Source organism: Tiliqua scincoides, chromosome 5 (assembly GCF_035046505.1).
Source record: "Tiliqua scincoides isolate rTilSci1 chromosome 5, rTilSci1.hap2, whole genome shotgun sequence".
In the NCBI taxonomy this organism is placed as follows: domain Eukaryota; kingdom Metazoa; phylum Chordata; class Lepidosauria; order Squamata; family Scincidae; genus Tiliqua; species Tiliqua scincoides.
The window spans coordinates 95165977-95238065 of record NC_089825.1 but is presented as its reverse complement, the minus strand read 5'-3'; the positions used below and the strand labels follow the sequence as shown (position 1 = coordinate 95238065).

General features: G+C 45.0%; 2 protein-coding genes and 2 pseudogenes across 2 annotated transcripts; 2 read left to right on the top strand and 2 right to left on the bottom strand.

The window, feature by feature from the left end:
* Window positions 1-475: 475 nt before the first annotated feature.
* Window positions 476-1438, bottom strand: LOC136652392 (olfactory receptor 6B1-like). Its single transcript, XM_066629329.1, has one exon. The coding sequence runs from the start codon at window positions 1436-1438 to the stop codon at window positions 476-478; it is 963 nt and encodes a 320-aa protein (XP_066485426.1).
* Window positions 1439-18858: 17420 nt separating this feature from the next.
* Window positions 18859-47495, top strand: LOC136652391 (alpha-fetoprotein-like). The gene is made up of 14 exons (XM_066629328.1): window positions 18859-18943; window positions 22908-22983; window positions 25036-25165; window positions 26287-26498; window positions 28998-29130; window positions 29557-29654; window positions 32031-32160; window positions 34042-34256; window positions 35473-35605; window positions 36559-36656; window positions 37548-37686; window positions 42974-43188; window positions 45222-45354; window positions 47448-47495. The coding sequence occupies exons 1-14, from the start codon at window positions 18859-18861 to the stop codon at window positions 47493-47495; spliced, it is 1845 nt and encodes a 614-aa protein (XP_066485425.1).
* Window positions 32705-32821, top strand: LOC136655175 (5S ribosomal RNA; annotated as a pseudogene).
* Window positions 47496-52698: 5203 nt separating the features above from the next.
* Window positions 52699-52813, bottom strand: LOC136654529 (5S ribosomal RNA; annotated as a pseudogene).
* Window positions 52814-72089: the final 19276 nt, after the last annotated feature.

The following is a 72089-nucleotide window of genomic DNA, read 5'->3' as shown; positions in this document are numbered from 1 at the left end:
TAGTGTCGCCCCATTCCCTGGGGCAAAGAGTTTCTATGCTAGCCACCCAAGAGAATGGACATGAATATCCCCAGAACATTGTAAAAAATGGTGCCGCTGTCAACTATTTAGGAAAGGAGGTAGTGCAATTAGTAGAGAGATGCACTTACTAGCATATAACTAACTTGCTGAACATATTGAAGAAATGTGGAGAATAGTGGGAATAAACCTGATTAATTCAGTTTTCAACATGGTTACTTAGATTTAAATATCTTTTAATAATGTCCACTTTTTTTTTCCTCGAAGCCATCTCACACCTAAAATTGACAGTGCAGGTGAAGCTGGAATAGAAAGAGCGAGAGATTATTATACCTTGGACTTGCTAAGGCTACGACCTGTAAATCATTTACTCACAGTGTATCTTCTCTCCAGGAAAGCAGTGTATGACTTAGAGCTTAAATCATGGTTAAGATCCCCCCCCCCCCCGGTACTGAGGTTAGCTCTCCTTGTTTCTCCACAAAGACCCAAATCTGCTGATGACTTTTCTAAGGGCCTCCTTGAACTCTCTGTTTCTCAGGCTGTATATAAAGGGATTGATCATTGGAGTCAGAATTGTGTAGAAAACAGAGAAGACTTTGTTCAGATATTTCAGCATGTTGCTCTTGGGTAATATGTACACAATTGTAAGACTTCCATAAAAAATGGTGACCACTATCAGATGAGAAGAACAGGTAGAAAATGCTTTTCGCCTGCCACTGGTTGTAGGGATCTTAAAAATAGTCTTGACGATGAATGCATAGGAGGTCAGGGTGAGCACCAATGGTGGCATTGTACATGTGGAGCCCAAGACAGACATCAGCATTTCTGTTTGCTGGGTTTCACTACAGGAAAGCCTTAACAATGGAGTGTAGTCACAAAGGAAATGGTCAATTTCATTTGGGCCACAGAAATTCAGCTGGGAAGCAGAGAATGTTGTAAAGGCAGTCAACACAAAGCCTGTTAGCCATGAAGTAAGAGACAGCAGAACACAGAGCCTGTTGTTCATAAGAGTTACATAATGTAGTGGTTTACATATGGCTACATACCTGTCATAGGACATCGCAGATAAGAGATAACACTCAGCACAGGCTAAGGATCCAAAGAAATAGAACTGAATGAAACACCCACTAAAAGGAATCCCATGGTAGTCACTAATAAAACTGGCCAAAGTCCTAGGAAGGATTGTGGAGATGTAGCAGGTCTCCAGAACAGACAAGTTCCCCAGGAAGAAGTACATGGGCTTGTGAAGGTGATGGTCAACCAGAATGACCACAGCTATAAGGATGTTTCCAGTCATGGTCACCATGTAGATTGCTAAAAACACAACAAAGAGGAGAGTCTGCAGGTGGGGAGGAAGAGTGAATCCGAGGAGAAGGAATTCTGTGACTGTTGTTTGGTTATCCCTTTCTGTTTGGGACATGGGTGTTTTCATCCTAGGAGTAAACAATTGCTGCAGAAGAAAACAGAATTGTAAAAATGGAATAGGTCACATTTAGCTAACTCCATAAATATTGAAATTTGGTTTGGATTGCATCAATATCTACAATGACCAGATAGATTATATAACGGATAAACTCTTTCTGACATATGAAAGCTTAACAGAACTCAATAAATGCTTGGCTGCAATACATTCAAGCTATGTGTTATGCTCCTTCTGCAAAGGAAAACAGTCAGTTCCAAATGCCCTGAAGACGTTTTCCATTCATATAATTATTTTATCAGAGACCCAGTGGTCATTGCAACAAGCTTAATTCTATTCCTGTTGATGCTCTATAATTCATTATGCAATTTGGTTAGCTTTATTGTATTGCCTGGTAAAAATAAATGTTACATGTTGTCAGATAGGCAAGGATTGCGTGCTGTGAAACATAGCTTATAGAGTTGTAGGGTTTTCAATGTAGGGTTTTCGATCTCATGTAAGTGTGGTAAAAGACATGTCTTTTTTATTGTAAAGACGTTGTTTAGCCACATTTTGACATGAGTAAGCTGAATCACTCTCAACTCAAAGGGATTTGGAATGATCTGATCATTTTCCCCCCAAATTGGGGGGGGGGGAATCCAATCACTGACCACATCAATCCAAGACTTGGTGAATGCCTGATTTCTTAACCTTCTCCCAACCTATACCACCCTCCACAGTGATCCCTCTTCCTTTGAACCACACTTTCCTAGATCCTTACATACCCAGTTCCTGAAGCAGTGGTGAACTGGACAGCAGTAGCTACAAGACCATGGGAAGAATAAGGTTGTTCAGCTTCTCTCCCTCCTTCATTTCCCTGCCACGCTGCAGAGCAGAGCACCAGGAGAAGCTATGATGGTGGACTGGAAACTGGGATGGTCTCTTCTTCCTTTTCCATTCCCTTTGTCTCAGCACTCAGCATGAATCATGCTGAGTGCTGAGACAAAGGAAATGATGTTCTAACCTGCATTATTTAAAGACATCTTGTTGTTACTTCTTTTTCCTCTGTAAAGACATAATCCCTCTGGACACATCCTCCAGAAGGAATTCTAAGTTAAGTCACTGTGTCACTAAAATTCAGCAATTTGCGTACTGAAAATACAGTAGAGACATTCTGGTGTCCATTTCGGTTTGTAGCCTTTCAGGGGCACGTTCCAATCCCAAGGGCCATTGCAAATTTCCCCCATTTATTCCAGGCTCTAATAACCCAAGCCTATGTATGTTTACTCAGAAGTAAGCCTCAATTTAAGTGGAACCTACTCCCAGGCAAGTATGCATAGGATTCCAGCCTAAGAGTGCCAAGACATATGAGGTGGAAGATGAAGACAAACTCCCTCTCAGCCTCCACCACTGCAGCTTCTTCTGAAATGCTGCATTGCAGGACATTTTTGACAATTTTTACAATGGTTTTTTACAATTGGTTTTTTACAATGGTTTTTTACAATTTTTTACAATTTTTACAATGGTGGAGGGAGGGCTTTGGCATCTTGGAAATCAAGTCCTGGAAAACTAAGAAAGCATACAGCTTAGGAGAATATTTATGAAACTGCCTCAGACCACTAGTCTACCTGGCCCAGACTAGCTGGTAGTGGCTCCCCAAAGAACAGTCTTCCTCAGCTTTGCCACCTAAGGTTTTTTTTTTTTTTTTTTTTTCATTTGTTTGTTTTAAACTAGAAATGATGGGGAGGCATAGACAAAGATCAGCAGATAGTATGGTATTCTTCTTCCCTGGTGAAGAATGAACATCAGATGAGAAGTTTTTCTATACAGCAGACAGAAGCTGTAACTACTTGCAAGTAGTACAGTGAGCATGTACCTGTATGAGCACACACAGAGACACATCAAAAGCAACCAAACAGTGCAGCAGATAAGACAAGTAAACTCTGGATCCTTGAAGGCACTGCCAAACATGAAATACCACAAATAAGTCAAGGGCAGGTTTTGAGCCCAAAATCATGGAATTTTCTATGACTCTTGGATTAGTCTGGTGTTAAGCTTAGGGGGGTGTCTGACTATAGTTCTATCTGATTTTATCTGAGTCCAGATTCTGAAAAATAACCTACCAGTAAATGTTACCTAAGAACTTTACATTCTCCAATTTATAAAAAAAAAATAAAAGATCATAAGATACATTTTTATTCATTAACTTTTTAAATTCTGTTCTTCACAACCTTTTTGTAAACACTATCAGAGTGAGAGCCCAATCCTTAGCTTGGCGCTGTGGCTTCATGCCGCCACGCACTGTTGCAAATGTGCTGCAAGGCACGTCTGCGACACTTACCACCGGGCTACCGCCTGTGCTAGCCCAGCGCCGGCCAGTGCTGGGCTAGCATCAGGCTAGTGCAGGGCAGGCACCCAGCCTCCGCCGCTCGGTGGTCTTATGGACCACTGAGCCACAGCATAGTAAGTGGGGGCGGGGAGGGGATGGGGAGGAGGCGTTCCGGGGAGGGGGTAGGCTGGCAGAGGGTAGAGAGAGGTAGGGGGGAGATGTGACAGAGAACCGGGGGGCAGGGAGAGGGCTGGTGGGAGGCATGCAGGTGGAGGGAGCAGGGAGGCAGGATGCGGTTCCGGTGGAGCAGAGCTCCACCAGATCCTGTCCATTCGTGGAGGGCTTGGTGCCCTACACAAATGGCTTTACCTTACCGCCAACTTCCCTTACCCAGCAGAAGGGGACAAAAGTCCCCTTCTCCAGAGTGGCTGCCTGCGGTTGCCCGAGGCACACAGGATCCAGTGGCAGCCGTTCTTGGTGCTGCCATGGCTAGGTGCCCCAGGCAGCTCAGGAATGGGCTGTAAGTGCACTGTAAACAACATACCAGTAGAACCATTCATCAAATCCTTCTTTAAAGTGTGTTAAGCCAGAGGTTCTACGTATAACATACAACATATAATACATAACTGGGAGTGTGCAATTCAATTCACAGTATAGAGACAAGCAACAAGGACTGAGCGTAAGCAAGCACCGCTACACATAGTTGCAACCTGATTTACTCAGAAGTAGCCCCATTGCTTTCCATGGCTGTTATTCTTCAGTAATGGTGCACTGAATTGTAGCCTTGGATTTTGTTTCAGATGGAAATACAGATTACATTCTGATGTTTTAAAAATCAGACCTCTGCCAAACATTTGCAAAGTGGTGCAGAAGAGTTGGGTGTGATCCTGCCAAAGAGAATGAGGCTTGCTTGATTTCAATGAAAGCTTTGACCCTTGGCTTACATTTTGCTCAGGCGGAAGGAGTGAAAGGGTTAACTTTGGCTGCAGCTTTTAGAGTTGAATGCTCTGGAGACTTCTTGTTGGCATCCTTCAGTCTCGGAAGACTATGGTGTCATGCTCTGAATGGTGGTTCTGGAACAGAGTGTCCTCTCCAGTGCGCGAAGCCTAGGTAAAGTAGGTATGGAGGATAGGCTGTTACCCATGCAGCAAATCCCCCCTCTCCACGTCGCTGAAATGGTCCAATGGAAAGGCAGAGGCCAATACTGGAGACTAATAGCCCTTAATTATCTCTGCATTGTCCTCATGCTCTCCTCTGGGCTTCTCCTCCCTGCCTGACTAGCCCTGATTCCTGAGTGACCAGCAGATAAGGGGAGGAGATTATTTACATTTGATGTATTTGCAGAAATTTCTTGACATAGGTGAGTATCTATGGTAGTAATATTAGACAAATAAATGAATGATACTCAGAGATCACTTAAAGCTTTTTTGTTAGATGCTTTGGTTTCTGCTGTCTTTAGCAGTATACCATTTTGATTTAAGCCATTTCTGCCCAATGTTGCATGTATGCAACAGGGATCAAATGTGTACACCTGTGGGCTGGGCAGAAATGGGCTAAATACAAGCCTAGAATGCTGGAAAGAATGCTCAATGGTAGAATTCTCAAGAGAATGGAACATACTATTGAAAAGTGGTATATAAATACTGTTCATCATCATCATCATCATCATCATCATACAAGTGAATTAGGGCCCAATCCTATCCAACTTTCTGGCACTGATGCAGCCCTGAGGTAAGGGAACAACATTCCCTTACTTTGCAGAGGCCTCCTGTGTGACTGCCTGTGTGACTGCAGTGTGTAGCACACGCCCCGTTGGTATGGTTGCACCCAACTGCTGGACAGTTGGATAGAATTGGGCCCCTAGTTCATATATTCAGAATTTCTCTTTCTTTTAATATCCCATGATTTTAATCATCTGCATTGGTCTTGGCACGTCCAGCACTGAGACAACTTCAACAGATTATTTTAAACAGGTGATATGGGGAGGTCAACCCCTCAGTATAATAATGTTGTAATAACTCTGTTAATCTCTTTGTCCCTCTCCCACACACAGCTCTTTGGACCTTCAAATATGCTTCCCCCATCACACCTCTGACCTCTTTCTTCATCAAAGCAGGAGTTGCACATTTGGATCCACTCCATTCAGTTCACAAAATCTGGGTTTAGGAAAAAGAACCATGCATGATGTTCCAACTTGCATTGCTTAAGTACACCTTGTTGTTATTTATCTTTCCCCTGGAAAGTTTTAATTCTTCTGTATATGTCTGCCAGATGGAATTTGAAGTTAAGTGTTCACATAATTGATGCAGGGAGATTTTGTATTCCCAGGATATAGAGTAACTCTGTGTGTGTGTGTGTGTGTGTGTGTGTGTGTGTGTGTGTGTGTGTGTGTGTGTGCGTGCGTGCATGCATATATATGCATATTTTTACCTATCATCTTTCTAGCTGGACCAGGGGTGCCCAAACCCGGGGGCCAAACCCGGGGCCAAACCTGGGAGCCACTTGCAGCCCTCAGGGATTCCCAATCTGGTCCACAGGGAGCCCCCAGTCTCTAATGAGCCTCTGGCCCTCTGGAGACTTGCTGGAGTCAGTGCTGGCCTGATGCAACTGCTCTCAGTGTGAGGGCAACTGTTTGACCTCTCACGTGAGCTGTGGGCCGGGGGCTCCCTCTATTACTTGCCATTTCACATATGTGATACAACAGTAACAGCGAAGGAAAGGCCGACCTTGCTTTGTGCAATGCCTGTTATATATTATTATTATTATTATTATTATTATTATTATTATTATTTATTTATTTATTTATTTATTTATTTATTTATTTTTCACATTTTTATACCGCCCTTCCTCCAGAGAGCTCAGGGCAGTTTACACAGCTGCTCCTCTCCTCCTTCTTGTCCTCACAACAACCCTGTGAGATAGGTCAGGCTGAGAGAAAGTCACTGGCCCAAGGTCACCCAGGAAGCTTTGTGGCTGAGGGGGGATTTGAACCTGGATCATCTAGGTCTAAGTCCACCTCCCAAACCACTATACCACCTATTGCAAGATCTTCATTCATTCATATAAATTCCATCTCTAATATATTCATCTATGTAAATGTATGTAAATTTATTCAAATTTGAAATGAAAATTAATTCTTCTTTTTCCCAGCCCCCGACACAGTGTCAGAGAGGTGATGTGGTCCTCCTGCCAAAAAGTTTGGACACTCCTGACGTGGACAAATTGATGTAGCTATAGCTGTGTGTGCGTTTGTGTGTGTAGGTCAAGCCATGTAAAATTCTCCAGTGAGAAAATGATAGACAACATGATATGGAAGTCAAAATGAGCCCCCTTTTTCCCTCTCATATAATACTAGACTTTCAACCTGTCAAGAGCTGGGGCCCACCTCAAACCCAGCCTGCAACATGTCTTTAGCAGTATACAATTTTGATTTAAGCCATTTCTACCCAGCGTAGCATATACGCAACAGGGATCAAATGTGTACACCTGTGGGCTGGGCAGAAATGGGTTGAATACAAGCCTAGGTGATACTGGAAACAATGCTCAATGGTAGAATTCTCAAGAGAATGGAACGTACAATGGACCCACCTTTTCATGCACATATTAGCAAAGCCCAATAGTACAGGGGTGGAACCAGTTGGTCAGAGAAAGGACTGCGCAAGTGAGCAGCTATGCTGTTATAGGCTTTCTTTTTTCAACACTCTGTTGCAGTCAATCAGCTTGTACTGCTATTATGGTATTCCTTTATTGCCCCTTCTTTCCTTTCAAGTCAATTTGAATGAGAGATGGAACAGATAGTGGCATGGCAACTGTGTGTGGGCACTCAGTTTTGAAAGGTGACAAGAACTGAAGTGAGACTAGGTGAAGCATAGGGTGTGCCATAACTGACATGGTAGAAAAGAGCAGGCAAATGAGTGTAAGACCTAGGAAGCCTGTTGAAGATTGGGTGTGGGGAGAGCTTGGACAAAGCATCTCCGGCAAAGTCAAAGTGTTGGGTGGGATTTACCTCATATAGGACCCCTGGTCTTGACTGTTGTTCAAACTGTGCAGGCCTGAGCCTAAACAAAATGGCAGTGGTAGCACTTCCTTCACCCACCTGAGATCATGTTGTAACCCACTTCTGGGTCCCACTCTCCCTACTTCTGCAGAAAGTCAGGTGGCCAACTAAGGAAACTGATAGTCAATGTATTCAAAACAGATAAGTGCTTCCTTTTATGATGCAAAGTTAGATTTCTCTGTCAGAAGTGTTATGACAGCTCAAAAGTCTTGCAAATGGGATTAGACAAATAACAGAGGAGAAACCTGTAAGTTATTAGCCATAAGAGCTAAATGAAACCTCCATGTTCAGAGACAATAGGCCTCTCAAAGCCATATGCTGGTGATTATAGTGGGTAATAGGTTATTGTGGGTAATAGGTGGGTAGTAGTGGGTAATAGGCGCAAGAGAGCAACTAAGATGATTACTGGGCTGGGGCACCTTCCTTATGAGGAAAGGCTACGACGTTTGGGCCTCTTCAGCCTAGAAAAGAGATGCCTGAGGGGGGACATGATTGAGACATACAAAATTATGCATGGGAAGGATAAAGTGGATAGAGAGATGCTCTTTACGCTGTCACATAACACCAGAACCAGGGGACATCCACTAAAATTGAGTGTTGGGAGGGTTAGGACAGATAAAAGAAAATATTTCTTTACTCAGCGTGTGGTTGGTCTGTGGAACTTCTTGCCACAGGATGTGGTGACGGCATCTGGCCTGGGTGCCTTTAAAGGGGATTGGACAAGTTTCTGGAGGAAAAATCCATTATGGGTTACAAGCTATGATATGTTTGTGCAACCTCCTGCTTTCAGAAATGGGCTATGTCAGAATGCCAGATGCAAGGGAAGGCACCAGGATGCAGGTCTCTTGTTATCTGGTATGCTCCCTGGGGCATTTGGTGGGCTGCTGTGAGATACAGGAAGCTGGACTAGATGGGCCTACGGCCTGATCCAGTGGGGCTGTTCTTATGTTATTGCCTTCATACCCTACTTGTGATGTGACCAGAGACATCTCCATGACCTCTGTTGGAAACAGGACTTTAGATCTGACTCTTGGTCTGATCCAGCAGAGCTTGCCTTATGCTCTTAAAATGTTATGCCAAATACGTAGCATTGAACCAAAAAATATAAATGAAACCCAAGATGGTAAATAATTAACTGGTTTGCCAATAGAGAGGGTCACCAGTTCTGGTAGTGGTAGCTGTAGCCTTCTGTGCTGTGCTAATCTGTGCTTGTCCAATATTGCAGATGTGGCTGTAACTGTGTAAAGGCTGTATGAAGCATAGGAGCAGGTTTGCAACTCTGTGCACTGCCTCCACATCGATCCATTGCTGTATGTTCCAGAAAGAAAAAGGCCAACTGGGGAGGATGCCAGAGACTTTGAAGAGCCCACTAGTGGCCAATTTGAAGTCCTGCAATCAGACAATCAGGCCTGCACAGTGTAATGCTTGCCTGGGAAGCATCATTGCTTACAAGTCCTAACTCCTTCTTAGTAAAGAATACAGCCAAATGACTCCAAAAAGGAGCTAAGTTATTGCTCTGGTTTGTCCTTCCGAGCCTCACTAAAAGTTCAGCCACAGCAACTTGTATCCCACCATCACGAACAGCAATAGTCTGTATAATGAATGGGACAGAAGGTGATCCCAAAACCAACTTACATAGCTCAACCATCACATGACCCAGGTAGAGAGCTTCCATGAGCCGTATCCAGCCTATAGGTCATATGTTTGACACCCCTGCTATAGAACATAACCCTAATAACACTAATCCCCTGCTAAATGAGCAAAAGGCACTTTTTCAAGTGATGCTCCTCTTATATTTTGCAGGGAGAGAGATAAACTGTCCCTCTACATCCCAACACATTGTCTTCTTTAGTGGTTGTTTGCTGGTGTTCTTCTGCATCAGTTTAGACTGTGAGTCCTTTTGGGGCAGGGAGTCATTTAATTATTTGATATTGTCTGTAAACTGCTTTGTAATAATAATAATAATAATAATAATAATAATAATAATAATAATTGAGAGTAAGCACATTCCTACACACACAAAAAAAATTCCAAAACAGGAATATACTTCCCCATCTACTTCCCTATTTTGGGTTCTCCACTATAGTGACTATGGCAGAAAATCAAACAAACAAAAAAAATCTAGACAATTATTATAGTCCAGGAATGTCTGGAGCTGGGTCATCACAATATACAGTCTCTTTTCTAAGTCAGGGAGATTGGAGACTGGTTTAAAGTTATTAGCGTTGGTCTGGTGAAAGAGTGCTTTTAGAAATGGCCTCACCACAGTTTCCTTCAAGGTCCAGGGGACCATTTCCTTGCTCCTGAAGACATTTACTACCTCACTGGTCCAAGCTAATCAGCCTGCTTTTAATCTAGAATATTTAATTTTGTCCCTTGGACATGGATTAAGAGCAATAGTTGTGGGTTTCACATCTCTGAGGATCCTATCTGTTGGCCAGATTTCTTGGGGAGGCCAAATGAGAATTTGTATGGCTGTGTGAGGGGCAGGCAGAACAAAGGAGCCAGGAGACCACTGAAGTAATATCAATGCAAAAGGAGGTTTATTATGTAAGGCAAACACATATACAAGGGCCTACATTGATGACCAAATTTACCTTGGATCAGCCCTTAAAAGACCAATCCCTGAGTTTTCAGGACCCAGTTAGCTTCAAGAAGCTCTTAGCCAGATTGAGACCCCAATCTCATCAGATCATTGCCTTTATATTCTGCTCTCAGGAGCTACTGGCATCATGTCCAAATAAGAACATTTTTGCAGTTAACTCTTGGCAGGAAACCTTCATGAAGTAGATTAACCCTTTTACAAACCATTATCCACCCTGTACCCCGATCTTTCAGGGAGTCCAATGAGAATTTTAATCACAAACAACTTTAAATGTACAGGCTTGCCTCCTTACCTGCAGGGATTCCATTCCAGAAGTCTTGCAGATACCTGGAACCGTGGATATGGACAAACAGTCTGGGAAGCCCTTGGAAGCCATAGGCCTCCCAAAGCCTTATAAGGCATTAAAAAATCACTTCTGGTCCGCTGAGTCCGCTGGGCTCAGACTCTGCTCCAGAGGCAAGGGGAGCTGGGCTCCCCTCACCTACAGTGCATGGGGGTATATGCACTGGGGGCCCAGACCCAGTTCACACATAACTGAATCCATGGATACAGGATCTGTGAACATTGTACTGTCTCTGCTGTTACGTTTTACCTCCGGTTTCATCGCAATTAATGTGGTCACCAAGTCAAAATGGGCTGTAAGCAATTTCACTGAGGAAATGCAAAGCACAGGTAGCTCAGAGTATCTAAGAAGTACAAATGGTCATGGTGAACCATGGAGGGTTCGTCCTAACAATGTTTGGAGATCCAAAAGTAAAAAACCCTAAACCACTTGAAACAGCGCAACTGGATGTTCCTGCATGAATGCAAAGTTGAACAAGAGCACCTTTTTTGTCACCATCACCACCGCAGGGAGCACGCTCTAAGGTGTGATCTGACACCTTATTCTATGTTATTGTATTTTAATAAACTATTAGATGTTTTGAGGGTCTGCTGATGAAAGACAAGGTAAACATTTAAATAAATACATAAATGTATCTCATACATTCCATCAGATACATTAGGAGGCCAGTATTGTGCCTGCAATTTGAGTGCTCCAAGCTCCTAAGAAAATCCAGGAGTTGACTGGGCTCACAGTGTTAGAAAAAAGCATTGAGGAGTGCTCACATTAACTGCCTGGGTCATCTTTCCATTCTGGGAAGATCGTCTTTCCACTGACTGGGCCTCTGAGGCTGTAGTCTTATACTGTGCACACTTTCCTGGACGTAAGCCCCAACGAACACAATGGGACTTTTTTCTGAGTAAGCATGCATAGGATTGCACTGTCAGTATGAGCAACAGGAAAATCCCCTGGAGCTGTAATCTTAAAATTCCATATACTTGTTAACAGTTTTGATTATTATATTTTTTAATCTGTTCCCTTGACAAAATGACTGTTTATGATTCACAACACAGATCATTTTTAGACGCTCATTTCAGTTTAATGGTTGCTTCTCTGGCATGACAGTTTGTGGTGGCTGATAGGAAAAATGTGAGTTACAATAGGAATAAATTATCTGGATGTTCTACTCCAGTGGTTCTCAGCATTTTTTTCCACTTGCATACCCCTCGGCAGCCCATTTCTATAAATTGTACCCCTCCTATTAACAAAGTGTTTGTAATTAATATATTAAGTATTGCAGGCACAATACTCTGCACCATGCAACAGAAAACAGAAAACTACTGCCCTAAAGCTGGGCACCTGGAACGTTAGGACAATGACACCTGGCTTCTCTGATGACCTGCAAGAAATAGACGACGCACGCAAAACAGCTGTCATCGACATGGAGCTGAGCAGACTGCAGATGGACATCGTCGCCCTTCAAGAGACTAGGCTGCCAGATTCCGGATCTGTCAAGGAGAGAAATTTCTCATTTTTCTGGCAGGGAAAACCACCAAACGAAACCAGGGAACATGGCGTTGGCTTTGCGGTCAGAAATACCCTGCTGAAATCCATCATCCCACCTACTGTGGGAAGTGAAAGAATTTTGTCCCTGCAGCTCCAGTCATCAGCAGGACCTATCACTCTCATCAGTGCTTATGCACCGACTCTGTTGTCTCCAGCAGAAGCCAAAGACAAATTCTATGATGACCTGGCCACCACTGTCAAGAAAATCCCTGTAAAAGAGCCATTGTTCATCCTCGGCGATTTCAATGCTAGAGTTGGTGCTGATAACAGTTCATGGCCCACTTGCTTAGGTCAGTTTGGCACTGGGAGGATGAACGAAAATGGCCAACGCCTGCTAGAGTTTTGCTGTCATCACGGTCTCTGTGTCAGCAACACGTTCTTCAACACAAAGCCCCAACATAGAGTCTCTTGGAGACATCCAAGATCAAAGCACTGGCACCAGCTCGACCTGATCCTCACCAGATGCTCCAGCCTTCCCAGCATCAAGATCACACGCAGTTATCATGGTGCTGCCTGCGACACTGACCACTCCCTGGTGTGCAGCAGAGTGAAACTGCAAACAAAGCGACTGTATCACACGAAAAAGGAAGGAAGACCTCGCATTGATACCAGCAAGACCCGGGATCAGAGAAAAGTGGAGGAATTTGTACAAGCGCTTGAGGAATCTCTTCCAGGCCCGGCCGACGCAAACGCATCCAACAGATGGGAACATTTCAAGAATACCGTTTACAACACCGCCTTGTCCATATTCGGCAAGAAGACCAACAAGGTGGCAGACTGGTTTGAAGCCCACTCTGAGGAGTTGACACCAGTCATTGAGGAAAAGAGGAGAGCTCAAGCAGCATACAAGGCCTGTCCCAGTGAGCGCAACCTGCAGGTCCTCCGAACTGCTCGCAGCAAAGTCCAACAGACTGCCAGGAGATGTGCTAACGACTACTGGCTCCAGCACTGTTCCGAGATACAGATAGCAGCTGACACGGGCAACATCAAGGGGATGTATGATGGTATCAAACAGGCCCTAGGTCCAACACAGAAGAAAATTGCCCCTCTGAAGGCTGCCACAGGCGAGGTCATCCAGGATCGGGCGCAGCAGATGGAACGCTGGGTGCAGCACTACTCTGAGCTATATTCCAGAGAAAATGTAGTCACCGAAGAAGCACTGAACAACATTGAGTGCCTGCCTGTGCTGGAAGAGCTTGACAGTGAACCAACCCTAGAAGAACTTCACGTGGCCCTGGACTCCCTTGCCTTTGGCAAGGCACCTGGAAAAGACAGCATCCCTGCTGAAGTCCTAAAATGCTGCAAAGAGATCATCGTCACTGAGCTGCATGAAATCCTCTGTCTCTGCTGGAGAGAAGGTGGAGTACCTCAAGACATGAGGGATGCAAACATCATCACGCTGTACAAGAACAAAGGTGACAGGGGTGACTGCAACAACTACCGCGGCATCTCTCTCCTTAGCATTGTAGGAAAGCTGTTGCCCGAGTTGTACTAAAGAAGCTCCAGGTACTTGCAGAGAGCGTCTATCCAGAATCGCAGTGTGGATTCCGAGCCAACAGGTCCACCACTGATATGGTATTCTCCCTTAGACAACTGCAGGAGAAATGCAGGGAACAACGACAGCCACTCTTTATAGCCTTCATAGATCTCACAAAGGCTTTCGACCTGGTCAGCAGAGACGGCCTCTTCAAGATTCTCCCCAAGATTGGATGTCCACCCAGGCTCCTCAGCATCATCAGATCTTTCCACAAGGACATGAAGGGCACTGTTGTCTTTGATGGCTCCACATCAGACCCTTTTGACATCCGAAGCGGAGTGAAGCAGGGCTGTGTTCTTGCACCAACCTTGTTTGGGATTTTCTTCGCTGTCCTGCTGAAGCAGGCCTTTGGAACTGCAACAGAAGGCATCTATCTCCGAACCAGATCAGACGGAAAGCTCTTCAACCTCTCCAGACTGAGAGCAAAGTCCAAAGTTCAGCTGAAATGTCTGCGTGACTTCCTCTTTGCCGACGATGCAGCTGTCACTACCCACTCTGCCAAAGATCTCCAGCAGCTCATGGATCGTTTTAGCAAGGCCTGCCAAGATTTTGGACTGACAATCAGCCTGAAGAAAACACAGGTCATGGTTCAGGATATGGACTCACCTCCCTGCATTACAATCTCTGAGCATGAACTGGAGGTTGTCCATGACTTTGTGTACCTTGGCTCAACGATCTCCGACACTCATTCTCTCGATACCGAGCTAAACAAGCGCATCGGTAAAGCAGCTACCACGTTTTCCAGACTCACAAAGAGAGTCTGGTCCAACAAGAAGCTGACGGAACATACCAAGATCCAGGTCTACAGAGCTTGCGTCCTGAGTACACTTCTGTACTGCAGCGAGTCATGGACTCTTCGCTCTCAACAGGAGAGGAAACTGAGCGCTTTCCACATGCGCTGCCTCCGACGCATCCTCGGCATCACCTGGCAGGACAAAGTTCCAAACAACACAGTCCTGGAACGTGCTGGAATCCCTAGCATGTATTCACTGCTGAAACAGAGACGCCTGCGTTGGCTTGGTCATGTCATGAGAATGGATGATGGCCGGATCCCAAAGGATCTCCTCTATGGAGAACTCGTGCAAGGAAAGCGCCCTACAGGTAGACCACAGCTGTGATACAAGGACATCTGCAAGAGGGATCTGAAGGCCTTAGGGATGGACCTCAACAAGTGGGAAACCCTGGCCTCTGAGCGGCCCGCTTGGAGGCAGGCTGTGCAGCATGGCCTTTCCCAGTTTGAAGAGACACTTTGCCAACAGTCTGAGGCTAAGAGGCAAAGAAGGAAGGCCCATAGCCAGGGAGACAGACCAGGGACAGACTGCACTTGCTCCCGGTATGGAAGGGATTGTCACTCCCGGATTGGCCTTTTCAGCCACACTAGACGCTGTGCCAGAACCACCTTTCAGAGCGCGATACCATAGTCTTTCGAGACTGAAGGTTGCCAATACATAATATAGTTGCTGTTATTTTCAAATTTCATATGTTTTCAGCTACTGATCTATACCTGATAATACACAGTTTGATGACCAAAACCTAGCAGTTGGTGGGGCTTTTCCAGCCAGGCCAGCTGGCTGCCTTCCTTCCTGCCTTGCTAGCCCCGCAAGCCTTTTTCTCCCATTAGTTAATTCTTTTTCAAGTACCCCCAAAGGTCCTGGCAAACGCCACTGGGGGTACACATATCTCAGGTTGGGAACCACTGTTTTATTCTATTAATGACTTTCAAGTAAAAGAAACTAGTCTAGTATTTCCCTGTGTCTAGTGTTGATAATACGACCACCTACTCAGGATGGCCAGCAAAAAGACTTACAAAATTGTTGTTGACCTCTAGACTTGGCGCTTAGAAAATTTCGGGAAGGGACAAGTCTAAAAGCAAATGTCATTGTTCCTCCCAAGGAGATACATCGAATGAAACAGGCTTGTGTAAAAGACGTGAAATTACTCTGCACATCCCTTGTTCAGCCACTGGAGCAGAAGCATATTACAAAGTAAGTACTTTCATATTTCATCAGAGATTTACTGAGCTTTCCTGGGAGGTTATGCAGTCTTCACTCTACTGCTCAACTCTGCTTTCCTTTGCAAATGTTGCCATACTTGGCTTCCCAGCACTTTCACATCACAGACTAAAAAAATGCAAAGGCAGTGGTTCTCAAACTTCTTAGAACTGGGACCTATTTTTCATAATGACAATCAGGACCCATCAGAAGTGATGTCATTAACCTGGAAGTAATGTCATTGCCAGAAGAGAAATCATCAATTTAGGGCACAATCCTAACCAGGTCTACTCAGAAGTAAGTTCTGTTTTGTTCATTGGGGCTTACTCTCAGGAAAGTGTGGTTAGGATTGCAGCCTTAAGGTTTCAAACTTAAGTCATGATCAGCCAAAGGTCCCATTACACAGCATGTTCATGCTGTTATTTTGCATAGCTTGGAATTCAAACATTCCAGCTCAGAAGTCAAAGCAGACTTGGATCCTTCTCCAACCACACAGCACTCCCCCTTTTCCAGCATCCCATCTTCCTAACTATTCAGGGTAAAGCACCATGACTTTCTCCCACTGGGAGCCCACCCTGACCAGCAGCTCTGTTCCCAATATTTTCAGCTCTGTCTTTTCAATAGTGGCTGAACTAAGTGCTACCCGACCCAACTGAAATTGGCTCGCAGTCCACAGAGGAACACTGTTCTAAGGTATTGTGCTATTTCAGATGCAGAGCCCTATCCAATGCCCCAGTCCCTGCCCTCTTCTTCTCTGATTTCATCAAATTGGACCCTGCGCTTTGAGGGGGCCCGTGCCAGCGTAGTGCATGGATGGCCTGCTGCCATAGCCTGTGTTTGAAGGCTGGTAGGGCAAGTGGAATGTCTTTGCATTGAGCCCACCTGCCTGCCCCTGCTTCTGAATGGCCCAAAATGGGCCTTCTGGAAGCAGTTGGCCACCACCATCACATCACCACCATCACATCACCACCAACTATTTCTGGGTCCTGTACTTTCTGCATGGCACTCTTTTTGTAACAGCAGTTGCCACAGCTGTATGGTCAGTGGGGGGGAGCTGCAGGGAGAGTGGGATGTCCCACATTGGGACGTGTCACTCTTGGAGCTGGCCCTGCTTCCCCCTCTCTGCCCCATGCTGATTTACTGATGCCAGGGCTCCCACAGTGTCTGCTATCACCTGCCTGCCGCTCATCACAGTTTTCAGGACTGTAGGCTGCGCTCTATGGTGGGTCACATATTGAGATAGCCATGAAGTTTGCTGTGCTGCTGGAATAAGTTTCAGCAATGCAGCAGACCCATAGGATTGGGCCATCAGTTTCCATTCCTAAATACCCTAGTGGAATTTACTTCTGAGTAAACAAATATAAGCTTGCATTGTCATTCTTAAGTTAATTGGCACAAGCAAAGGAAGCACTACTTGACAATACATAAATAAGAACAAGATAGGAAGTAGCCTTAAACCCAGAAGCGGAGCTAGAGTGGGGAACAGCAGGGTAAGTACAACATGCCCCGCAATGCACAGCATAAGCACCTCTCCCCCGAAGGAACCATTTGGGGCAGCAACAGCAAAGTACCATTGCTTCCCTGAATGGTTCTGATGCAGAGGGGGAGGGGTGCTTACATGGCGCATTGCGGAGCATGCTGTAATTACCTTGCTACTCCCCCCCCCCCCCGGCTCTGCTTCTGCTTATACCAGTTTAGGTCAGTGTGCTTTTCACATATTACAGCCATATCTCTTGTATGTATATATGTGAATTCAAAAAATTAGCCATAAGCACAGTTTGCCCTCACTTGGAGTTTATTCTTTGAACCTAACTCAAATCCCCGTTGACATGGATTTCTTTTCTGTAGCTACAGCTCAGGTGAGTAAGAAAAAAAAAGGACCATGCAACACACAAAACACAATTGCTACAGATGGCATCAATGAGAAGATGCACAGGAGCATATCAATCAGATAACATATATGTCAGGGGTGCTCAAACTTTCAACTTTAGGGATGCTGGACCTTTAACAAGTGTATAGAAGAGAGAATTTCAGCAGGTGTAGCTTGTGACAAGTTGCACCTGCTGCAATTCTCTCTTCTATACACTTGTTAAAGGTCCAGCATCCCTAAAGTTGAAAGTTTGAGCACCCCTGACATATATGTTTTATCTCCTGTTCACCAAGCAGTCAGTCTAAGCTCTTCGTTTTCTTTCTCAGGTGAGATCTTCCAGAGTATCGTGAATTTGTGAGGAAAAAGGCTCACGGAGCTTAATACAGCATGGAGCCCTTTTGGCATTGCAGAGTCCTCCCATGCATGCAAAGTGGAATTTTCCTTCTGCCCATAGTGGAATTTTCCTTTTGATCATGAAAGCATTTGCTTTGCTTTTTTTATGTCAGTTTTGGGTAAGTGGAAGAGTGCAATTGCAAGAGTACATTGTCGGTTTGCAGTAAAACATGTTAGGGAACTGTAATAAATTATAGGAGACCTTTTTCTTCAGTTTGGTGGAATACATATGATATAAATGCATTTGTGGAAAAATACATAATTCTATCCTACTTTTTATCTGATTCCAGTCCAAATGTTCAGACCCTGGTACAAGAAACCAAATGTTTACTCATCAGCAGCCTTGGAAACCAGTGTCAAAGACCTCGATTCTGAACTTGGGTTCTGTCACTTGATTTAAAAAAATCAACCCACTGGTCCAATCACAGCAATTCAATTCACCTTTCGACAAAATATTAAGGGGGGAAAAGGTTGGCATATGAGTTATAGGGTAACAAAGACAGCAGTTTGCTGAACTTCTTTGTTTGCAGTACGATAAGATAGCTTAGCAATGTCTATTTGTCCTGTTTCCGAAGTAATGCCTTTGTCAGGACTTTCTGTGACAAGATTCCCCATTAGCAAACCTAGAGAGCAAATATTTAATTGATTTAATTATTAGCAGCAGTATCTCTCCAGGTTGGAATCCAAACATATGTCTTAGAGTATAAAAGCATCACTTTCCCCTTTGCTCGTCCTGCCTTGCACATTCCAGCCACTAAACAATTCGGCATCATGAAGTGGGTAACATTCATTTCTTGTCTTTTCTTGATCAGCTTTGCTGAATCCAAACACTTGCCCAGAAAATACCGGGATGTAGGTAAGATCTTTTAACTCAGTACTTTCACTTCTAACTCAGTAACTGTCTCAACTGTGGTTTGCATGCAATTGCTGTCAACTTTTTGTGAGAAATGGTCTGATTGTTGTTAGGTTTCCAATGTAAGTTTTAAAATAAAGCCTCAATCTCTATGGAAGTTTTCCTGAATAAAAACTATTCATTCCGATGTGTTTTGAGCAAGTGACCTTCCCTATGAAGTATGCCTCTGCTTTGAACTAGACATAAGGCCCAATCCTATCCAATTTTCCAGTGCCAATGCAGCCCTGAGGTAAGTGAACAAACTTCGGGAAGGACTCCTTGACTGCCCCCTACTGCAGAATGCAGCACATGTCCAAATTGGTACAACTGTACAGATGCTAGAAAGTTGGATAGGACTGGGTCTGCAATGACATTACAGTCCTAATCTCAGAAGGTTTTACAACAGCAGAAGAGTGTTCTCCTGATGGTGTACTGATGGTGTGCACAGTGCGCTGCCAGCAACTATTCTGCAAGTGTCTCCGCAAGAGGTGGTGGTGCCACAGCTTCTCCAATAGAGCCTACTGCCCCTGACAGAGCCAGTAAGCCAGTGGTGGGGGTGGAATGTAGGTAGGGAGAGGAAGGAAGAGGGAAGTGTCTGAGAAGAGAGGGGACAAAATGGTGGGCAGAATGAGACAGTTATCAGTGGCAGCAACTTGCCCCAATATCCTGTTTTTCCCCTGCACCATCTACCTTAATCACCTCAGACCTGAACCAGCAAAGTAGCTGGCATAGAACTGAGGTGACCCACTGGGGTAAGAGAGGTTTATCCTTAGGTAAGGGAACAAATATTCCCTTATCTGGAGGCACTGACGTCGCTAGGGGGGTGCGGGGTGTGTGGGCCGCACCAGGTGACGCACCAGGGGGAGGATGTGCCCTGGGGGGAAGACGTGCTAACTCCGCAGGGTTAGGAGCCACCACATCAAGCCATACACCGTTGGATGCAGAATGGCCAGAGGAGTGCAGTGCAAAAACAGAATTGAAATTGCTCCTTTTGTTCAAAAGTTATGGCCAAAAATCCAGAAGGAAAAAATGCATGGAGCCCTATGGAAAGTGAAAGTGAGCCGTATCGTGCGTTTACTCATGAGTAGGCATACTTGCCATAGTCCATAGGAAAGGGCAGGCTGAGAGGAATCCAACGACACCAGAATGGTCCCGATCCAATGAATGCAGCCCCCAAAAAACACTCAAGAAGCTCCCCCCTCCCAGCTGCGAGTCTGAGCCCCAAACAAAGCCACGTTGTTGCAAGGTTGATAGAGCAACTCAAGAACAACTCAGTACTCAGGGATGAAGGTTCACAAGCTTTTATTTGAATTGTATGCAATTGGTCCATGGGACTCATGTCCAAAGCATGGACCCAGTTTTGACTGTGTCCAGAATCTTTATAAATTTCTCAGCCCTTTGTCTGAAAATTTAGACTTCCTAATTCCTAATAGGATATAGATAAGATACCATTTGCATTAAAGATGGAAAATAGTTGGGCAATAAGTGGGCAAAACCATTGATTGGCTCTGATTTACATACAGGTGGGGTTTCACCTTAAAACTTAGCCAAAATTACACAATTCCCAAAAGTTTTCAAAAACCAGCAGGGTACGCTATATTACCATTTACTCAGTTTTGAACCTTATTCACATCCATCATTTCAATTAAGAGTGTTTTTGACATGTCCTCTTACCAACCGCATTAAAAGAGGGTACAAAAATACTTAAACATAGGTGTGAAGACCTCATCTTTGGCAGAACTTCAGACCCGTTTCTTGGCATGTCCAATTCATTAGTGCGCCCTGATACAGTCCTCTTATCTTTTACACCTGTTGCTTAACATAACACAGCAAAGTAGCTTTTGGTTCCTTTTATTAAAAGGGGTTTTCAAAAGCTTTACTAAAACTTCTATAATTCTATATAACTATTGTGACCAGTTGCCTTGGGTACAGTTTGGCATCAAGGGATCACTTGGTTTCCATATGTATGCTTTTGCTCTTACAGCATGAAAGTATGAAATATAAAAGTTACAGAGTTTCTCTAGCGCATTCTGGCATTAAGTGTATTTTCTGCCAAGGTTGTGTCATGAGGCCCATCTCTCCTGCTGGTACTTGGTTACCTAAGTTACATTCCAGACTGTGAGGCCTACACAGCTTCTGTAAAACTTTTGTGAAACTAACAATTTTGCTTCAAACAGCTTTTTACTATTCTCTGTATTTCCATGCTTTAGCAATGTGGCTTTTAAACTTTTTGCACAAATGGTATGTTACCCAGGTTGCTGTCACCCTGATTATTCTGTCACCTTCCGTCATATAACACAGCCTATGAGGCCCCAAAGTCCCAGCTTGGGTTAGACTTTTGCAAAATGATTCTTTTACCATCGTATGTGTTGCTATGCTATCCAGTGGTTTTACAATCTAGGGTCAAAGGTCACCGTGCCTCAACGTGGCCCGCGTTTACTTGCCTTAGTCGAGGCAGGCTGAGAGGCTCCAAGGATGTCAGAATGGTCCTCATCCAATGAGTGCAGCCCCAAAAAACACGACAGAAGGAGGTTCCTCCTTCCCAGCTGCCTCCCTCCCAGTCTATGGAGCCCTAGGGAAAGCAAAACAGCCTCACAGTCGTGTTTACTCGCGAGCAGGCAGACGTGCCTTGGCTGGTGGTCAGGCCAGGCAAAGGGGAATGTGAGGACACCAGAAGGGTCCTGATTTGATGGAGCTGGAGTGGAACAGAAGGCAGTCTCCCCCTCCCCCCCCCCCCAAAAAAAAGAACAAAAAAGAGGCTTGAATGGTAAGGGGAAAGTTTTCTATTTTGCACTTGCAAAGCCAGGTGGGTCTTTGTATTGATATGCCTGAAACAGAAGAACTTTAAACTGGGCACAGGGGAGTACTGGAAATCTCACTGATTCTTTGGGGAGGGGGGCGGGGGGGGGGTTATTGCAGGCAGGCTACAGAGTAAGCTCCATTGACCACTATGGGACTTACTTCAGAGTAGACATGCATAGGATTGGGCTCACAGGCTGCAATCCTACCCACACTTTCCTGAGAGTAAGCCTCATTGACCACTATGGGACTTACTTCAGAGTAGACATGCATAAGATTGGGCTCACAGGCTGCAATCCTACCCACACTTTCCTGAGAGTAAGCCCCATTGACCACAATAGGACTTACTTCAGAGTAGATTCACGTGGTGGAACAGGACTGGCTCCCCCTTATTTAATTATTTTATTTTAATTTAATTATTTATAATTATTTTAATTTGCTTGATGATGTCACTTCTGGCCATGACATCACTTCCACTTTCCTTTGAGAAAACAGGAAACTAACATTTACTAGCCATTTCAGTGAAGTAGGTAGCTCATAACTCTTCATTCCAATCCAATGTTAGTAAAACTTTAGATATAAGTATATGATGCTTGGGGCCTATGCAGAAGGCCTCAATGTGTTTTACCAAAACGGTTGTTTCCTCTATACATTATAATCCATCACAGAATCCCTGTAATTTCTTGCTACTGTGAAAGCGCCAATGAGCTTATGGAACTTTCCTGCCAGAAAGGAAACTAGCTTGACAACCAGGCTTCTGGCCTAGGGAAAGGCAGTATAGAAACCTCTTAAATAAATGTATAAAGGGCTCCTGTCACCATGTCAGTAAAGGCGACAGCTGTGTGTGCTGACCTACCCTCTGATTTCAAGTTGTGGGGGACACCTCAGTGAAAAGGACCTCTTTAGGTCACAGTAAGTACTGTTTTCTTCCGCTGAAGTGCGTAGTTGACATTTGAATGCTCACACCTTTTGGGCTGCATCCAAAGTTTTCCTTCTTTTGATGGGAAAAAATAGCCTTTCTCTGGAGGAAGGGCTATCTTCATGTGGAAACATCAGGACCTTCCTTGTGGAATCAAGATAAATTGCACATAGTGATTATGGAATGGTCCCTGTGATGTCATGCTGAAAGTAGCTATCAGTTTCATCCCAAACCATTGCCCTGTCTCCGTCTGCTCCACTATGGAAACCTTTGAGATACAGAGATGGTAAGAAAAAACACTGACTAAAAGTTTTGTGATTGTCTATCTCACAGAGCTACATGACAGTCTGAACCATTATAAGAATCTTCTAACAACAGAAGTTTTCGCAGGCCTGTAAGTGTCATCAGAAAATTTGGCTTTATTGCTTCATCAGTATATTTTCTTTTTTTAAGGAACAATAAATGCAGCATCTAGGACTGGTAATGGTTAATATTGGCAACAACAAAACAGTACAAAATGGATATTAAAAGAAGTTACAGCCCAATCCTATTCCTTCCCTCTTTCGCTGAAAGGGGAACCACTGGCACACACAGTGCATCCTGTGGGGCAGTTGTGTAGGGCATCCTGTGGGGCAGTCCTGGAGTTACCTGGGGGATAAGCCTCTGTTACTGGAAAGAGGTCTCCTTGGACCTGTGCCCTCTTGCCTCCCCCCCCCCCCCGGCAGCTGATTTACCAGTGCCTGGGGATATGTGGGCACTACTGGCAGGCCACCAGTACTACTTGCCACTTGCAGTGGTGGCCTGACACCACTTTACAGTGTGTCACCTTTTGTAACAGCTGTAAAGGACCTTACACTGTCATAACACTAGTTCTGGCAGTGTAAAGACCTTATAAGAATGGAACACAAGACACAGTGTGGGAATGGGGCAATGACGGGGTTAGATCAGGGCTGGGAAGGGAGGGGTTCATCGACCTCCACTGAAACCAAGCCTCCTTCCCAGGCCTGATCCACCTTCCTGGGCCCACAGACTTATACCACCAAAATCAATGGCGCAGGACCAAATAGGCCTGGCTGGACCTTGGTGGCTACCATTAAGGCCCACATAGGAGTCCTTGGAGTCAAAAGAGGGGGGCACATCAACATCTTGGGGGTTCTATCTCCTGGGTTTCATTTGTGCAGAAGATTCTGGAGGGCTGGGACATTCTGGGATGTATGCCACACAAACTCTACTTCCTCAACTTGTCTCTTCCCCTGGATCTCACACCTTGTCCCCAGGTTGAGGGAGTTCTATTCTAAACTTGGGATCATGACAACACCACCCAGTAGTCTAACATTTTCCCAAAGAATGCCACAGGCCATACACTCCTGCAGGCAGCTTGGTGAAAGGCCTTTTTCTTCTTCCTGTGATAGTTCTAATTCCTAATTCACATTCTTCAAAGAGTCAGAACTTCAAAGCATTCACTTCACTGCCCAACTCCTCCCATTCATTTAGGCAAGACTATGCTGGTGCAATGCTTTACGTCAGGGGTGTTAAACATAAGGCCCGCGGGCCGAACGCAGCCCTCAGAAGCAATTTGTCCAGCCCCTATTATAATTGGGTTCTCCCAGCTTGATAATTGCTGGGATATTTTCGTATCTTGAAAATATGAACAAGGTTTGCACATCTTCTCTTTTACCTTTTGCAGGTAATGAGTTTCTATGTGAGAACTTATTTTCGGCTTTCATCTGCTTAATTATATCATTTTCTGCTTAATTATGTCACTTTTGACCCTCAGCAGGCACTATGAAAGCTAACTTTGACCCTCTGTATGAAACAAGTTTGACACCCCTGCTTTAAGCTAGTTATCTTATTTACAAATTTATACCCCACTTTATCTCCCTCTTGGGCATTCAAAGAAGCTATTTATTAATTTTTAATACTTTGTTCTTTAATCTAGAAACAATTCTGAGACTGGCCACAAAATTATAAATCCAAAAACAATTAAAAAAGAAATGTGCAATTATGCCACACAACAAACACCATATCTGCATAGAAGAGAATGGAAATTAAAATCAATAGTTCTAAAAGGCCTGGGAAAATAAAAAAGCTGATACAGCTGGCACCACTACTATGATCTCTGATCATAACTGCCATCACTTCCACTTGTATTGGGATATGGAAAAGGGCCTCTGAGAGGATGTTTAATTCCTGCCCCAGTGCATATAATTGAAAATTCATTAAGCTCATTTGCTAGGCCCTACAATGTGTCACCATCCATAAGAATGACCTTGCCCTGCAAATGCCTACAGCATGAAATTAGACATGGCAGTGATCATTTTCTAAACTTCCTTTGCAGTGCTCTGGGCTTGTTTGCTCAGTACATGCAGAAAGCATCATTTCAAGATGTGGCGAAAGAGACTACTGACATTGTAGAGCTTTTCAAGAAATGTAAGACTGGTTCAGATGATGCATGTGGCAAGCACTTGGTAAGCATTTCGGAGGTTTCTAAAAAAGTTATGCTAAAAGTTCTGGTCTGTTGCATAGTCTGGTCTCCTGATCCATTATGGACTCACTTGGTGTCAACCTAGATAAGCAAGCAAGCAAGCAAAATGGTCAAGAACAGGCAGACCGCAAAGGAGTATACCCATAAGTCAATTTATGGGGATACACTTTAAGCACTGTGGGGAGCATGAGAACCACTTCAGAAGATCAGGCCAAGGTCAGCCTGAAAAAGGGTTAACATTAGATATTAACATATGTGTTTTCCAGCTATAGGAAAACATTTGTCAGCCACAAAGCTTCCTGGGTGACCTTGGGTCAGTCACTTTCTCTCAGCCTCACCTACCTCACAGGATTGTTGTGAGGACAAAAGGAGGAGAGCATACACTGCCCTGAGCTCTTTGGAGGAAGGGCAGTACAAAAATGTGAAAAATAAATAACTAAATTTGTATTGAAAGGAAAGTTTCCCAATATCTTTTATGGGTGCATGGAAGACACTACATGGGACTGTCATTTCTGTTCGCTTTAGGGATAGAATCTCAGAAACATTGTTCATGGGGAGGGAATACATTTCAGAGAAAGATTCAGAGACCCCTACTTGGATGTGTTCAGGATTAAATTCTGAAAGAGTAGTAAAAACAACAGCCCCTTAAAGATGAACCAAATTATTTCACCCCAAGATATATGGACAGGAGTCCATTGCATCAGGTGGTTGGAAAAGAGCATGTGTATTTTAAAAAGAAGCATACATTAAGTGTCCAATTCTATCCAACTTTCCAGCACTGATGTAGCCATGCCAACAGGGTGTGTGCTGCATCCTATGATGGGGGCAATCATGGAGGCCTTCTCATCATTCAGCATCAGCAGCTAGATAGTGCTTTTAGCCCTTCATGCACAGTTTGGGCATCATTGCCCACAAAAGAACATTTGGAAGAGCCCAGATCCTTTCAGACCTTTCTGGCTTTTGGTTATTTCCAACAGATGTCAGTTAGTTTTGAAATCTGTGGCTTGTTTATAAGTCCAGTGAAACTAGAGAGTTCTCTATCAGGTTGTACTATCTCAATGCACACCTAATAAATCACAGTGACATTTTGCTTCCATCTATCAGGGTGAAATTTTCAGGAATGAAATCTGTCATGACCCAGAAATTGTTGCCAAGCTCGAATTCACTGACTGTTGCGCTAAAACCGATCCAGAGAGAAATGAATGTATTCTGTCCCATAAAAATGATACTCCAGGATTCATTCCTCCAATTGAAAAACCAAGCGTAGAGGTCGGCTGCAAAGCTTTCGAAGACAACAAAGCGGAGGTTCTTTCCAAGTGAGTAAATGAATTCAAAGTTATGGCCTTGAAGTGCTGATTTTCCTTTTGGAGACAGGCAGCCCAATCCTGAGCTCCCATGGCATGCAGCTTTGGCAGCACCAAGAACAGCTGCTGCCGCATCCTGCACACCACAGGCTACCGCAGGCTGCACCTCAGGAGAAAGGGACTTTTGTTCCCTTCTTCCGGGTAAGGAAAATATCCCTGCAATGGGGCTACTCAATTGTCCATTGACCAAAAGATTGGCGGTAAGGTAAAAGTGTTCATGTAGGGCGCTGAGCCCCACATGAATGGACAGGATCTGGTGGAGCTCTGCTCCACCCGACCCACCTCCCTCCCTCCCCACTCCCTCCTCCCGGTCCTGCCTGCTCCCCGCCCTCCACCTGCTTCCCCCCTCTCCGGAACACCTCCTCCCCGCCCCCCGCTTACCATGCTGTGGCTCGGCGGTCCATGTGACCACCAAGTGGCAGGGCACCTGCCCAGCGCTTACAGCACATTTGCAACAGTGCGCACCGATGGTAAGCCAACACGCACTATTCAGAACTGGGCTCTAAGGCACAAATCCTAACCAGCTTTCCAGCACTGGCATAGCTGTGTCAATGGGACGTGTACTGCATCCTGCAGTTGGGTGGCACTCACAGAGGCCTCCTCAAAGAAATGTTTGTTTCCTTACCTAGGATCTGAATTGCCTTTATGTTGCTGCTGGAAAGTCGGCTAGGATTGTGCCCTAATAAAGGTACAGGTTGAGCAAATCCAAAATCCCGAAGTGCTCCAAAATCCAAAACTTTTTCAGTGCCAACATGAAGCCTGAAGTGGAAAATTCCACTCCTGACCTCATGTGACAGGTCAAAGTCAAAACACAGGTTCACAACAGTTCATTCAGCATCCTCAAGGAAAAATAAAAGTCCTTCCCAGCCCCCTTTTCCACTGAGATAGTGACACCTTTGCTTCCTGATGATTCAGTGTGCACAAACTTTGCTTCATGCACAAAATTATTTTAAAAATGTATAGAATTACATTCACACTATGTGTATAAGATGTATATGAAACACAAATGAATTTTGTGTTTAGACTTGGGTCCCATTCCCAAGATATCTCATTATGTATGTGCAAATATCCCAAAAGTAAAACAAAACAAAACAAACAGCCAAAGTGAGAAACACTTCTGATCCCAAGCATTTTGGATAAAGGATATTCAACCTGTATTATGAACTCTGCTCTTGTATCTACTACATCTACTACATAACTGTCAAATTCAGGGGGGCCCTTGTAACCATGGATTCACTTATCCATGGATTGGGGTCCATGGGGACCCCCTGCCCACGCCCCCTCTGGAGGCGAGGGGAGTCTCTGGAGGGTTGACTGAGCCCAGCAGAGGCCACAGTCCATCTCTGGGCCTTCCAATGCCTTATAAGGCATTAAAAACATCACTTCCAGTTTTTCTGAAAAACCGGAATTGTTTTTGCCTCTAAGGCTTAGTCTGACCCCAGCAGAAGCAGCAGGTTGACGCCCGTGTCCTCTGCAGCTCAGATGACTCTCTGGAGGTGAGGGGAGCACAGCTCCTCTCGACTCCAGGAGGGCTTTTGCCCATATCCACGGTTTCACTTAACTGCACAGGGTTCCAGAACGAAACCCCCATGAATATGGGGGCACGCTTGTAGTGACAGTCACTTCCTGTCTACTGGCACAAACTGACACATATGGATCCAGCAGGTTCTGCAAAAATGTTGACTGTGACTGCACTGAAGTGAGTGGCAAACAGGCAGCCTGATTGTGAGCAAAACTGCTACTGTGGTCGCCTGTTTTCCTTCTTTCCATTACTGGTGGCCAGATGAATGTCCTCCCTCTGTTTTATTGCAGATTTCTGCATAAAGACTTTCAGCATCAGATAATTTACTCTAAGGGCCAAACTAAAGGTGCAGTTAAGTGCAGCACCATCTAGTTGCCAACCAAAAAACTCGCACACACAAGCCTGATCGGAATCAGGACTATGGTGCACAGAGAGGGCTGTTTAAACATTCTGTGCCAACATTTCCTGCTGAATCCCCCCCCCCAAAAAAAAAGCTATGGGTGCGCCCCTGGAGGTGCTGTTGGCTGCGGTGACATGTAGCAGCTTCATCTGTGTAGGAGAAATATTTTTTGACAAGAGAATGACAGAAAGGGTTAAACACCACTTCTTCTACACCATGGTTCTGATCAGTGGCATAGCTAGAGGAGGTGCAAAGCACTAAGTTTTGCAGGGAGCCTCACCGCAGTGTTCAAGGGCCCCTCGCTCTCCCCTTTGGAGCCATTCTAGGCAGGGTGCAAAACAGAGGCGTATGCCAAACTTAGTGTTTTGTACCCCCTCTAGCTATGCCACTGATCCACATCTCCCTCCCCCACACTGCAGCAGCTGTTTTCACATTTAAAACGAGTTCAAAATCATGCATGCAACATTGCATCTACTATGTCCGTAAGAAATGACAGCCCAATGTAATGCACGGTACCTTTTTCTTATAGATATATTTATGAGGTCGGCAGAAGGACTCCTAAGGTGAATGTCATCGTTATCCTTCATGCAGCTAAGGAGTATGAGGCAGTGCTGACAACATGCTGCCACGCAGAAGACAAGGAAGGATGCTTTAAGGAAAAGGTATTTTGTGAATGGAATTTATATCGAGTGAGCCACAGCGGCAGCTGTAAAGTGTGCTCTAGCAGTGTGCTTTGGAGGAAAGGCAGGGAGGGGGTGTAACTGAGTGGGGGTAGGTGACGATACGGGGAGGGTGGGCTGATCGGGCCTGGCATCTGCAGCAGTGGTACACACCGTATCCTCTTCCCTATGTTGGAAAACCGACACCAGACAATGAGCACTTGCACCAGCTGTTTAGCAGGTGCAGGTCCAAGTTGCCCCATTGAGGAAGCTGGGGAGACCTCCAGTGTTGCAACTTCCCTTATAGGATACAGGCTAGCCTGTGCTGGCACTGCTGCATTGGCATGGGGGAGGTTGGATTAGGATTGGGCTGTTAATTAGTCATTAAGTAATTTCCTTCTTGCTGACTATTTTATTGTCTTGCAACAGGCACAAGCTGTCAAAAAGGCGGTGAAAAGACAAGTTATTGAACAGCAGATCACCTGTTCAATCTTAAAGAAGCCTGGCAGAAGAGCTCTGGCAGCATCGTAAGTCTGGATGCTTGGAAATTGTGTGTCTGTGTGCAATATGGGTGTTTGTGCGTGCATGCATGTATGCATGTCTGTGTGTGATATATGTGTGGTTATATATATAAAATTGCAAGTAGGCCATGTCACAATCACCAAAGATACTCGACTATAAGTCAACCCCACAGATAAGTCGAGGGCAGGTTTTGAGCCAACATTCATGGTTTTTTCTATGACCCTCGGATAAGTCAGGGGTTAAGCTTAGGGGGGTGTCTGACTATAGTTTTGTCAGATTTTACCCCAGGCCAGATCCTGAAAAATAACCTACCACTAATTGTTACCTAAGAACTGTAGTATCCAATTTATTAAAAACATAGTAAAAGATCATAAGATACATTTTCATTCTTTTTAAATTCTGGTCTTCACCACCTTTTTGTAAACACTATCAGAGTAAGTGCACTGTAAACTACATAGCAATAAAACAGTGGTTCCCAACCCGGGTTTCATGTACTCCCAGGGACACTCAACAGAACCTTTAGGGGTACTTGAAAAAGAATGGAATAATTGAAAAAAATTAAAAGGCAGGAATGCCTTGCAAGGACCAGCAAGGCAGGAAGGGAGCTAGCTAGTTGACTGTGAAAGCCCCACCAATAGCTAGTTGTTGGTCATCAGTTCATGTATGAACCAGTGACTGAAAACCATCACAGTAAAAAAGCTGAAACCTAATATGGAAAGTGATCAATCACCCAGAATTTCTCAGCACACTTCTGGTGCAAAACAGTGCAAAGGCAGAGTCTTCTGTTCTTCAGACAGATGAAAAGAGAAAGTATGTGATGATTACATGAAGTCTGAGAGGAGATGAGGACTTGTATTTGCAAACATTTTGCTAATATGAAGGGTTTACAATTTATGGAAATGGGCTGCCAAGGGATATACAAGTGAAAAAGGTTGGCAACCACTGCAGGAGAACCATGAATCAAATCCACCTTTAAGGTGTCTGGTGTGTTAAGCCAGAAGCTCTACATACAACATACAACCCATAACACATAACTGAGAATGTGCAATTCAATTCACAGCAGAGAGATGCAGCTGCATATATTTGCAACCCTTTTTACTCAGAAGCAGACCCACTGCTTTCCATGGGTCTTATTCTTAAATAATGGTGCACTGAATTGTAGCCTGGGACTTTGTTTCATATGGAAAGGAGGATCCCATCTTCGTGTTGAAAGAAACAGACCTGGCTGCAGCATTTGCAAAAGGGAAAGAAGGAAGGAGAATAAAAGGTTAACTTTGGCTGGAATTTCCCAGGAAAGTTGTAGAGAAACAAATGATCCAGGTGCCTGCCTTCTGCCTGCCTGCTGAAACTTTTCAGAGTTGAAAGGCTCTGCCCTCTGATTGACCTGGAGATAAGGCAAAGTGATAATTTGAGCTTGATTACTTGGCAAAAGTTTTATGTATTATAGCTGAGTATCTACAGTACTTCCTCTTGACAATGATAGAAAGTTTCCCTGTGTAGGAGCCAGAGAGATCATCCCATATCCCAGAGAAACCTTGGATCAAAATGTCAGGGATGTGCCGTTCTTTGAAACTTGATCACAAATTTGTACAGAAATACAAATATTTTGGAGCCCAATCCTGAGCTCAGTGCGCTGGCTCACCGCCGGTGTGTGCTGTCGCAAACATGCCATAAGGCATGTTTGCAGGCCCTAGCACCGGGCAAGCGCCGGTGGTAGCCCAGTGCTAGCCGGCACTGGGTTACTGCTGGGTGAGCGCCGGAGCTCTGCTGCTGAGCTGTCGCACGGACTGCTGAGCAGCAGAAAGGTAAGTGGGGGAGTGCGAGGAGGCGGGGAGGAGGCATTCTGGGGAGGGGGAAGGCAAGGAGAGGGCAGGGAGGAGGTGTGCTGGGGAGGGAGCGGGGAGGGATGGAGGCAGGATCTATAGAGCGAAGCTCCACTGGATCCAAAGCCTCCGTGTCAGGCTCACTGCCTAACACAGAGGCTTTTGATTCAGTACAGACCTTTGGGGTCGCACCAGCCAGCTCAGGATTGGGCTGCCTGTCCGTTAGATTGTGATTCACATTGACATAGTTCCTGAAATGTTATCTGCCACAAAAAAATGCACATGAAATGTTTTGGCAGAAAATGAATGGGCAATGTTTATTAAGTATTCATATAGGAATCGGTTAATTTCCATGGGTCCTGCCAGCCTACTTCCATGTTTCCCTGTGCAGGCACCTGTTCTGGAAGAGTCACTGACCTGCCTGGAGCCCTCCTTCAGGCATACTGCTGGATCATGACTACAGTCTTTTCTCAAGCCCACTGGGAATAAATTCTAAGCATCGTACAGCATTTGTGCTTAAACAATCCTGATATTTTAATCCTTTTTTCCCCACTCTAGGAAATTTGCTCAACTGAGCCAGAAATTCCCCAAAGCCAGCTTCGAAACCATTCTTAAACTTACAGAAGATATTGTAGATATTCATGAGCAGGTTTGCAAAGGAGATACACTGGAGAGTTTGACTGAGAGGGTAAGAGTAATTAATTTCAGTTGTATCACACATTCAGCAACAAATATATATAATTCAAGACTCTTTTTTTTCTTGCTTCTATAGTGTTCAGGTGGAATTACTATCATAAGACTATTAACACTATGAATGTTTTGGTCAAGGCATTCAGCTATGTTTCAAGACATTGGGGGCCACAGCTTCCTGGCCATGTGATTTAAGGCCCAATCCTATCCAATTTTCCAGTGCCAGCGCAGCTGTGCCAATGGAGCGTATGCTGCATCCTGTGGTGGGGATGCAGTCACAGAGGCCTCCTCAAGGTAAGGGAACATTTGTTCACTTACCTCGGGGCTGCATTGCGGCTGCACCGGTGCTGGAAAAGTTGATAGGGTTGGGCCCTTAGAGTGGTGAATAATGCCTTTTTTATGGTTTTGTATTTAGCTCCCAAACAGTTTAATGCCAGGGGACTCTGACAGTTGAATTCAAAAGCCTTAACCTTGGTCATAACAGAGGTCTTCTGAAAGTCTCTTTTATTGCACTTCAGGGACACCATTGTGGATGGCCATATCATTGCGACTGTTACCCTGCACATGCCCGATCTCGTCTGATCTTGGAAGCTAAGCAGGGTCAGGCCTGGTTAGTACTTGGATGGGAGACCGCCTGGGAATACTGGGTGCTGTAGGCTTATACCATAGTCTTTCGAGACTGAAGGTTGCCAACCAACCATATCATTGCGACCAGGTTCCACCTAGGCCCGTGAAGTCTTTGGCCCTGCCTTGGCATTTTAATATGAACAGTTGTAGCTTAGGCAGCCTGCCCTTCCTTATACATGCATCTGCCTACTTGAGCAGTAAGGAAGAGCTCAGCTGGATCAGACCTGTGACACAGGTCAGGTGATAACTGCTTACCAGCTCTCCATTCACAGCCCATTACCTTAGCCTGATGACTGTGTAAATTTTTCTCATTCTGTGTAAAGTGCCATATACATAACTGTGCATCATCATCATCATCATTAAGTCTGTCATCAAGCTACCTTATACACCATACCCTATATCCAAGAGTTCCTTGATGCCATTGACTATCCAGTGAGTTATCCAGATTCTGAGGAGGCCAATAAAAATATGGGAAATGAATTGCAATGAGATCCAAGCAGGGCTAGCCCAAGACCTCCTAGCACCTGAAGCAATGTTTCAAATCCTTCCGCTGCTCTTACCATGTGTCAGCCTTTGTTCTTCCCAGTAGAGACAAGTAGGGTGTAAATGGGGTTGGCACCCTCTGCCAATCTGCTGCCTGCTTCAGTTAGCTTCATGGATGATGCAGCTCTGGATCCAAGGAATGGCCTTGGATGGTCTCTTCGGTGGATAAAATTGTTCTTTTATTCAAATTTTATTCATGTAGGCTTAAAATAGGACACAACTTATAACTGAGGTTATTCAACCTAGTCTTCTCCTTTAGAATACCACTAGAACTAAATTGCAGGAAAAGGGCTAAAAGCCCAATCCTATGCATGTCTACTCATAAGTAAGTTCCATTAGAGTCAATGAGGCTTACGCCCAGGAAAGCGTGGCTGGGATTGGGCTGTAAATCAGCCTTAAAATGATGGTTTTCATAATTTCCACTTCAATAAATTCTTTCTACACTGATTTGTTCAGCCCAAGAAACTCTTGCATGTCTGCCGCAAAAGTCAGGAAGCCCAATCCTGAGCTGCCTGGTGCGCAGGGCTGCAGCGGTGCCTAAAATGGCTGCTGCTGCTGCATCCAGCACAAAATAGGACTACTATTAGGAAAGCTTGTCCACCATTAGCCTGAAGGCACCCGTGATACGTTTCTGAACCATTTCAAGATTTCCTGCAACAACATTTAAAAGTAATTGACTTGAAACAACCCATTATTTCTTTTCTTATAGGCTGAGTTGGTAGACTACACCTGCAGCCATAAAGATGATATATCTACTAAGCTGGGTCCATGCTGTGAAAAGCCAGTGCTGGAGCAAACAGCTTGCATTGTCGCTTTAGAAAATGATGACAAGCCTGCAGATCTGTCTCCAACAGTCAGGGAGTTTATTGACGATCCCGAAACATGCAAACACTATCATGACAATGCAGAGAAACACTTGGCAAAGTAAGACATAAACATTTCAGTCTGTCTTCTATCCTACCATACTGGCAGTGCTGGATACATAGTGCTGTGGGCAGAAATAAATATACAAGAACCTGACATTTTACTCCTGGGAGGAATGGGCTCAAGAGTTAGATGGGGGCAGTATTCCACAAGAAGGTCAATAAGGAGGCTTGATCAGTTGCATGCCAGGAGCTGAACTGCATCCCAAGCAGGACTAGACAAAGATGCTAGCAATCAGGCAGGCAGGCAGAGGACAAGCCAGCATGCAAGACAAGGAAATTGTTAGCAAGCCAGGCTACAAAGCTGGCAAACTAGCAGGAGAATAAGTAGTTAGAGAGAGGTGGAAGCACTAAAATGAGAGGGTCATCTAGGTGAAGGTGGTCTCCAGTTAACTTATGCAAAGTCCCAGGCCTGGAAGCAGTTATAGCCAAGTCATCGTGAGGCTGTCAGAGGAATGGAGCCATGATGGGATCTGGGAGAGAAATACTCTTCTTCCTTCTTTCACTATCTGCAACTTCAAGTGGTCCTTCCCAGGAAGATCCCCATACCCAGATGAGCAATCCTATCTGATTCATGTACTCATCTGCCTGGTGGTTGACAAACTCATACCTGAGTATTTACTTGATCATGGTGGTTGTTGTTCTTACTATGAGCATTGATCGTGAGTCACTATTCCACAATTGCCCAAGTCCCAGTGTGCAGCATTCACATATAAAAACACCAATTGTTGAAAAGTGAAGCAACGCAATTATGTGAAAATGTCTGAAAAGCAAATAGAAGTGTAAGAACTGAGTGCTAAATAAGAAGTAAGCAAAGGCAAGATGTTGAGTGGCGACTAAAGAAGATCCATATCTATCTTTCAAATGGGCAATTGGAGATGACATCAAGTGGGAAGACTTCAGTTCAGCTGGGATGCAGACAGTGGATGCCAAGGTTTTCTCTCCCAAGAGCAGACTGCTTAATTTGATTTTAGGAGACATTATTCCAGTGGTTTGCATACTCTGGAAAATGCTACATCCTTGATATCCTTTATGCTTAAAAAACGGGTGCTGATTTTGGGGCACAGCTCATGAAATCCTGTAATATAGGATTTATTTATAGGTTGTGATATAAGGAAAATGATACTGCATTTGGTTTTTATAAGGATTATTCAGATAATATGGAACTTGTTGAGGTTGTGCTATTATTAACAACATCGATCTTACCTGTGTTGCAGTTTTGCGTATCAATATGGAAGGAGGCACCCTGAATTTTCTCCACAGTTAATTGTGAGAGCTTCCAAAGGGTATGAAGATTTGCTGAAGAAGTGCTGCGCAGCTGAAAATGCTAAAGAATGCCTTGCTGGAGGGGTAGGTTGGATTTCCCCATCATGCAGTGGGGGGGGGGGACTATTTTTGCCATAATCAGGAACCAGATTATGAACGGTTTCTCAAAGGGTGAAATGAAACATTTAAAACAACAATGGGCTGCTACCCCAGACCAAAAGCACCGCTTGCATTCTCCTCTTTTAGTTGTGATTGTGTGGATTAACCCACTCATATGTAGGATTTCTTGTTCCCATCCGTGGCAGCAAACCTTGATGAGCAAATAGCATGATGACCTCACAAGGATATGAGGGAAGATTTAGGGTGTGAATATGATATTGTATTTTATTCTGTATGGTCTGGTATGGGAGGAGTTCCATCATAGGGGTGAAGCAATGAGCTCTTGCATTGGGTGATGCAAGCCCTAGTGACACCTCTGCTTTCACTACCAACTGAAATGAGATTTATGCTAGTTTAATTGTCATGGCTCTCTCCAAAGCATCCAATCCCCCTTACAGCAGATGGCCTTTTTCTGCTTGCTACATTAAGAATTTACCCTGTTATACTGTCCAGCCTGACTGGAGGCAGATGATTTTTTCCCCCACAGAGATTCCACAATGGCTTGATAGAGGCACAATGAAACAAGATATTTACAGCAACATAGCAGACTGCAACGCTGGTCAAACAGACAACAACACACATTCTCTTATGCCCCCTTCTTGCAGGCCTGCTTTATGCATAGGGCACGCCCAAACTCAGGTGCACAGGGTTTACACTTAGTATCACCTGCCACTTAGGTATATGTAGCAGAACAGAATTAAACACCAACAGGCTACATCAGTTACAATGCCTGTAACTTTTCTCATGTGAACAAGACCTGAGGGATTTCTCAGGTTTTAGACCTCAACTTTTGCAATGGAAGCTGTCTTTCCATCTCAATGTCTTCCTATAGCTGTGCCTCATCTCACCACATTTAACAGAAATGCCATTTCTTTCAGGAAGCACTGCTCCAAAAACATATCACTGATACCCTGGAATTCCTCAAGACCAACTGTGACCTCCATGAGAGCCTGGGAGACTACTTCTTCCAAAACTTGTATGTTATTCCTTTAATACTGATCTTATGAATAGGAGCCAGATGCTCCATGAGCCAAGATTCCTCCCTGAAACCCTAAAGAGCCACTGTCAGTTAGTAGTGATGTAGAGCTAGTTGAACAAATTCTCAGTTTGTACATCTCCGCCCTATAAACTATGAAAGACTTAGAAAAATGGATGCATACTAGCAGTGCAATCCTATGCATGTTTACTCAGAACTAAGGGTCCGATCCTGATCATTGCACACCAGCTCACTACCGAAGTGCACTGTTGCAAATGTGTCATAAGGCACATCCACAATTCCTACCACTGGCCCAGTGCCAGAGCTGGCCCAGTGTGAGCCTGCGCTGGGCCAGAGCAGGGTGGAGGCTGGTGGACCACCGCCTGGTGCGCCCTGTGAAGCCCCAGGTGGTGCAGACATAAGTGGGGGCATGGAGGGAGGTGGTGAGAAGGCATTCCAGGGCTGGTGGGGGGAGGGTGTGGCAGGGGAAGGAGCTTGCAGGAGGGGGGCGAGACCAGGGGGCAACATAAGGCTTCTTGACTCTATGGCAGCTACATAGGTATCAGGCAACCAAAGGTTTCAGAGCCTTATTTCTCCTGCTTCTCCATTGCATGCAGACACTGAGGTGATTATTGTTTAATCAGAACTTCCCAAACTTACCTAACCCATGACACCATTCCCAAGCTCCAGACCTAGAAGTAAGTGGTGATGATGATGTGATCGTGCACTGACTTGATGATGTCAGCATTACCTATTTCTAGGTTGTGCTGAAAAAGCCCTCAGAAATAGTGGTTAAAGTTGCAGGGAGGGCAATCCCTAAACCTACTCTGTTTGGTTCCTTGAGCAGTCCCTCAACCTACTCTATAATCTCCTGAACCTTTATTCTTGCAGGCTCCTTGTCCTCTATACCAAGAAAGCTCCCCAGCTAACAAACGAGGAACTGCTCCAGTATACTTCTAAATTAACAACCGTTGCTAATGACTGTTGCCACCTGGATGATAGTCACAAACTTGTGTGTGCTGAGGGAAAAGTGAGTGTTTTTATCCTCCTCTTCCGTCTTCTTCCTGAATCAATATTATGCAACAACTTAACACCTTTGCCTGGAATGTAATGGCTTTTGTACCACTTGTATATATGCTGCCCCATGCAGAGTAAACCCAAGGAGCATATCATCTTTTATTATTAACAGTATTTATATACCGCTTTTCAACTAAAAGTTCACAAAGCGGTTTACAGAGAAAAATCAAATAACTAATGGCTCCCTGTCCTAAAAGGGCTCACAATCTAAAAGATGCAAAAGAACGCCAGCAGACAGCCACTAGAACAGACAGTGCTGGGGTGAGGTGGGCCAGTTTCTCTCCCCCTGCTAAAAAAAGGAGCACCCACTTGAAAAAGTGCCTCTTAGCCATACATGGGGGTATGCATGGGGGTACATCTTCTGCTTATAATCTATACAGATTGAGCCTGTTTATCCACAGATTTTATATCTGCAGATCCGGCTCAACATGGGTCCCTCAGACCCACACTGAGCTAGACTTAGGCCCAACCTGAACCTTCTGAAGGGCTTCCCTGAGCTTAGAGGGCTTCCCCAGGCCTCAGAATGCCTTAAAAAGCATTAAAAGGCCATTTCTGGTTTTCCGAGGGAAAGTGGAAGTACCACAGACACTCGCCTATAAGTCAACCCCACAGATAAGTCAAGGGCAGGTTTTGAGCCAACATTTATGGTTTTTTCTATGACCCTCGGATAAGTCAGGGGTTAAGCTTAGGGGGGTGTCTGACTATAGTTTTGTCTGATTTTACCCCAGGCCAGATCCTGAAAAATAACCTACCACTAATTGTTACCTAAGAACTGTAGTATCCAATTTATTAAAAACATAGTAAAAAATCATAAGATACATTTATATATATATTTTTAAATTCTGGTCTTCACCACCTTTTTGTAAACACTATCAGAGTAAGTGCACTGTAAACTACATACCAGTAAAACAGTGGTTCCCAACCTGGAATTCACATACTCTCAGGGACACTCAACAGGATCTTTAGGGGTACTTGAAAAAGAATGAAATAAGGTAGGCTCCAGAATCCCTTGCAAGGCAGGAAGGGAGTTAGCTAGTTGGCTTTGAAAGCTCCACCAATAGCTAGGTCATCAATTGATCTATGAACCAGTGATTGAAAACCAGCACAGTAAAAAAGCTGAAATATAATATGGAAAGTGATCAATCACCCAGAATTTCTCAGCACACTTCTGGTGCAAAACAGTGCAAAGGCAGAGTCTTCTGTTCTTCAGAAAAGAGAAAATATGTGATGAATACATGAAGTCTGGGCTTTCATATGGAGGAGATGAAGGCTTGTATTATTAATTACAAACATTTTGCTAATATGAAGGGTACAATTTATGGAAATGGGCTGCCAAGGGATATGCAAGTGAAAAAAGTTGGGAACCACTGCAGGAGATCCATGAATCAAATCCACCTTTAAGGTGGACATGAGGAGAACCATGAATCAAATCCACCTTTAAGGATTTGTTAAGCCAGAAGCTCTACATGCAACCCATAACACATAACTGAGAGTGTACAATTCAATTCACAGCAGAGAGATGAGATATTTACAACCATTTTTACTCAGAAGTAGACCCACTGCTTTCCATGGGTGTTCTTCTTAAGTAATGGTGCACTGAATTGCAGCCTGGGAAGGAGGGTCCCATCCTGATGTTTAAAAAAACAGAACCAGGCTGCAGCAGAAGGAAGGAGAATAAAAGGTTAACTTTGGCTGGAATGTCCCTGGAAAGGAACTATAGCAACTAAGGAGGAGCCTGCCTGAGCTGAGCAACAGCTCAGCAGAGAAAGGAAACTGTTCAGAGTTGAAAGGCTCTGCCCTCTGACTGACCCAGAGATAAGTCCTGCTTGATTACTTGGCAAAAATTTCACATACTATTAAGGGCCATTCGGAAGCCCAAAGAGGATAGGCAGATGCACATGGCCTCTGTGAACTTAAGAAAGCCCTTTGGAGGCAACTGGAGCACAGCTCTGTTCACCTTCAGAGGGTTCAGTTTCAGAGGGTTCAGTTTCCAGAAAGCCCTCCACAGGCACAGCTCCAGTTTCCTTTGGAGAGTTTAAAGGAGCAGAAACAGCAGATTCAGTTGCCTGCAGTTTTCAGTATCTGTGGTGGGTTCAGCAATGGAACTCTCATAGATACCGAGGTGTATTTGGCCTGTGTGAGGAACCACAAAAGGCTGGGATGGAAGAGTAACAAACGGGAGGGGGGGAGAGAGAATAAGTTGATCATAAAGAAATAGAGTAATACACAGTATATATTCCAGTATAAAAGGTTAGATTCACAGGTGGTATGATTTTATAATAATTCTCATATAGAATCCACTGCATTCAGTGAGTTAAACAGGTTCACAGTTTCGGGGGTGCTCCTGGACCCAGCCTGGCATGTGCATGTCTAATGGCTTTGGCTGATATGCTTTGTCAGACCTGGTTGTTCATGGTTTGGTTGTTCATTAATTAGCCACTTCACTGGGCCAAAGCCATTTGGATTACTGCAATGTGCTCCTTGCAGGACTGCCCACAAGCTACAATTCATGCAAAATGCAGCAGGGCAAGACATTGCAATCACGTGCAGAGGCATTGCTAGAGGACACAAAGTAGCTAGAGGGGGGCGGTGCACAAAGTTTTGCAGAGAGCCTCCCTGCAGTGTGCAAGCGGCTCTTCCCCTCCCCTTTGGAGCCATGGGGGGGGGCAGAACAGAGGTGAATGGCTCCCAAAGGGAGGGGGAGGAGCTGCTTGCACGCTGCAGGGAGGCTCTCTGCAAAACTTTGTGCACCGCCCCCCTCTAGCTACGCCTCTGAGCACGTCATTGGCTGCCAGTTTGCTTCCAGGTATAACTCTAGGTGGCTGGTTAATCTGGCTAAGATCCTTAAAGAGCAATCCTATGCATTTCTACTCAGGCGTAAGTCCCTTTGGGTTCCATGGGATTTAAGACTGGAATCCTATAGACATTTTCCTGGGACAACCCCCCCCCCCAAAAAAAAACACACACACACAATGAAACTTGTTTTTGTGTAGACATACGTAAGAACACACATCTACACACAGGTAAATGTGCATGGGAGTGCAGCCTAAGTAGCCTGAGACCTGCAAACCGCCTTTCCTCACTTACCCATGCCCTAAGATCTTATGGGTAATATCTCCTGCATGTCTCCCACCTGTCAGAAGCAAGGTTGGAAGAGATACTCCAGCTAGGTCTTCTCAGTGGTGGCCCTCATTTATAGAATTCCTCCTCCTCTGTAAATGTATTTATTTTGTAAAGCCTTTCCTCATGTTTGATCAGTTTAATTGTTGTGTGTTCTTCTTGAGTTGCTGCATTTTTCCCCTGTCTACTTTTTGCATATTTTACTATTCATTTTATTTTGTATTGCATTTTTCATGATGGTGTTAGCTGCTTCAGGTTGGCAGAGAAAGAGGCAGAGTATGGAATTTTTAATAAATAAATAAATAGCTACAGATCAGATCAACATCTGAGGTGCATAAGGTCCCAATTCTATCTAACTTTCCAGTGCAGATGCAGCCACAATGCAGCCCTGAGGTAAGGGGAACAAATATTCCCCTATCTTGAGGAGGCCTCTGTGACTGCCTCCCCACCACAGGATGCATCACACACCCCATTGGCACAGCTGCACCAGCACTGGAAAACTGAATAGGATTGGTCCCTCAGCCTTTAAAAAAAAATGCTCTGACAACCAAAGGCATGGAACTTAAGATGCATGTTGAAGACATCAAAAGAGGTCTTGGGGATCTGAAACATTGTTTTACCAAAGAAATGGCTAGAGCAGGGGTGTCCAAACCCCAGCCCTGGGGCCACTTGCGGCCCTTGAGGCCTCTCAATGCAGCCCTCAGGGAGCTCCTAGTCTCCAATGAGCCTCTGGCCCTCCGGAGATTTGTTGGAGCCCACAATGGCCTGACACAACTGCTCTCAGCGTGAGAGCAACTGTTTGACCTCTTGTGTGAGCTGTGGGATGAGGGCTCCCTCCACAGCTTGTTGTTTCACATCTGTGATGCAGTAGTGGCAGCAAAGGAAAGGCCAGCCTTGCTTTGTGCAAGGCCTTTTATAGGCCTTGAGCTATTGCAAGACCTTCATTCATTCATATAAGTTCATCTTTAATATATTCATTTATGTAAACTTATGTAAATTTATTCAAATTTTAAATGTAAATTAATTCCTTTTTTCCCCCGGCCCCCAACACGGTGTCAGACAGGAGACGTGGCCCTCCTGCCAAAAACTTTGGACACCCCTGGGCTAGAGCAGGGGTGCCCAAACCCCGGCCCGGGAGCCACTTGCAGCCCTCGGGGACTCCCAGTGCAGCACACGGGGAGCCCCCAGTCTCCAATGAGACTCCAGCCCTCTAGAGACTTGCTCTAGAGCTCATGCTTGCCCAACGCGAGTGCTTACAGCATGAGGATGACTGTTCAACCTCTCACATGAGCTGTGGGATGAGGGCTCCCTCCACTACTTGCTGTTTCACATTTGTGATGCAGCAGTGGCAGCAAAGGAAAGACCAGCCATGCTTTGTGCAAGGCCTTTTATAGGCCTTGAGCTATTGCAAGACCTTCATTCATTCATAGAAGTTCCATCTCTAATATATTAATTTATGTAAATTTATTCAAATTTGAAATGTAAATTAATTCTTTTTTCCCCGGCCCCCCAACACAGTGTCAGAGAGATGATGTGGCCCTCCTGCCAAAAACTTTGGACACCACTGGGCTAGAGGAATAAACTATTCTTCAGCTTTTCTATAGAATGGATATAGTCTCTTTCATATAGTGGTCTCTCCTCTCTGAAATCAGAACTGTGCAAAAACTACTCTGAGTGCAAGCAGATTGCCTGGCCCTTAAAAGTTGGTGCATAATTAGGGTTGGATGAACTGTGATGGATCCGGAAGGTTGTTGGGATGATAACACTTGCTTACATCTAAGAATTAGAAATAGGGAATTATTCTCACTCTTTGATTCTGCTTACGGGAGGGCCAAAATGCATTCATTTCACTTGGTTTGACCATGACAATTACTACTTGTCACCACTCGTAGTGAGGTTGTGTAAATTTTCTGTTGTAATTCTATAAAACTCCAATGAATTGGAAACAAGCCACCAAGAGCACTGATAGATCCTTTAGCTTCTAATTAGAGCCGGGTTATATTATCCCTGCAAATCCTGTTAAAAGTGTTTTGAATTTGTTTCATTTGTGAGTGTCTTTGATCATTATTCAATTGAAAAGTCAACATGAGCGCTCTCTCTCTCTCTCTCTCTCTCTCAAGACGGATTTTGTGATAGGGTCGATCTGCCTGCGACATCAACACCATCCCATAAACCATCAAATCTGCCAATGTTGCAGTGACTCCTATTCTTTCAGGCGGGAGTGCCTTACGGCATTAGGAACAGACCCACAATATGTTCCTATCCCATTCGAACCTGAATTCCATGAGGATTTGTGCAGCACAGATGAACATGAACAGCACCTAAAGAAGCAAAAGTAAGAAACTTAAAGACTCCTGCAGCCTGAGATTTAGAGGGCTGTCCCCAATCAAAATTCTCTGTGGCTCCTGGTCACTTGCACTGCTTCCTCTCTTGCCCAGTTTCCTTCCCCATCTCAAGTTCTTCCCTCTATTTGAAAATTCTCCTTTTTTCATAATCCCCTGCTTCTCTTGGGATGCTGCCTTCTCATTCCACCTGCTCCTTCTTTCTTGGCATCCTCCTTCTTCTTCCTCTCATTTCCTAGGCCTTTCATCCTATCATTCAAGGAGTACAGAAGATCAGCCAATGGCAGTCTGTCCTACCCCTAAGTCATTAGGGAAATCCAACCAATCACTGCAAGAGGATCATTCTCATAAAATACATCCTAAAGCAGGGGTGCTCAAACTTTCAACTTTAGGGATGCTGGACCTTTAACAAGTGTATAGAAGAGAGAATTTCAGCAGGTGCAACTTGTCATCCTACAGATGACAAGCTGCACCTGCTGAAATTATCTCTCCTACACAATTTTAAAGGTCCAGGGTCCCTAAAGTTGAAAGTTTGAGCACCCCTGTCCTAAAGTGTGACTAAGTGTCCAAAGGTGATAGTGTTGTCCCACTGCCTGGGACAATTCCAATTCTTGCCCATTCAACTGTGGTAGCTCAGATGGCTTTCATAGGGACAAACTACACAAGTGTGTAAACATGCATGCTGGAGATGTTCCAACTAGAAGCGTCTTCTGTTTCCTTTAAAACAGTCACACAGGTTTGCCAGCTGAAATAGAACTGGAGCACACAGAAAGGAGAAGATTCATTCATCCATCATACACCAATAAGTGTCCTGCTAGAGTGGAGATTTGTCCCTGAAAACACTATTTTGCCTCCACTATTTTGCATCATTACTCCAGCATGGTAATGTTTTTTGGGGAGTGGGGGGACAGAGCATGTGGGAGAGAATGTATCTCCCCCTCCCCATTTTAAAGGAAAAAGTAGGCTCTGTCATTGGAAGTGTACCTCTATAGTACATGCTTACACACTCATGTGGTTTGGAGTGAGAATGGGAGAGGAAAGGACCACTGGTGCTGAGGAGTTTTACTCATTTGCCAGGAATGACTCCATCTCTCCAATTATTTCTTTTTTCACAGCCATATGGATGGTAAATATTGATGTCAGGACATGTATGAGAAGCTGTACTCTTTACCAGAAAACCTCCCCCCTCACCTTTTTGAATGGTTGGCAGTCTTGTGACATCATTTTCTGATATCCAGCCTGTTGTTAAGTTTTGGAATGTATCCAACTTGAGTTTGCACCAATACCTCCACTCTAATTACACTTCCTTTGGGGTGGGAGTCTGGAGTTTGGGCTGTATGGGGTAACCAAGTTGAGAGTTTACCTCACTTCATGTGTTTGGGATATCTACTCCCTCAGTGTTTTCAAGTCAAGACCTCGAGAGGGTCTCTGTATCTCTCTAACAGTCACCTGGGAAAGGGAATACATTGCCAGGTACATGTTTCCCATTAGAGTGCTGCAATAATGGAATAAGCTGACCCTGGCAGCAGTTTTAGGTGCCTTCCAGCTGGTAGGTCTGGGGAAAAAAGAAAAAAAAGAAACATAAGTTCCCTTGACTTCCTGGCCCACAAGGATCCAAACATTCCTTGCCACTCCACTTCTTTGCTGCCATCAGTCATCTTTTGACTTCTTTTCTTCAATGGCACACCTGCCATTCACTGCATCCTCTGGCTCACATACCCTTTTGTGGCCACATTTAGCCACCAGTCTACAATCTTTTTATCTGCTCAACCTATTGTTTTGCCACTTCTGTCAACAGCATATATGTTCCTTACAACTGTGAGCTTGTTGCACTCTTGCATTAGCCTGTCCTTCCATGTGAGTTTTATTAAATGCACTACTGGGAATCTGCTTGAGACATGGTGCGCAGATGTTCAACAGCCTATTTCTGAGACTCTCCATCTTGCTGGAACCAAGGATGTGGCCATTGGTTTGCACATGGTGTAGTTACAGATTGTACCTCAACTAACCGTTCATCTCCTTGCAGTATCCTCATCAACTTGGTGAAACACAAGCCTGACCTCACGCTTGCTCAGCAACACTCAGCGACAGAGGCTTTTAATGCCGTGCTTGAGAAATGCTGCAAGGCCGAAAACCACGAGGCGTGCTTCAAAGAAGAGGTACCAAAAGACATACACCCTGTGCATTTCTTTCTGAATGGCAGCCTGACTTAGAGCCTCACTGTGGGAGTCTAGCCCCTTGGTGACAACCCAGACCCCTTTCTTGAATGTTCAGCTTTAATTCTTTTAATGAGTACAGGTCCAATCCTAACCCACTTTTCAGCACCAACAGAAGGGCAATGCAGCTCTGAGGTAAGGGAACAAACATCCCCTTACTTTGAGGAGGCCTCCATGAATGCCACCCAACTGCAGGCTGCAGCATATGCCCCATTGGCACAGCTATGTCAGTGCTGGAAAGTTGTTTAGAATTTGGGTCTACATCTCCAAACCTTCCACTTACAAAGGAATAAGGGAGAATAGGTTGCTCCCAATCCCTCAATAAGCAAATGTTAAATGTATTGAGTCTAGTGAGCTGAAACACAGGACACAGCCCAACAGGTACTCTGTACTTAAGGGCAGTACCTTGCACTTTTATCTGGTTAGGGACCAGAAAATGGATGAATGTCAAAGCATAACCTGATTTAGCTTGCAACTTTATTTTGGCCAGAGGAAAACGTAAATAACTCTGTAACAAATGCAAACGCATGTGAAACCTAAATAACAGATTCCTGCTTAACTGAGGAGTGTGACATACAGGCAGACAGCCTGCACACTACATGTCGTGTCCACAGTTAAGCAAGAAATTGTCCATCTGTTAAGCAAGAAAATGCGTGCTTCCGCTGCTAATATAGAAGGTGATGGAGGTGGGGGAGAATCACATCTGCAGACACTGGATCTGTGAATACGTGGGATGCCTGAATACCCGTGTAAGATTGCAGTGTATGAGAATTTATGTTTTGGGTGTTTTTCACTGACTTATGATACCCTGCCCCATACATAATGCCCCCCTGTGCCCATTTCCTTAACACCCACAAAAAAAAATGAACATTGTAATATTCTTCAGTAAGAAAGTACCAGTTTAACAAATCCTTGAGTTTCAAGAGGCAGCCTTAGGAATGGCAGTGACCCTTTTGGAGAAAGTAGTCACCATAGCAGTGGGGTGGGAGAGAATTGGAATTGGAACTGCAGTAGTGGGTTGAAATCTCCTTCCTACCATGTGCTGTTTTTGATCCAGCTGCTAGTTCAGAAATGCACCCACAAACACACTCCAAAGTCCTCGAAACAGGGCCAAGTGGCCTGCTTAAACTGATATCTAGTTCGATCAGTGACGGTCAGACATGACATTTTGCTGCTGGAAGCACCATACCAAACAACAAAGATATTCCTTCCCTCCCTCCCTTCCTCCAAGTCTCTCCACCATCTTTTTCTAGTAGGAAAAGAAGGAATATCTTGGTGCCATTTCACCTGCCTTCTTTTGTGGGCCATTCATGGTGGGAGTGGTCATGCTGAGTAGGCTGCAGTGTCATCTCTGAGAATGGGCCCTAAAACCATCCAACTCACTCCTTTTGCGTAGCCACCTAAGGCAGTGTTTCTGAACCAGTGGTATGGGCACCATCAGTGGTACTTGAGCGGGTGCCTGGTGGTACTTGCAGGACTCCTGGACGCCTGCCATCTGGTAGCAAGACCAGGAATGTGACACAGCAGACAACAGGAAGAGGCTCAGTTCGGTGAAGAGAGCCCCAAAGCATGGTCTTATGTGCTCGAAAAACCCTCCCGCTCACCCTCAGCCCCTTGCTGGTCATGTCGCACCTGGCTTCCCCACCCAGAAGTAAATAGTGATGATGTCATCACCAGTTACTTCCAGTGATACTTGGAGTAGGTAGACCATGTGAAGTGGTACGGCAGAGGACACACCTTGAGAAACACTGACCTAAGGCATAGAACCTAAGACAACACAATCAAAGTGGGTGGGGGGGCATTTTGTTAAAGATAGTTGACTAGAGATGAAGAAGTGCAATGGATATTTTTACTCAAACATGAGAGAGGAGCAGCAGCATTTTCAATTTTTAAGAATGAAGAAATATCTTGTCATTACCGTTCATTGTAGTTAATAGCTCCCTGAACTAGTGTGACTGAATTATCCAAACAGATGAAGCTCTTTGAAGAGCCTGGTCCCAAGTGAGGTCTCTAAGCATGTGTCTTGTTTCTTTCAGGGTCCAAAACTGATCGAAAACGTTAAACATACTTTAGGAGAGCATTAACCATCTCAGGTGAGCTGAGGTGGGGATAACTTTTTTTTTTCTTCAGTAAAGTGGCTGCGGTGTTTTAATACTAATGATGCTTAAAGAAGGACGTCAACCTACTCCTGGACGACCAGTTGGGTGAATGTAGCATTCATGCCCAAGCATTATTTCTCAGGGCCTGGTACAAACTTGGAATGTGAATCTCCCTTTCTCTGCCACCTATTCACTATTTTGAAAGATTGACAAGACAGGGTTTTCTAATTTTGCATTATCAGATTGCTTGGTGACTGTCCTCTATCTTCTTTATCAAGTGGAGCCATGCAATAGCATCGTTAGGCTTCTTTTAATTAACTTTCTGTAAGCTCTTTACCTTTATCGTCAGACATATATTATGTATATGTACGTAACAAGTATATACATACACCCAACAAGTAAACACCCATAATGAGCAAGTTGGAAGGCAAGCTACAAAAACTGAAATCTTTCCATCAGGTGTCCCCCCCCACCTTTTATGATCAATTAAGTGGAACTCTTACAGCTCCATCCTCAAACTTGCTACACGCACAAAATACATGTCCAGAATACTTGGTATCAAAGCAACATCTAGTGCCATGGCAATACTAGGCAATACTGCTCCTATGGGACAAGATGTCTGAGCAGCCTATGAGATCCCTAATACTGTACTGTGGGATTTGTACTCAAGTCTCCATGCTTTGCATCTGATTCCCTGACCTTTGGGACATGAAGGGCTCTGACAACCTTGAAAGAGGAATCCCTGCTTGTAGTGCCTAAGGGTGGTAAACTAGACATCAGGGCACCAGTGCATTTGTTTAACTTGTATTTGTCCCACTGGTCTATAAAGAGGATACTTTAGATCTTTTGACAATGAAAGGAGTCTGCCTGTGAGGGGAGAAAAGGGGAGCTCTTCACATCTCTTCTTGTACTTTGCTGCTTTTAAGGGGACTTTCCCCAGCCAGGTTTTGAGACTGCAATGTTAGTAAAGCAAGGAGAAAACTCCTCACCACTCCAGAGCATAGTTCTACTCCCAAGTTCCTCTTTTTGTATAAATGTTGACCCATTTTTAAATTATTATTTATTTTGAGATGCTTATATTACTGTTATTATTTATTTCAAAAACTTGAAAAATTGGTTGGACCACAGCAGGGAGTTGTTTGCGCCTCCTTGGAAAAAGGATTTCTCAAACCACTTTCCGTTGTCTTAAACTATTACTGCCTATAACCACAAGGCGGATTCCATAACAGGGCCCTTTCATACATTATTCAAAGGCAAACCAAGGGGTAGCAACTGAAAGGACACCCAACAGGAAGTACATCCAATATTGGCTCCAAGATGAGCAAATGAGCAAGATAAACTGTGGGCAAATACAAGTTTATCGCCATTTGTAGGTCGCTCTTTACATTTTAAATTGTATGCTTAAAACACCTTAGCCACCCACTTGCAAAGGTAACGTGTGAATCGGCCCTTAGCAGTTTTCAGGCTAACCTATAATTATTATGTTACTCCTTCGTGCCCCAGTAATTCCTTGCTTTGCTTTTCTTCCAGCTCTGGAATGGAGAAATGATGGGAAAAAAGCCCAAATAAGCCCCAGCGCCCCTTGATGCTTGCTCTCCTTGAACATGTCCACTTTCTGTCGCAAGGGAAAAACAACACTGCATTCTTCTGTAACCTCCAATTCTCATGACAGTGTTATAGTAGACAATGAATAAAGTCTTTAAACAATGCCCTCTCTTATGTAAACCACTGATTCAATACAATGTGCGCGCACACACACACACACACACACACACACACACACACACAGAGAGAAACGTGTGTGTCTGTGTGTGGTGTTCAGTAGCAGGGCAGGGGGCAAGGAGAGAAAGAGCTGGGGGTTTGTAACTACTGCTGCCAGAAGATAGGCAGAGGCTAGTGACCTGTCCTGTGTGCATGCTCCCCTCACTTTCTATTCCTCCCTTCAGGACTCTGCTCTTCCCTACCCAAATTCTCAGTCTTAGGGCACAATGCTATGCAGGTCTACTCAGAAGTAAGTCCTATTGAGTTCAATGGGACTTACTCCCAGGAAAGCCCTAAGGCTGCAATCCTAACCCACTTTCCAGCACTGACATAAGAGCAATGCAGCTCCAAGGTAAGGGAACAAACATTCCCTTATTTTGAGGAGGCCTCCGTGAGTGACACCCAACTGCAGGATGCAGCACACGTCCCATTGGCACAGCTATGCCAGTGCTGGAAAGCTGGTTAGGATTTGGGTCTTAGAAAGTCTAAGAAGAAGACATGTCTAAGAAGACAAAGTCTAAGGTAGAAGATATGTGGGTAGAAGCCCTCACTTAAAAGGGGTTTGCAGACAGTGCTGAGTTAGAATGTAATTACTACCACACAGCAGGGTGTTTAGAGTGTGTAAAACATTGAAAGGATCTGTTATCAGCAAAATTCAATGGGGTCAATGGCTGGCTTCCTAGATGGGGGGAACTTATACAATACAATGAATCAGCAACCCAAGAAGGCAGTTCAAGTTTGCATACAGTACTTAAACAGTGATTGGGTTAGGAAACACCTTTGCATACAGTTCTTAAACAGTGATTAGGTTAAAACAATAGAATGAATACAGTAATGTAGGAGACACTTAAACAATGATTTTAGATGCCAGACTTCCTCCCAAAATGTGTGACCATAGGGAGGTGGTGGTTGTGTAACCATGAGCCTTGCAACTTGACCAGAGTTTTGGAAATGTGGCCTGTGTGAGGTTTAGCCTGCATGATATTTTAGTCCATAGTAACATAACCAGATATAGAGAAAATCACAACTAAAAGGCAAAAGGGGATTTTCACGTAACACAGTGGTTGAAAATGGCTGTCACAGACTTTGAAGGTCAAAGCCAGCATTTTGATTCATCCAGCATGCTACAATGGCACTCCTTGCCCACGGTCGCAGGGCCTAGTGAGGCAAAGACATGAGTCTCACTGGGTTAGGGTAAGTGATATGGGCACCCTCATGCACCCTCTTCAGCAGGGCTTTTCATTTATTAAGGTATGGAATAGACCAGTAATTCTCAACCAGTGCTATGGGTACCACCAGTGGTACTTGAGGTGGTGTCTTGTAGTATTCACAGGAGCCCTGGACACCTGCTGCCCAGCAGCGAGACCAGGAATGCTACCCAACAAGCAGGAGGCTTCAAAGTATGCTTCTCCACACCCAAAAAAAGCCCTTCTGTCCTCCCTGAGCCTCTTACTGCCTCACATCGCATCTGGCCTCCCAACCCAGAAGTAACTGGCCATGAAGTCATTGCCAGTTACTTCTGGTGGTACTTCGAATAGATGGACCACATAAAGTGGTAAGGTGGAGGACAAATGTTGAGAAACACTGGAACAGACCATACTTCAGCTGCAAAGTTCTCAATCACAATAATAAAACAAGAATAAAATGCAGGTAGATGACCAGCCCAAGCCTATGCAGACATGTCTACTCAGAAGTAAGTCCCAGTGACTTCAGTGGGGCTTGCTCCCAAGAAAGTCCGCATAGGATTGCAGATGAAGAAATATGCTAAAAGAGCAGAGCAACAGGACAGCAACAAAAGACTTAAGAGATGGATGAGCCCCCTCTTACTTTGAACTCCCTTGGACACAAATCAGGTTATGTCAAAAAATATGCCCCCCCCCCAATAGCTTGGCTTAATTGTCAAGCCAAGCCAAATTCCCCCCCCCCATTCCCCACATTCCCTGCTTCTCTTTAAGACTTAATAGGTTGAGGCAGCAACAGCAGCAATGTTGCCTCCAGTTTACTGTGGGTAAGTAGGATAAGCTCCACAGGCCACTTTGGAAATGTTGATTTCCTGAGTGTTAGTGGTCCTTCCAAAAAGAACCACTTTTTGGTCTACTTTGGTCCACTTCCATAAAGGACCACTTTTTACATTCCCTAGAAAGCCATAGCATTCATTCTTTCTGAAGAGGAGAGGGAGGGGAAGATTTGCCAGCTTCTCTCACTCTCAACGGGACTGGAAGAGAGTGTCACTGCAGCACTTGCTGGAAAGGCTGTACAGGTCCAGCCTATTTATACACAGATTTTTTATACACGGATTTGACTCAACATGAATGGCCCTCGCAAATAAGAAGGAATATACTGATCCCTGGAGAAGGGGAAAATGCAACCCTTTAAAATCAGTTTAAAAAACTGAACAGTCCTTTAACAACAGCCTCCTCAATGAGACAGAGAGAGAGAGAGAGAGAGAGAGGGAAGCTGGCTGACAATTCATCCATCCTTCTCTCTCCAGGCAACCTCTCCCTTTCCCGAGCACAAAAGAAAGGTGATCGTTTTGCATTGGTGAAGGGAGGGGCTGAGTGAAGCTTTCTAAGCTCTTGGAGGAGGACTGGTTGTTGGATTGTCTTCTTAATGACTCATCTTAGAGTCAAAAGGTCAACAAGGCTGTTTTTAAATCACCTGAGCAAAGAAACTTTGTTTTTTAAATTGATTTGCTATAGTGCGCTTTTTGCCATCCACTGAGTGCTTGGAATGGAACCCATGCAAATAATGAGGCTCAACCTGTATATGTGAGATTGGGAGTGAGTAGGATTGTAGGCTGCAACTGAATTGATAAGAACATTAGAAGAGCCTTGCTGGATAAGGCCAAAGGCCTATCTAGTCCAGTTTTCTGTGCTAGATCCACCAGATAACTCAGGGACCACACAAGACAACAATATATCCTTGCTTTCAGAGATAGGCTACCGCTGAAACCTGAAGGTTGCATATAGTCATTAATGCTTGTAACCCATGATGAACTTTTATAAATCTGTCCAATCCCCTTTAAAGGCATCTAGGCCAGGTACCATAACAGCATCCTGTGGCAAGGAGTTCCACAAATTAATTACACACTGGATGAAGAAATATTTCCTTTTGTCTGTTCCAACTTTTCTGCCAATCAGTATTAGTGGATGTCCCCTGATTCTGGTGTTGTGCGAAAGGGAAAAGAACTTCCTTTTATCCACCCATACATCATTTTACATGTCTCAATCATGCTCCCTTTCTTCATCCATGTTCTTTCTAGAATGAAGAGCCCCAAATGGTGTAACCATTCCTCATAAAGGAGGTGCCCCTACCCATGAATCATTTTGGTCGCTCTCTTCTATGCCTTTTCCAGTTCCACTAGAAACATGAAATTTTGTCCACCACAAATGGTTGGCAACCTTCAGTCTCGAGAGACGATGGTATAAGCCTACAGCACCTGATATTCCCAGGTGGTCTCCCATCCAAGTACTAACCAGGCCTGACCCTGCTTAGCTTCCGAGATCAGACAAGGTCAGGCATGTGCAGGGTAGCATCTAAACCTGAAAAGAATTCATGGTGTTCTAATGCTCAACTCTCCTATGGCTGAAGAATTGGGGAAGGGGGGAGAGAATTTGCTCATGGAGGAGGGGAAGTAGGGGGGATAGCAGGCCCCTGAGAAGAATTTTATCCGTTTCTTTTGGCACCTTCCCGTCTCCCTCCAAATGCGTGGCGAATCTTTGGGCCTCTATCTAAAATAGTGAAACAGTCCAAGTCCAAGACTCACAAACATGCACACATAAAGCACTTACACAAAGGTGGAAAAGAGAGAAGCATAAACCGTACAGTCAATGTGACTGTGTTAAGGACACAGAAGTTGGGGGGGGGGGGTTGTGGGTCATTGGTTAGGGATGCCAAAGGATCATTATCAGGGTTACAAGACACAGCAATCTCCTGTTGCAAAGGCAGGGAGAAAGGAAGAACATGGTTTGATTGTTTATCTCTAGTTTGAGGTGGATGCCTCTGCTGTCTTGAAACCTGCTGAGGGTGTAACAGTAAACGCTTTATTTGCTCTGAAAGCCAGTGCTTAACTCTTGATTCAATTTGTCAATCAAATTGATGAGAATTTTTTGTCACTAGCCACTTTGTTTGCTCCAAATCAGAAAGCTCCCAGGAACTGACTTCTGTTCACAGGTTCAAATCTGCTGACCAAGGCAAGGCACAGCTGGTCATGGAATTTTTCCACATTGAGTCATGAGGCAAGGTTTCTCATAAGCCAGCCACCTAGGGTGTGTGCATGCACATGTGTGAGATCGCTTTGGTCTACTCCTTACATAAGAACATAAGAACAGCCCCACTGGATCAGGCCATAGGCCCATCTAGTCCAGCTTCCTGTATCTCACAGCGGCCCACCAAATGCCCCAGGGAGCACACCAGATAACAAGAGACCTCGTCCTGGTGCTCTCCCCTACATCTGGCATTCTGACTTAACCCATTCCTAAAATCAGGAGGTTGCGCATACACATCATGGCTTGTACCCCATAATGGATTTTTCCTCCAGAAACTTGTCCAATCCCCTTTTAAAGGCGTCTAGGCTAGACGCCAGCACCACATCCTGTGGCAAGGAGTTCCACAGACTGACCACGCGCTGAGTAAAGAAATATTTTCTTTTGTCTGTCCTAACCCGCCCAACACTCAATTTTAGTGGATGTCCCCTGGTTCTGGTATTATGTGAGAGTGTAAAGAGCATCTCCCTATCCACTCTGTCCATCCCCTGCATAATTTTGTATGTCTCAATCATGTCCCCCCTCAAGCGTCTCTTTTCTAGGCTGAAGAGGCCCAAACGCCGTAGCCTTTCCTCATAAGGAAGGTGCCCCAGCCCCGTAATCAGCTTAGTCGCTCTCTTTTGCACCTTTTCCATTTCCACTATGTCTTTTTTGAGATGCGGCGACCAGAACTGGACACAATACTCCAGGTGTGGCCTTACCATCGATTTGTACAACGGCATTATAATATTAGCCGTTTTGTTCTCAATACCCTTCCTAATGATCCCAAGCATAGAATTGGCCTTCTTCACTGCCGCCGCACATTGGGTCGACACTTTCATCGACCTGTCCACCACCACCCCAAGATCTCTCTCCTGATCTGTCACAGACAGCTCAGAACCCATCAGCCTATATCTAAAGTTTTGATTTTTTGCCCCAATGTGCATGACTTTACACTTACTGACATTGAAGCGCATCTGCCATTTTGCTGCCCATTCTGCCAGTCTGGAGAGATCCTTCTGGAGCTCCTCACAATCACTTCTGGTCTTTACCACTCGGAAAAGTTTGGTGTCGTCTGCAAACTTAGCCACTTCACTGCTCAACCCTGTCTCCAGGTCATTTATGAAGAGGTTGAAAAGCACCGGTCCCAGGACAGATCCTTGGGGCACACCACTTTTCACCTCTCTCCATTGTGAAAATTGCCCATTGACACCCACTCGCTGCTTCCTGGCCTCCAACCAGTTCTCAATCCACGAGAGGACCTGTCCTCTAATTCCCTGACTGTGGAGTTTTTTCAGTAGCCTTTGGTGAGGGACCGTGTCAAATGCCTTCTGAAAGTCCAGATATATAATGTCCACGGGTTCTCCCACATCCACATGCCTGTTGACCTTTTCAAAGAATTCTATAAGGTTTGTGAGGCAAGACTTACCCTTACAGAAGCCATGCTGACTCTCCCTCAGCAAGGCCTGTTCGTCTATGTGTTTTGAGATCCTATCTTTGATGAGGCATTCCACCATCTTACCCGGTATGGATGTTAGGCTGACCGGCCTATAGTTTCCCGGGTCCCCCCTCTTTCCCTTTTTAAAAATAGGCGTGACATTTGCTATCCTCCAATCTTCTGGCACCGTGGCTGTTTTGAGGGACAAGTTGCATACCTTAGTCAAGAGATCTGCAACTTCATTCTTCAATTCCTTAATAACCCTTGGGTGTATGCCATCAGGGCCCGGTGACTTATTGATCTTTAATTTATCAATGAGGTCTGAAACATCTTCTCTTTTAACCTCTATCTGACTTAACTCCTCGGTTAGGAGGGGCCGTTCGGGCAGCGGTATCTGCCCGAGGTCTTCTGCCGTGAAGACAGATGCAAAGAACTCATTTAATTTCTCTGCCATCTCTAAGTCTCCTTTTATCTCCCCTTTCCCTCCCTCACCATCCAGAGGGCCAACCGCTTCTCTGGCGGGTTTCCTGCTTCTAACATATTTGAAGAAGCTTTTATTATTCCCCTTAATGTTGCTGGCCATGCGTTCCTCATAGTCTCGCTTGGCCTCCCCTATCACCTTCTTACATTTCTTTTGCCACAGTTTATGTTCCTTTTTATTCTCTTCATTAGGGCAAGACTTCCATTTACGGAAGGAAGCTTCCTTGCCCTTCACAGCCTCTCTAACTTGGCTGGTTAGCCATGCGGGCACTCTCCTGGATTTAGTGGAACCCTTCTTTCTTTGCGGTATACACCTCTGCTGGGCCTCTATTACTGTTGTTTTAAGCAGCCTCCATGCACTCTGGAGAGACTGGACTCTTTTTACCCTCCCTTTCAACCTCCTTCTAACCAGCCTCCTCATTTGAGGGAAGTCCGCCCGTCGGAAGTCAAGGGTCGTCCGCCCGTCCTTAAGTCTCGTGAGACCCCAGGCCTCCTTCTATCAGCCCAGTTCAACATGGCACAAGACTGGTTTCAGTCATGCTCTCCTGGCATGCACCTGACACCACAATCAGGTGTGAACAAATTTGTCAGAGAACATCTCAGGCAGCACCATACAGGACCAAGCAGCATAGAAGTCACAGGGCTGAGGAGTAGTCCCTAGCACCGATTTCTGAACTGAGCCCTCAAAACAGGAATGGAACCACTGAAATGCAGCGTCCCTGTCATAGATGTAAAATCCAGAAATATACCATGGTTAAAAACACTGAAAGCCACTGAGAGGGCCAAAGGGATATTCACAGGGACAGGACTTCCAGTCCTCCATCTCTTCATGGCACTTGCATTCAGCAATTGCACCCTCCCAACCAAAGATAGATATAGTGCTTGATTAGATGGTGACCACTCAGGAGCCATGTAGGAATTTGGGAGGTTACTAGTTTTGGCCTAGTTAAGGTACCATAATGGTTCTGCAATGTGAAGAAAATCTGCAATGTATCACGTGAACACTATTCTATTCAGAAATCAAGGAGTAGAAATATTATCAAGTTACATTGCCCATAGTGCAGTCCTATGATGTACCCAAAGATAATTTCCCATCCACTGTTAAGGTTAAGCATCCACTGATAAGGTTTGCTTTACATGTTCATTTGGGATAGGTATAAAATCATGGAATATCTGCTGCGAGTAAAGTACTGCTCTGAATGAGACTGCCAGCTTTTTTGTTTTACTGGTGACACTTATGCCTCTGCTAAAAGCACAGGGTTGGAGTTTACAAGTCAGTTGGCAGCCCTCATTCTGAAAACTGATAAATTATAACTCCATTTTTTTTTCCAGTTTGGGGACATTTTTTGCAGAAGATAAATAGTACCATCTTACTTTTCATCCAAATTCTCAGATGTTGTTGCAAGAGAACAAATGTTTACTTACTTGCAGCCTTGATATGTCACAGTTCTCTTATCTGTACTTGGGGCTCTCATTTTACAAAAAAAAAAAAAATCTATTCCACCTGCAAGAATTCAATTCACCTTTGGACAAAATATTGAGGGGATGAGATGTAGAAGGAAAAATTTGACTTAACTTTTCAGTTGGCAGCATAAGGTAGTTTTCTTCTATTAACCTGCATGTCCTAGAGTATAAAAGCTACACCTTCCTCTTGGCTCTTTATGCCTTGCTCATCCTGGTCACTTAACTATTTGAATCATGAAATGGGTGACAGTCATTTCTTGTCTTTTCTCGATCAGCTTTGCTGAATCCAAACACTTGCCCAGAAGATTCCGGGATGTAGGTAAGAAGACTTTTTAACACAGCTACGCTCTCATGTATGATTTTTACTTGATGTTTCCAAGTCTAGCAGTATGGATGGATGGATGGGTCAGATTTTTGTCTGCGCTTGCAATGCTATTTTCATACCCAGATGAGCAACACAATACACTAGGCGGGTTTTCTACATTTTTCCAACTATATAGTTTAACAATAGTAAGTCAGAATTTCCTACTATGATTTGCCTTGCCTAACTGATTCTTGTTCAGCTCCCATCTGCTCCTCACTAGCAAGGTAGGAGTACTAACTGACTGACTGAGTACTAATTGCTTGGCTTTGTCAACATTTTTCTACATCTCTGCAGGCTGGTTTTAAAGTTTGGAGCGAAATTCTTGAACTGCAGTAACTCAAACGTAGATATGCTGTTCTGTGTATGCAGGCCACCTCAGTATGTATGGTTCATGAGGAGTAGAAAGTGATGCTGTACCCTGAGCCAATAGGATGTTGCAATACACATAAAAATCAAAGGTGACCCTGCAAGCCTGAAGTCTACCCACCCCTGCTTTACTCTGTGCCTATTGTGCAGCTCCATGTGATATCCATGGGATAATATGATCAGCAGGTGGTACTTACAGTATGTGGCTCCACATATCATCAACAGCTAGACATAGCTAGATAACATAGCTAGACAACAGGCAGGGCAGGGCTGGCCTTAGGAGCTGCGGGGCCCAACTGGAAACATTTTTGTGGGGCTCCATTTTATTGATTCTATAATTCTTGTAGAATTGTCAATTCTTTGACAAAACTAGATTATCCTAGTCCAGGGCACCCTTAGGCACATGGCCCAGTTGGGGGCAATTGGTCCAATTAGCTTAGAGCCAGCCCTGACAATAGACAATCTATGTCCAAACATCAGTCTTGTCCTGTGAATTCAGGAAGAGCATTTTAGCATATCCTTGTTCCCTGATAAGCAATCTAGGAACCCTGTGGAGCAGTAGAAGTCTCCTCTCTGCTGGTTGGATTGTTCAGTCTTCCAAGCATTTTTGATGCATAATTTACTAGAATATAAGTAAAGACTTGGGAGTTGGTAATCTGCATTCATTTCCCATGCAAGGTACCCTCCATAACAATCAATGCTGGAAGTCTGATAATCTGTTGATGTGCTCCTCTCAGGCATGAGGTGTCGCAAGCTTGAAAACCGTTTTGGATTTGGTTTCATATATTGTGATTACGCTCACGTTCCCTCATTCATCGGGCAACCTCTCAGCAACCCGCAAACGGGCAAGATTTATCAAAGGAAGAGTTGGTTCTCACAATGTGGAGCGTCCCTTGGGTCTCTCTTAAAACGTGACAATAAAATAAATTTCATTGAAAGTGGTAACGTGAAATCTTGGCAAAGGCCCAGATGATGATGCTGTGATACATGTGGAGTGGTGCTGTGAAGATATGATGATGCTGTGAAACAGATAAAGTTCAGTCCAGTTCTAGCCATTAACAGGTAGTCACACATGTGAACATGGGACTATGGGACATGGGACATGTGGACATGGGAAATGGGACATGGGACATGTGGACATGGGACATGGGAGCAACCTTGCCACCACATTGGCTGCATGGAAACATCTTGCTGCCGATGGACCTTATCTTTTGGATCAGTACAAATAAAGAAATATTTGCAGACGACTTTGTGGAAACTATGGCATAGTTTGGAATTAACCTGATTCACTTTGGCTGATAGCTACCGATGTCAATCCCAGCTCCTTCTCTCTTGTCTGCTGTTTTAAAATCACTAAGAAAGCTTCATGTTATATAAATATGCACAGCATCGACTGACTACTTTGTGACTATCTTCCTTACAGAGCCACTTATCACTATCTAGGTTTTATTCGATTACCGGAAGACATTGTTAAATTAGGGTAAGTCCTACCAGAAAGAAATCTTTGATTGAGCTAATCTGCCCATAGGAAAGATAGAGAGATGAAGCACTGGGAGCAGAGTCAATTGTTATTATGGATAATAGAAAGTGACCATCAAGTGAAGTTTGAAACATCATGCTGTTGATTAGCTGCTCAGCTGTTTCATCAATTAGAATAATTTACTAAAACATTTGGATCAGTTATAATGGTAACCTCCTCAATTAATTGAGCAATACATTGTTGTCTGCAACAGTGAAGAAGTCTTGTTATCTAACAGCCCAATTCTATCCCCCGCCAGCCCACAGCACTGCTGCCAGAGCATGTACTGCATGCTTTGGTGTGTGTGTGTGTTGGGGGAGGTAGCAACCTAGGAGAGGTAAGTAAAAATATTTTTTACTTGCCTCTCCTATAGGCCACACGGCCTCTAATGGGTCTCTTTGATCTATGCCAGCTATTTAGCTGGTGCAAGTCCAAAGAATCTCATGGGGCATGTTGGACCAGGGAAAGGGGGAATAGAATGGTGTGTGACTGCTGTGAAGATCCACCCACTCCTGCCCTCAGATTCCCCCATGCCTGGCTTGCTCCCTGTCACATTCTGCCCATGATCCTCCCCCAAACTGTCCTGCCACCAACCTACCTGCTCTAGTGGGAGTGGGTAAGCCACTCATGCACACATGGGGACTCTGGCTCTTTGCATTAGTGGCTCCAACCCTCAAGCTGTTGGTGCGGCTTTTGAACCAGCAGTTCAGGGTTTACGTTGATGGACTGCAAAATCTGTCATAGGATTGGTACATTTGTTTTTAAGAGAAAAGGCAGCAGACAAATATTTTAGCAGTATTTATTTAATAGAAGGTTGTATAACAACTACAGATGATATTTAGCATTTGTATTGAAGACGCTACAACAAACCTGTATCATAACTACCATTACCCCCATATCATTGCTGAAGCTAAAAGGGAGGGGTTCATTTTAAGACTACCTAACTTGTTCATGTTAGAGGTGAGATTAAAGGTCCAATCCTATCAGGTCATAACGCCAGCTCTGAGCTCCAACGCTGGTGCTAGGTGTCATAAACGTGCTGTGAAACAAATTTACGGCACCGCGGGACGAGGGAGAGCTGGCGCAGGGAGGAGAATGGCGCACATCTGCCAGAGGAAGGTAAAACCACTGGAGGAAGGTAAGGGTTGCAATGTGGCATTTTGAGGCGGGGGCATTCCGGGGTGGGGGAGGGTGGAAAGGGGGAGGGGTGGAACTGGTTGAGGTCTCCTCTACTGGATCCTATCCTCTGTGTCGGGCTGAAAAGCCCAGCACTGAGGTTTCCTTATCTGTGCCAGCAAAATAGCTGGCACGGACTTGAGAATCCCCATTGCAGGGTCTGGGGCTTTCCTCTGGGGAAGGGGACGAAAGTGGAAAGGGGAGGGGCCAGGGTGGTCCTTCAGGCAGCAGAAAGCATGGGATTGGGCTGCCCAACTAGATAGGTCTGATTCAAATAATAGTATTTTAGCCACTATCTTACATCAGCATTCCTTCTTTGCAAAACACATAGGAGGGAATAACTCACAACATTGCCTACTACAATAAATGCATGGATTATCTTTAAAAAAAAACAAAAAAAACTACAACCAATAGGAACCATGCTCATCTTATCCTGCAATCCTATGCCTTCATCCTACTGGTCACAAAAGACTTACAATGTAAATCTTAAGCATGTCTATTCAGAAGCAAGTGCCAATGAATTTAAGGAAACTTACTCCCAAGTAAGTATGAATAGGGTTGCAGCCTCAATAACTGATCTTAGTGATTCTCAAACTTTTTAGCCAGGACCCAGGATTTTTAGAATGACAATCTGTCAGGACCCACCAGAAGTGATGTCATTAACCTGGAAGTGATGTCATGCCTGGAAGTGACATCATCAAGCAGGAAACAATTTTAACAATTCTAAGCTGCAATCCTATCCACACTTACTCAGGAGTAAGCCCCATTGACTAGCATTGTTAAAAGCATGTATATTGTAGCCTGATAAAAGTACAGATCTCTCCAAATGCAGTCATCAATACATGCATCATACCATGTTGACATCAAGTCTAATAAACTAAAAATAAAATTTTGAAATGAATGGGGACCCACCTGAAATTGGCGTGTGACTCACTTTGTGGGTCCCAACCCACAGTTTGAGAAACAGTGTCTTATCTCTTTTTCCAGTGCCACTGCCTTGCTTTCTCAGATTTTGAAGCATGCCAAGTTTGAAGAGGTGGACAAAGTCGCTAAAGATATTGTAGCACTTGCAAAAGTATGTAATACTGATAGAAAATCAGAACCGAGATGTGAAAAGTGTGTGGTAAGTCTTTGGAAGCTTGTTTGGGAGAAAAATGTCTTCAAAGTCTTGATCACTTACCTCCAATACTACGGCTGCAATCCTATTCACACTTACCTGAAAGTACGTTGCATTGACCATACGGGGTCTTACTTCTAAGTAGACATGCATAGGATTGGGCTCTTAGTTGCATAGGCATGCAACAGATCTGTCTTCATTACATATTGAGGAAGGACAACCTTAAAATTCAAACTACAGGTATAATCTAATTATTCATGGATTTTTCACTCATGGTTTTATTTCAACACTATGATTAGGGCCCTTTAAATTAAAAGGGAAAAGTCATTTAACAACAGCCTTGTTAATGCAACAGAGGGCAGCCAGCTGACAATCCATCAATCATTCTCTCTCCAGGCACATAGAAGAGCTTCACTCTGAAGCAAGCAACCCCTCCCCCTGAGCATGTGAAAGAATGCTAAATGGCAGTGATTATCACCTCCTCCATTCGTTCCCCCTGCACTGCGGCTCCTGGTGAAGGGAGGGATTGCTGCTTTGGAGTGAAGCGTTTCTAAGAGCCTGGAGAGAGACTGATTCTCTGCTTGATGCATTATAAAGGTCAGCAAGGCTGTTTCTAAATTGCCTAGCAAAGGGACATTGTTTTTTAAACGGATTTGGTTTAATGCAATTTTTGGCATTCACATGAGTTCTGGGAACGGAACCCTCACGAATAACAAGGCTCAACCTGCAATTCCTTTTAAGAAAAATATCCTGATGGACATATGAAAAACTATCAAAATCAAAGTGGGACAATGTAGCCATTTGGAACACCTTATGTTGTTTTTGCTCAAAGTAAAATGAATTTAGAAAAAAATAGACATAACTGCACCTCTATTTGCTTCACTTAAAATGTATGCCAAATTGACAAATGTCAAACTGGGCAAGTGCTTATTGGCAAGTGCCATTTCCAGAAATGCTATCCTGAACAGCTGAACAGCAAGGGAAGAGGTCCATCTTTGGTGGTTGGTGGTTTCAAACTTCCCCTGGGGGCTGGGGATAAGAATAGGCCCTCAGTTTGGCTGTACTTGTCGTAAGAGGCAACTAAACAGCCACCGGGTAGATGGGACTCATCAGCCTGGGAAGGCAGCTCATCTGAGAGAAGGAAAACTCTGATCCCAAACCTCCACTGCCTTGTGGCTACATCCAGTTATGGAAAAGGCTTCAGGAGTCAAACCCGAGGCAAAATCTGGAGCCGGAGTCCCTGAGGCAGTTCATGGCTGAACACAGTCATGTTCTGGCAACTCCTGCGACGCCGCTGGAACCAACCGTATTGGCCTCTGCCTTTCCATTGGACCATTTCAGCGACGTGGAGAGGGGGGATTTGCTGCATGGGTAACAGCCTATCCTCCATACCTACTTTACCCAGGCTTCGCGCACTGGAGAGGACACTCTGTTCCAGAACCACCATTCAGAGCGTGACACCATAGTCTTCCGAGACTGAAGGATGCCCACTTCAGGTGGTTTCAGTAACCTTGAGGGGAAAAACATTGTGCAGGCCCAAGGTTTTATAAGGATGTTGCAATGTCTGTTTGGCTTACCAGTTCAAAATGGCAACAATAAAAGAGGCTACCAGTATATGGAGGGATGGGTGGGGAGCTGTTAGTCTTTCTCCAGGTGTCACATGTACTGTTTGCAGCTCACCCCTGTCAACAAGTGAGCGATTCAATGAACTGATAAGTAATTTTCTGTCTCTCTCCTGCTCACCCTATCAAAGCTTCAGTGCCTCTGTTGAATCATTTGGGAAGATCTGAACTCTTTCAGTCATTTTTGAGCCCCTGTCAGAATCACTGTTGTACAATGGACCCACAAATAGGGCCCCCAATGGACTCCTAAGATGGGTCTGAAAGCTGCAAATCTTTCTTCCAACTCCCCCCCCACCCCATCTACTCAGAACAGAGTTTCCTGTTAATCTACAAAGATCCAGTGTATGGCTAAGGAATTAGAGTGGCATTTTGCTTCTGTTTGTTAGGGCGATGTTTGCACTGATCTACTTTGTCAGGAACCAGGCTTGGCTGAAAAGTACGACTTTACACAGTGTTGCACTGAAGATGATGAGGAAACATACATATGTTTTGTGAACTATAAAAACAGAACTCCAGGATTCGATCGTCCACTTCAAAAACGAGATATAAAAGACATCTGCAAAGAATTTCAGGACCACAGAGATGTCTTCCTGGCCTAGTGAGTAAAAGGATTCAATTGTACGTATGTATTTAAAATATTATACACTGCTTTTCCAGTGTTCAAAGCAGTGTACAGCACAAAAATTAAACTTGCAGTAGGTAAAAACATACAGTATTAAACATACAGCAGATAAAAACATTGGAATTAGACTAAGGACACGATCCACAGCAGCCCTTTGGGATGGTGCGAAAGTGCAGAAGACATTTTCACGCCACCTCAGGAATTGGGAGGCCACCTCCACCATCACTGCGCCAGCTGAACATTAGGTTCGCGCCAGCCTTATTGGGCTAGTGCGGGGTTCTGGAGGGAAGGGAGGGTGGAATGGAGGCATTCCTGGGCAGGCAGGTGGGTCTGTAGCAAGGCCGCGGTTGAGCAGGGTGGTGGGGCCAGAATCTGACCTTGGACCAGATCCTAACTTCAGTTACAGGTGACTGGGTGCAGCTCCGGGCTGCTCTGATCAGAGCCACCTCTTTAGGTGGCACAGACCCAAGTAGCCCCATTGGGGCTGCTGCCGCGTAACCTGGGGGAAGGGGAATGAATTCCCCTTTCCCCAAGCTGAGTTGCAGGTAGCCCCAACCCTACTCTGCATATGGGACGGGCCAGCTGGCCTCCCCATTGCTACACAGGTTTGGATTGGGTTGCCCAATTATTAAAAGTAATTAAAATGTTACAAGAGCAAACAAAGATATAAAAAGCCATAACAGAAAAGTAACAGCATAAAAGCAGCAGCAGACATTAAAAACGGGGTCCCTAGGAGGTTCTTCTATCCTTGAAAGCCAAGTGGTATATAGAAGTCTTAAAACACCACCAGAAACCATATTAGGGGGTTCTCCTCAAGTCTTCTGGTAATTGGTTGTAGAGATGTAGTGCCACAATGGAAAGGTTCTGCACCTGGGTGCCATCCCCAGAACTATGAACCTCTTCAGATGGCAGTAGTATCCTAAGAACAGCTCTATCTGATGATCGTAGGAGACATGTAGGATGACAATGGGGCAAGGTGGTCCTTAAGTATCCTAGTCCTGTGCCATATAGGAATTTAAAGGTCATCACAAACTCCTAGAATTGGACTTGGAAAGGAATGGGCAGCCACTGTAAACATCAGAGCAATTGCATGGCAGGCTTAGCACATCAAACTCCTGTGACCAACTGGGTCACTGAATTCTGCACTGACTGCAGCTTCTGAACTGTTTTGAAGAGTAGCCCCACATAGAGTGCATTACAGTAGTCAAAGTTATGTCACTAGCCCATAGACCACCATAGCCAGACCCAACTGATTCAGGTACAGCCTCAGCCAATGAACAAGCTGAAGTTGGGCAAAAGCCCTCCTTGCCACAGGTGCCAGCTGACCATCCAGGGTCAGCTGTGAATGAGGTGCTGCAAATCCAAGCAGCCTGGGACTGCCCTGGGCTGCCCGGGAATGGGGCTCCGGCATAAGATCTGTAAGACTCTCTTATAATTTGCTCGACAACTGTATGAATAAACTTTAGAAAATTCTTTAAAGAGTTCTTGACTGCGATGCAGTATGTCAGTAACAAACCCAAGAATGTTTCCATCACAGACACAGCTACGAAAAAAGAGTCTGTAAAATCTCTGACTGCCAGGGTTCAATGACTAACAAATGCCTGTGGCAGCGTTGCCTATGAGGTTGCCAGAAGGTATCCAATGACATCGCTCTACACGATTGCAGAAGGAGTTAATGACTATAGTGACGTCCTGACAACATGCTGCCAGAAAGACAAGAAGGGAGAATGCTTCGTTTCAAAGGTATTTTCACTGTAGTGCAAACCATGTCTTGAATTATTTTTCAACCAGTTAGCATGCGTGTGTAGACTGACAGCCCAATCCTGAGCTGCCTGTTGTGCTGGGACTGCCGCCACACTGAAACGGCTGCTGTGGCGTCTTGCGTGCAACAGGACAACTGCCGACAGCTCCTCGGAGGAAGGGGACTTTTCTCACCTCCCCTCATGTAAGGCAAGTAGCACTGCAATGGGGCTACTCGATTCTGCAGCAACCTTTGGGCTACCATAGAATCAAGGTGTCTCTGGATGTGGAGAAGCAGAACTCCGTTGGTCCCGCCTCCCTCCCACCCCGCTCCCTCCCACGGCTTGCCTCCTCCCCACCCTCTCCCTGCTCTCCCCCAACTACCCCTGCCCCAGAACGCCTCCTTCCCCATCTCCCCCCGCACCCCCATCTACCTCTCCGCTGCCCTGTGGTTCAGGCAACCACAGAGTGGTGGAGCAGCAGTGGCCCACCAGTGGTAGTCCAGCGCCGGCTATCACTAGACCGAGGCTTAGGGCTGCAGATGTACCTTATGGCACGTTTACAACACTCAGCGCCAGCAGTGGACTGGTGCTAAGAGCTCAGGATTGGGCTCTGAGTTGAGGGCCAGCATTTTACAGTATACATAGTACAGCAAAACCAGCTTGCCCACAGCCTCTGCTTCCAAGGCTGTTCAAATGCATTTTATTTTGAATTTTTAAAATTGATTTTGTACTGTATTTGAAACATATTTGAATAGTTATTGGTATCATTTACAGAGCACCATCAATATTCATGGTACTTTACAAAGAGTAAAAAAAAACTTATCAGTGCCCCCTGCAGCTTATGGTCTCAAAAAGTGACACAGGGAGGCAACAGAAAAAGGAAAAAGGAAGGAGGTAGGAGTAAACAGGGAAAGCATATGTACATTTTTCAGTTGCAACCTACTGCCCAATTCTATGCAACCTGTAGGGTAGTGTTATTCAAACTGTGAGGCGCGGCTCTTTAGGGTGGCACCAGGAACTCAAAGGGGAGGCGCGGGATGTCCTCTCCTAGCGATACAGTCACACCCCTGGGCAGAATACGAGCCCTTCTGCCCGTCAGTCTGTGCTTTTTTTTAAAAGCAGAAGAAATGGGAGTTGCTCAGTTTCGAGAGTGGCTGCTCCTGCCCTGCCCGAGCATGCTCGGCTTGCAGTCCTTAACTCTCGCTGATCCTTGTCTGGTTGGTTCCTAGTTCCCAGCCTGGGATCACTTCTCATCAAAGTGAAATCTCTCTCTTCAACCCCCTCCCACTTCCACTCCCCCCTTTTGATCTCCAAACCTTCCTGCTTTCCTCCCCCTCCCCAAATAAAACGCTTCCTATTTTACCAGTCATCAGGACTCTTAAAGTTGTTTCCATGCAGTTGGCAAAGGGGTGGGGGGGGGGGAGAGAGAGAGAGAGAAGCACACACTTTACTTGGCCAGGAGCAGAAAAAGGGGACTGGTTTTAAAGTGATTTCTTAATCTTGTTGTTTGACTGAAGAGGAAAGGCTATATTTTTAAAGTGATGAATCTTGCTGTTTGAAGGGAATACTTATCAGCCATTGATGAAGTGATTGCCAGCCCAATGCTATCCACACTTTCCTGGGAGTAAGCCCCATTGACTCTAATGGGACTTACTTCTGAGTAGACATGCATAGGCTTGAGCTTTGTATCTCCTAGTATAGGAGACAAATCAACTTCCTAACCAAACCCTTATCAGCTCTGATCTATTTTCATTGTCTATTTTTGTTTTCCCCACCAGCTGCTGGAAAAATTTAATTTCATTAAAATAATAAAGGGTTCAATCCTATCCAAGGAGAATGGGAGAAATGACTAGTTGGATTGGGGTCCACAGGGGTGTGTGTGTGTAATGTTGGTCAGACTGCTTGTTCACAAAGTTCATTTGATAAAACAATTCTATTGGTATGCTTACAAAGTTTAAAAATGAGTCCTCCTGGACCAGACAAAATCTACCTACTCCAGCATCCTGTCTCCAACAGTGATCAGCAACTGATCATTTATAAAGCATGTATATTGTTATGTATTAATAATATATTTTTAAGATTTGCATTTAATTAATGATATGATTAATATAATTAATATTAATATAGTTAATATATTTAATATAATATAATAAATATAATATTATAATATTATATTTAATATATTTAATATAGTTAATATTTCTGGCCACTTCCTGTTTAATGATGTCACTTCCAGCCCTCAGGAACACGATGGCGAGTCATGGCCAACAGCCACGGGGGTCAAGGGAGCCACTGGCCAGAAAAGTTTGAGTACCACTGCTGTAGGGTGATGGGCCTTGTGATCTGCCACTGTAAAGCCTGGCCCAACATCATGAAAGCTACACCACTGTTTGGTGGGCTGGGGCCACCAGTACAAACAGCTGGAGTCCCCATGTGCACGACAGTGCCTCCTGGACACCCTGATAGAGCTGGCAAGGTGGTGGCAGAGCGGTTTGTATGCAGGGAGTGGGCTAGACAGGGGGTGATTTGGGGACAGGGTGGGGGATCTTGGTGGCAGCCTCCACGGGTTGGCGAGCATCCCTGTGCCTGAGCATCCCTGCCCAGCTGATTCGCATGCAGGCACAAACATGCTTTACGGTACATTTGCAACCATCCTGGCCCGGCGCAAGGGCCCTTAGAAATTAAAATCATCAACAGCAGGCAATAAAATTGCAGCAATAAAACAGGCAGTTTTAACTATTTGGTAATTATAAGGTGGCAGGGAGGCAGCCCCCTCCCCTCCACCCAAAAAGCTAGTTGAAATAGAAATGTTTTTAAGTCTCATCGGAACAGATTTGCAGGCGGGGCTGATTGTTGATCCTTCGGAAGCATGTTCTAGAGCTGCAGTGCTACAACAGAGAAGGCCCTGTTTCTCACAGCCATCCCCTTTACCTCACCATCTCCTTTGTCATCTGGTTAGTCTCATGTGCATGCCAACAGCATGTCCTGACCACTCACTTTTCCTGCTTTCCCAGTAAGTCATAATAATTTCTTGGGTGGGGGACTGATAGGGAATCCAGAGGAGAGTAGTGTCTAGTGGTTAATGTTCCGCTCACCGCTTTCTGCTCTGTGCTTCACTGATTTACTAGGTCAGCAGATGGATTGGGGACCGACAGATGGGAACAGGCTACCTAAAGGACATGAACACCGCACAGGGCAGGAGTTTGTACACTAGTGGCAGGAATCATAGACAGAAAGTGTGAAGTACTCCGTCTGCTTGAGGGCAGACTGGGTAAAAAAAGAGAAACAGAAGAGCTATCTGCTGCCATCTTCCCAGGCTATGGAAATCCACTTCCTGGCTCTCCCAGGCACAAGACCTTACTTGTTCCAAGATGGTGGATCCCAGGAGAGCTGGGAAGAAGAGGCCACCATGAAAGAAGGGTACCATGACTCTGGTAAGTTTAAGAACTGCCGGGGTCGGGTATAACATCTTTTAGGATTTGGGGCAAATTCCCCTTGAGGACCCTGCCTGTACCTTTACACACCATGCAGAAAGGTTATGCTGCAGTCAAGCAGTTTATTGGCACATACAATGAGTGCCAGCCAGGGATGCCCCTCCTCAAGTCCTTCTGCCTGTGTCTGCTCCAGTTTCTTCACTGGGGCCAGATGGTGGGCAGGTGGATCCTCCTTCCTTGCATAGTCCCTTCTGCTATGCAAATATTTTCCTCAAGCCTACTCTCTTCTTGCCCACATTGGAAACATCTTCTGTTTTTCTTTTTTTCAGCCAGTCTGCTTCTCAGGCAGACTGAGTACTTCACTCTTTCCATCTGTGATTCTTGCCACCAGCATGAAAATCCCTGCCCTGTGAAGTGTTCATGTCCTTTCAGTAACCTGTCAATCTTTCCCATGTTTTACTGACCTCACTACTGTGAATCAGCAAGAGACAAGGTCACCCATGTATTAGGACATCACTTAAAGCAGCAACACATTTCTGAACATTACCTTGCTAGAGCCCATGAGAGGTTGGCCTTTGTTTTTGAAATCAAACTATACCATAGTTGACTGTTGGTCTTTTTGCAGGTTCCTGGTTGATTTGGTTAAATCCAAGTCCACCATTACAGCAGACCAAAGACAGACTGTTACTATGGATTTGAATGGTCTACTGGAGAAATGTTGCCAAGCTGAAAACCATGAGGGATGCTTTAGAGAAGAGGTATACTTTTTAAAAGGGCACATATGAAGCACAATTATTTTCCTTAATCAGCAGCAATAGCCATGGGATTGAGGTGTAGGCTCGGGCCCCCTATACCCCAGAACCCTTCCTCTATTTTCAACTTCAGTAATTCTCTAGCTCTTCTACTTATGAAGAAATCAGAGGAAAAAAGAGGGACATGTGCTGGAAAGTTGGATAGGATTGGGCCCTAAGGCTAAAATCCTATATACACTTAGATTAGAGTAAGTCTCATTGAGTTGACTGAGGGTAAACTTACTGAGGGTTGCACTGTGAGTTGGCCCACCACAGGAACCTCTGTGGGGAACATTTTCTGAGTAAAAGCTCTAAATGTTGTTTTTTCTCCCCTTTTAGGGTCCAAAACTGATTAAACATTAAATCAGCTTTAGGAGTGCATTAGCCATCTTAGGTGAGCCAACAAGGAGATACCAGTTTTCAGTAAAGAGATTGTAGTGTTTTAATAGTGATGATGCTTATGCAGTGATGCAGCTTATGCACATATTGCTGCCTCAAAGCAGGTAACTACAGCTCCTGCTTTGAGGCAGCAATATGTGGGGTTTCTGCTTTCTGACATCTGTGCAGAAAAAAAAAACTGTTTTGTTCTTGGCCTAGGAAAAAGATGGAACACAGTCCCCACCCCGCAGATCTTTCTATGTTTGTGCTTCCCAAACTCTTACCAAGAGAGTTGGGAACATTGTTAAGTGGGTCAGGGGAGTTGGGAGGGCAGCAACGTGATCCCCAGAATTGTGCTGCTGTCGGGGATAGGAGGGGGATTTTTTACTGCCAGTGCTGCAGTCCTGGGGGGTCTGGGAAGCCCTCCGTAAGGCTCCTTGTGCCTGTAAAAGTCTAAAAAAAGAAAAAAAAATCTGGCACTTCCAGGTTCAACATGAAAACTGGAAGTGTCCTTTTTTTCTTTTTTAAGACTTTTGCAGGCACGGTTAAGTTCTGTGGAGGGCTCCCTGGACACACCTCCCCCCCCCCCAGGACTGCAGTGACCAGCTAATACACCATAAGCTTTCAACAACTTGGAACAGGTGAAACTCCCACCATCACTACCAAATTGCAATCAGAAGGAAAGTAATAAACAAACAAATAAATAAGGGCGCAATCCTAGCCTGCCCTAACAGGCCAGTGGGCCTGCCCTGCATCCAAGGCAGGACTGGGGCTGCCAGCGGCTCAGCCCTGGGCAGCCCACTTCCCCTTACCCTGGGTAAAGCCACAGCAGCCCCAATGGGACTCCTTGGATCTGCACCACCTCAAGAGGTAGCACAAATCCAAGCTGTCCAGGACTGCCCTGGGCTGCCTGGGAATGGGGTTAGGATCCAGCATAACTGCTGGATCCTGGTTCCACCTCCCACTCACTGCCTACCTGCCCCCGGGAACACCCACTGCCCGCCCGCCCCCTGCCCCAGAACAGGGTTAGGATCCGGCATAACCTCTGAATCCTGGTCCTGCCTCCCGCTTACTGGCTGCCTGCTCCCAGTAACACCTGCTGCCCGCCCTCCCCCCACCCACCCCATGCTCCTCCCAGACCTCTGCTGACCTTGACTGATGCAAGCTACCTGCCTCCTGGGGCCTGCATTGGCGTGGGAAGGCCGACACATGTACGTGTGCCGGCATACCCGGCACACTTAGGTAATCATTAAAGTGCTTTACGGCACTTTCGCAACAGCCTTGGGCCGGATCAAGGGACATGTGCTGGCTCAAGGCCCAGTTTGGATCAGGCAATAAATAAATAAATAAATAAATAAATAAATAAATAAATAAATAATTCCTACCAAGTTCTTTAAAAAGCAGCAAGCCAATCTCAGGCAGTGATTATGGGTAAGTGGGAGGGACTGCCAAATCAAGGTACAACACATTGGCTTATTATTCTGAGTGAGGAATGAAAATGCTAATGGCCCCCACTGCCCAAGTGTCACCTAGGCCCAGCCCAGGAGGCCAGGAATCACCCTGGAGCAGGGGTCTCCTCAGGGGTAAGGGCCTCCTCAGGAGTAGAACTTGGGCACTATCAGGACTGGGACCCCAGGCAAGTCACTTCCCTGGGAGTAGGCCCTAGTGCCTCCTGGGAGCAGTCAGCAGCCACGTGGGCAGAAGGGGTGGGGCTGGACCAGAACAAGGCTAGCCTCATAAGGAGGCTGGACAGCCTAGGGAGAGGTTGCTCCTCTCCAGTTGGGAGAGGGATTGCAGAGGAGGCCCGAGGGGGTAGCCACCCCAGCCTTATTCAGCCAACAGAGGCTTCAAGGGGAACTTTGCTCGCCTCAGCCCAGGAGAGAAGGGCCGGAGGCTGGGAACCACCCAATGCTAGACCCGCCTAGGGCCCAGGGGTGAAAACCGGAGAGGCGAGGCTGCTGCCGCAAGGACCCCATCTCAACTACCCCCATTGGGGGCCAGCTTATCAAGGGGCAAGACCGGAGGTACAAGGGGACCTCCAGAGGACAGCTAAGCTAACCC

Bases quoted from the DNA above. Each gene is read 5' to 3' on its own strand.
- LOC136652392 (XM_066629329.1), bottom strand. From the start codon at position 1,438: ATGTCCCAAACAGAAAGGGATAACCAAACAACAGTCACAGAATTCCTT.
- LOC136652391 (XM_066629328.1), top strand. From the start codon at position 18,859: ATGAAGTGGGTAACATTCATTTCTTGTCTTTTCTTGATCAGCTTTGCT. The intron at 25,166-26,286 runs GTAAGCATTTCG...TCCATCTATCAG, and splicing joins ATGCATGTGGCAAGCACTTG to GGTGAAATTTTCAGGAATGA. The intron at 34,257-35,472 runs GTAAGACATAAA...CCTGTGTTGCAG, and splicing joins GCAGAGAAACACTTGGCAAA to TTTTGCGTATCAATATGGAA.